General features: G+C 38.3%; 4 protein-coding genes across 5 annotated transcripts; 1 reads left to right on the top strand and 3 right to left on the bottom strand.

The window, feature by feature from the left end:
- The first annotated feature begins 48,909 nt into the window (after positions 1–48,909).
- On the top strand, positions 48,910–53,913 carry LOC143532906 (ruBisCO large subunit-binding protein subunit beta, chloroplastic-like). Its single transcript, XM_077027814.1, has 13 exons — positions 48,910–48,979; positions 49,721–49,924; positions 50,007–50,132; positions 50,213–50,350; positions 50,449–50,544; positions 51,405–51,647; positions 51,713–51,947; positions 52,599–52,768; positions 52,860–53,009; positions 53,102–53,206; positions 53,282–53,467; positions 53,561–53,684; positions 53,773–53,913. The coding sequence occupies exons 2-13, from the start codon at positions 49,721–49,723 to the stop codon at positions 53,784–53,786; spliced, it is 1,791 nt and encodes a 596-aa protein (XP_076883929.1). The 5' UTR covers positions 48,910–48,979; the 3' UTR covers positions 53,787–53,913.
- Positions 53,914–54,659: 746 nt separating this feature from the next.
- On the bottom strand, positions 54,660–57,598 carry LOC143532519 (beta-amyrin 28-monooxygenase-like). 2 transcript variants are annotated; one of them, XM_077027562.1, is made up of 4 exons: positions 56,942–57,595; positions 55,712–56,167; positions 55,455–55,642; positions 54,660–55,016 (listed from the first exon to the last, which is right to left on the bottom strand). In XM_077027562.1, exons 1-4 carry the CDS (start codon positions 57,462–57,464, stop codon positions 54,717–54,719), a joined length of 1,467 nt encoding a protein of 488 aa, XP_076883677.1. In that variant the 5' UTR covers positions 57,465–57,595; the 3' UTR covers positions 54,660–54,716. The 2 variants fall into 2 exon arrangements, with proteins under 2 accessions (XP_076883677.1, XP_076883673.1); XM_077027558.1 differs by having other exon boundaries at positions 55,455–56,167; positions 56,942–57,598.
- Positions 57,599–58,672: 1,074 nt separating this feature from the next.
- Positions 58,673–59,464, bottom strand: LOC143532081 (putative F-box protein At4g38870). Its single transcript, XM_077027234.1, has one exon. The coding sequence runs from the start codon at positions 59,462–59,464 to the stop codon at positions 58,673–58,675; it is 792 nt and encodes a 263-aa protein (XP_076883349.1).
- Positions 59,465–66,227: 6,763 nt separating this feature from the next.
- Positions 66,228–68,981, bottom strand: LOC143532509 (beta-amyrin 28-monooxygenase-like). Its single transcript, XM_077027548.1, has 4 exons — positions 68,243–68,981; positions 66,951–67,406; positions 66,680–66,867; positions 66,228–66,591 (listed from the first exon to the last, which is right to left on the bottom strand). The coding sequence occupies exons 1-4, from the start codon at positions 68,730–68,732 to the stop codon at positions 66,292–66,294; spliced, it is 1,434 nt and encodes a 477-aa protein (XP_076883663.1). The 5' UTR covers positions 68,733–68,981; the 3' UTR covers positions 66,228–66,291.
- Positions 68,982–72,089: the final 3,108 nt, after the last annotated feature.

Genomic DNA, 72,089 nt, shown 5'->3' with positions numbered 1-72,089 from the left:
GATTTCAAGGTTAAGCTTACAATCATAGCTTAACATCATTCAAAACATTCATACGAACCTATTTATGTATAGGTTAATATCATTCACAATCACTCAATCAATCAGTTAAGGTTTTCAACACCGACGGTACAGGTGAATACGTTAACCTTTTTAATCAGTCAAAACATATTTATACTCAATGAGACGAACGGGCGTTTGTCTTAACGAGTCAATCAATGTCTACATGAGATAAAGAAATCTCTAAAACGTTATAATACAAAGTAGAGAATAATATCAACTCAGACCGAATACGCATGTGTATGGATCCAAACATAACTGTTAAAGCTCAAATCAATCAATCAAAGGCAATGAAGCCACGAGCTTAAACGGTCATGACCAGTTCTCAGTTCAGGGCCGTTTGGCTCGGGGAATACCGTTGTGTGTGTAGGGAAGTGGTACATATACCGGAAGTAGATATACTTCCGCTGAGGTTGTCAAGAAAACTATATTTGTATTATAATGTCATTCAAATGTTTTATCGAGTCATACGTGTTCACCAGCATATAGCTGACGTATTTTTCCAACATTGCAGGTAATTAAGCATTAGTAGCACTAGCAAGGATTGGAGTCTTCGTACAAGATGGCTCCGTTTTTGTTAACTAAAATCCTTGTAATATGAAACATATGTTTTGTAAACTGATACTCGGGTATTTAATTCCCGAGTAAAATTTTCAATGTAAATTAATATTATGTTCAACCTAAAGTCTTCCGCTAAAATTAAACCATAAACTCTGATATATTTACAAAACAGGTACCAACTTGTGGTCACACGCCTAGACCCTAAACCGGGGTGTGACAACAAATACAGAAATATGTGTATTTCATAGCACATCAAGTTTGTTGAATGGAAACATATTAACCCCATTAATTGCATGAGCTGTGGGGTGTGTCTGGCTTAGAAAAGTTGTGATGACTCCAAACCCAGTAGATATTCCAGCATGATTCAGAGAACTTATGTGGTTTCCCAATCTGAGTTTGTCATCCATCTCAAATGACTTGATGATGGATGTCAACTCTGAAAGAGGAGTGATTGGAAGGTTCGTTGTTCTCTTAAGAGTGACCACTCTACTGTTCCGGGTATATGGTAAGGAGTTCAACAACTTGTCATTGATTTCAATTTGATCGTAATCAATTCCTACACTTCTATCTTGGTGATCAAGGTTTTAAACCTATGAATGAGATTTGCAACCGCTTCTCCTTGCACATGGTTAAACATGTTGAACTCACCCTTAAACATGACTTTCCTACTATTCCTCATCTCAGTATTTCCTTAAAACTTGTTCACTAAAGTATCCCATAAGCCTTTAGCAGTGGTGTGATCCCTCATAGTTTGAGCAATCTCTAATGAAAGGCACACACTAAGCACACCATAGCCCTTTTTATAATCATTTAACTTTTTCCTACCGTCATCATCCACGGGCTTAGGAACCTATCCATCAGGAGTAGTAGCCATAGGATTGTAGGGATCAGTCTCAGTGGGTCTAAAAAGAACATAATCAATGATTCTAATGTAGTTCTTGAAACGTCATTTGAATCCTTCTAAATGTTGGGTTTATGGAGGCTTAATTGGGTCTGGTAGAAGACATCTTTGTGGCAGATTAATTAAATGAAGACTAGTTGCAGGTCTGACCCGTATTTTTTAATTATGGCCTATTATTAGTTTCTTAGAGATTAAGTTGTAAACCCTAATCATGTATCTATTTATACTTAGCCTTGTACTTGTAATTCCTTATCATGAGTGAGGCAGTAGCAATAATAAAACACCCTAGTTGTAGCCTGTGGACGTAGCTCAGTTTAGACCGAACCACGTCAAATCCTCGTGTTCGTTTATTGCTTTCGCGTGTGTGTTCGGTTCGTATGTGTGTTTAATCCTAAAAAGTGGTATCAAGAGCTTAGGTTTGTTACACACCAGAGAACACGATTGCGAAAGATAGTTTGTGATCTAGGGTTTGTATCACGGTAGACGTAGCCGTCAGAAACACAGTCAATCAGAAGGTAATCAATATAACAGTTTGCAACTTCCAAGAAAAAAAGAAGGAGCAACCTTTGTTTTTGTTTTCTTTCGAGAAGGGAAAAAATAAGTTTTCTTTATTTGTTTATTGCAATCTTGTTGACCAAGGAATTAAATAATCAAACCTGCCATCCTCCTTTTTTTTTGCTTTTGGGTTTTGTACGGTGTGAAAACCCATTATTCAAACAGTTGCATTATTATAAAGATCAATTTTTAAGTTTTGGGCAGTTTGGCTAAAAAATAAATAGTTGGGTCAAGATCTGATTAAGAAAAGGGCGAGCCATCATATTCTATTTATGTAAAGAACAATTTGTTGAATCAAAGAGACCGATTTCAGAGACCGAGAACCAGTGCCAACTGTATTGTCAGGTTTTATCAATTCTGTTTCAGTTTTGATTATCAAGTTCGTAATTCCATTGCGCATTGAATAGATTGATTGTTTAACAGAGATCAATAGAACAACCGTTAACTTAAGGCTCGTGCCATTGTTGTGTCTGTATCTGTTTTTATCCAGGTTTCGTTTAGTCATTTTCATGGCAGGAGATGGAAAGGTTATGATACAGAAGTTTGATGGGAAAAAGTTTGGTTGGTGGAAGATGCAGGTTGAAGCGCTACTTTGTTAGACAGACTTGGATGTAGTGCTAGAAGATGAAAAGCCAGAAAAGATGTCAGAATCAGATTGGAAGAAGTTAGACAAGAAGGCTTGGGCATGCATTACTCTATCGTTGCGGAAGATGTGGCATTTAACATCATGAAGGAAACCACAGCTCGTGGTATGATGGATGCACTATCCAACATGTATGAGAAGCCCTCTACAGCAAATAAGGTCCATCTTATCCGAGAGCTAGTGACTACAAGAATGAAAGAGGGTGGGTCTATTGTAACACATATTAATAGTCATAATTCGATTATGTCCCGCTTAGTGTCGGTCGACATTAAGTCTGATGATGAAGTTGAAGGCCTTTTGTTGTTATCATCTTTGCCCAATAGTTGGTCGCAAACAGTGACTGCGGTTTGTAGTTCGTCTACAAAAATTACTTTTGATGGGATTCGGGATTTGATTCTTGGAGAAGATTCAAGACGCAGAAGTTCAGGTGAATCACCAAGTAATATATTAGTCACAGAAGGTAGAGGTAGGGGAAGACAACGAGGCAGTGGGAGCAGGAAGAGGAGTCAGTCTAGGACTCATAAAGATATTGAATGTTGGGGTTGTAAAGAGAAGGGACACTTCAGGAATCAGTGTCCAAATGATAAGAATGAAAAGAAAGAAGTCAACATCGCAGAAGAATGCCCAGAGGATGAGTTTTTAGTTCTTAGTGTTGAGGATAATGTTGATTCCTGGGTCATGGATTCTGGTGCTTCATTTCATGCTACCCACAGCAGTGAAGCATTGCAGAATTTGAAGGAAGGTGGTGTTACGGGCATGGGTGACATGAATTTAGTTACTTCAGCCGGTTCATGGACCTTAAAGGATGTCATAGTGATTCCAAGCTTAAAGAAAAAGTTGATTTATGTCGGGCAGTTGGATGAACAAGGACACGAGGTTAAATTTGGGAAAGGACAGGGGAAATTTGTAAAGGGAAATCTTGTCATTGCTCGAGGAAGAAAGAGGAGTTCATTGTATATGGTTAGTTTATCGTCTGAGGGAGTGACCGACCCAGTTCAGAAGAAGACCAAAGTCCGGTTCACAAAGTCTAGTGGGCAGAAGAAGGTTTGTTTTGCAGGAGATAAATCCAGAGCCACTGGTCAGATTCAGGTTGAATGTGCTAGAAGAGGTTCAGAAAAACCAATAAGAGGTTTTCGTGGCAGTGGGAGCACTGGTAGTCAGTCAGTCAAAGCTTTTGCCAGAGTTTCCAGACAGTGGGTTAAGAGAACCAATATTTCAGCTGTTAAAGTCTCTCCAGAAGATTACCTGCTTAATATGGAGAGTGTTGTTTGTTCTCAAGGTATTCCAGGATTCGGCAATTCGTGTAAGTGGGAGCCCATAGGGACAGAGAATGAGTCAGTGGTAGTTGTAGCCATGACTGATGTGTTGGAGCTCGGGGGAGCTTCAACGAGCGTTCAGGTTAACTGATGAGAAGGCAGATGCAATCAGGAAGACGATGAATATTACAAGAGATACAAGCGAACATCGGTAGGCAGTTTGAAGTTATCAAGCCTACAAGTGGGAGATTGTTGGGTTTATGGAGGCTTAGATGGGTCCGGTAGAAGACATCTTTGTGGCTGATTAATTAAATGAAGACTAGTTGCAGGTCTGACCCGTATTATTTAATTATGGCCCATTATTAGTTTCTTGGAGATTAAATTGTAAACCCTAATCATGTATCTATTTATACTTATCCTTGTACTTATAATTCCTTATCACGAGTGAGGCAACAACAATAATAAAATACCCTGGTTGCAGCCTGTGGACGTAGGTCAGTTTAGACCGAACCACGTTAAATCCTCGTGTTCGTTTATTGCTTTCGCATGTGTGTTCGGTTCGTGTGTGTGTTTAATCCTAACACTAAGTTATTGTCCTATTTTAGCAGTTTAGGAGGCTTATTTGTAGTTCCAGCCTCATTTTCATAAATTATAAAATTCTTTATATCCTCAGTTTCAGTCGTCATAGCTTAAAACAGGTCTTAAGTCCAAGCAGCTTCAAAACAGATTATGTGAAAAGTAACAAGTCTAAATCAATCGAATTTTAAAGGATTCAAATCGAATGGTATAAACTAATGGAATGGAAAACCAATCAAATCAAATAGAAATTCTAATCGAATCAGATTTTAAAAAGCAAGCGAATCGAATAGAGATTCGATTCGAATGGTTTAAGAAATTAGATTCGAATGGATTGGTATATTCGATTCGAATGCTTTTTGGTATAATTTATTCGAATGCTTTGTGTATTTGATTCGAATGCTTTTCAGGAAAGTACGGACTGTACTTTAACACGTCTTTTCACACTTTTCTCTTTTTGGAAACTCGAATGGAACACTTCAACACTTTGTAGATCTAAAAACCATTCATTTTGAAAACTTTAAACACTTAAATTCAACACTTTGTAGATCTAAAAACCATTCATTTTGAAAACTTTAAACACTTAAATCCTTAATTTTGGCAACTTTTAACACCACAAGCACACATAAACAAACACGTTCCAACCCTGAAGCTAATAACACTTTAAATTTCAAACATGCAAACACACTAACAACAAAGCATGAACCCGTAAACCCACATGAACTCTTGAAGACCCGTCTTTAACACACAAACAGGACCAAAATCCAAGGTTGTGACCCAAGATCCACAACTAGTAGAGCCCGAAAGCTCTTATACCAATTGTAGGTCCTATGGACGGATCAAACAACAAACAACTAGTTACTTGGATCAATCTCAACACTAGCTAGCGGAAATCACTAGTGAGGAACCTAGATTTCGGATCTTGCTTGAGTTATTATTACCCGAAGTGGAAAGTGAGAGGGAGAGAGTTTGTGAATGGATAAGATAATTTGCAAAAGGTTGTGTTATGCATGGAGGCTTGTACCTTTTATAGTGCAAGCTCTATGCACCATTCTAACATTATTCACGGCCCAATGGGCTTTGTTTACATGGCCTTTGGCCCAAACATACAAGAAACGAACCGACAAGCTAACTAAGATACAACATTTACAATACAAGTATATACAAAAGACTAATAACGAAACAGGGACTTACAAAAGGGCAATTTGATAAATGGATAAAGAATAGATATGATTTTTAGTGGGTGATGCGTTTTGTCCATGGAAGATAAGTAATGAAAGGTCCGGCTATACTCAACCCTCAATTTTTGGTATGAATGTGAAAATATTATGAATTTTAAAATTTAAATACGTTATCATATGATGTTTAGGTAGGTTTAACGTTAGAGTATGCCAAGTCGTCGGTGATATAAATCTTAAACCGTCTAGCTTTAGTGTTTTACATGTCATTGGCGTATGGTTTTATAGCCTTAAATCTTGTATTGATGGGATGCCTCAAGTCCGGAGACTATGGGACTGTATACGGTTTATCATCTGGGTATTAACATTTCCTAAGTGGATTTGTGAATATTAAAGAGCTAAAAAGAGCAAACCCGCAGTTTTCCGCCAAACATAAGTCATTAAACTTGATCAGATCGTACTTAAAGTACATATACAAAATGTCTTGATCATCCACGCTGTTAGCCATGTGGGTCCCCATTGCTCGCGTCTCATTACCATTAAGAAATGGACCACAAGGGATATGCCACATCTAAACTCTACAGATGAATTCGTGCATACTCACCTATGGTGAAGGTTTCGGGGTATTGATTAATAACGAGGGGTATGTCATGTTGTGGGGAACACTTTCTAATTAATTAATTATACCTTAATAGTATATAATGGCTCCTTTGGTAAACTATGATGCTTAAATTTATGTGGATAAACAATACACTTGATCGTCTTAACTATTCATGCAAAAAAGAGCAACAAAATTTTAAATCTGCTAATTTTGAGGTTTAAGTCAAGTGGGTGGTCTGGTCCTGTAAAAATTGAAAATAAACAAGTCTTAACTGTGGAAACCACTAAATTATATAAATAAAGAAATTGTTGGATCTTATTTATTTCGGTAAAGATCAAGGCATGGGTTTATGTGGACAACAATATTGATGATCGTGGTTTTTGCGTTTTTCTGAACTTTAAAATAATCTATATGTTTTAAAGACTATATTTTCCGATTTTGATTCCATTGCATTAAACTTCTTCAGGGTCGAAAAAAGAGTGAGTGTGGGGAGAGTTAATATACTGATATATATATATATATATATATATATATATATATATATATATATGTGTGTGTGTGTGTTAGGGCATGAATTTTATGCTGAGGATCCTTAATTCTTAACTATCTTATGGATAGATAATCCTTGAGATGTGTATCAGGTTATAAAAGATCAACGATCCTTGGTATTATCTGTTTACTAATGATTGCGTTTAGTATGGTGATGTGTTAGACAGATATAACAATTTTAAGACGTGCTGGCATTAATTATCCTTATGGAGTATTCTCTAGCTGGAATATGGATCCAGGATCCTTATTGAACATAGCTAGTAATGGACGATTTCATGTGAAGATTGATGTTTAATTATCAACAACGGCTCTAAGACTTATTCTTCCGCTTATCTCGCTACTGAACTTCTATGGCACGTGGTCAAAGTCATGGGAGTGGCTAGTGGAGGACTTGCGGATTATTAGGAATTACTGTTAGGTGTATTTTCAATATAATATCGAGTTATGATCGATTAGAAGGACACATGTATTATCACACACACTAGAGCAGAAGCAAATATTCTGTCTATTCATTAGCTTACTTTGTAACATCGATCATCAACTCCACAACACTTGTAACCACCTTTTATCATTAATAAACTTGACGGTGATAGTTTTCACCGTCCGGGGGTTTTTTGTGCCGGAGATTACTATAATCACGTACTATCCGACCAAAGATTACCTTGTTAGTTTTTGACCGAAGTAAGATTATCGTAATTAAGGGTTTTTTCCCTCGTGATCAAATCATTGTGTTCATCAAGATTTCGATTATACATTCACTATTATCGTGTTAGCACTATACCTCACTTGACAGATTTGGATACATTATACTTAGCTGATTTTTGTCCAAAACAATTTAGCGCTCACCGTGGGGCAATTGGTGCTATAATCCATATAACTCCTTTCAATTTTCGATTTTTTCATACCCATATCACTATCAATGGGCTCTCAATCAACCTCTGCTTCATCAACCATGCCAACTTTGCCACCGATGCCTCCGCCAATCACAGGAGCACAACGGACTGCTGCTGCTGGAAGCAAGACGCAACTACCAGTCTTCCAGAGCTCTAAAACCACTGCTGCTGCGCTGGTGGTTAATACTAACAATGATGTTTCATCTATGTTTTCACAGGTTAAAGCATATATTGAGCAGTAGAACAAAACCAACCAAAGGATCCTTCGTGAGATAGAGGATCTAAAGAAGACTAAGAGGCCAGCAGAGGATCACATTCCTCTTATGCCCAGGATGCTGGATTTCACCAGTCCAGGGTCCATAGCTCAGTTCTCGCAAGGATCATCCATCCTTCAACAGGGGTCCATGGGTCAACAGGCTCAAGGATCCTCACTATTTCAGCCAGGATCATCCATCCTTCAACAGGGGTCCATGGGTCAGCAGGCTCAAGGATCCTTACTGTTTCAATCAGGATCACATATCCTTCAACAGAGGTCCATGGGTCATCAGGCTCAAGGATCCTGATTATTCCAGCAGGGACCGTCCATCATTCCACCGGGATCCTCTGGGTTATATGTTCAAGGATCCTATAATTCCAAACCTCAAGGATCCTTATTTCAGAATCAAGGATCCTCAGGAATCCAACATCAACGATCCTCCGAAGTCCATGAAGGAGATTTCATTCCCATGCAGACTATCGCGTCGGGTGGTCCTACTCCTATTGCTGACTCTTCTTATCCCAGATACTCATCCGAGATGCCAACTTTCGCTCAGCAAAGAGGTAATTTGTATGATCCTTTATCCTTAGACACTAACCGTGGTTCCACGCATGATGCAGGTATTAACCAAGCAATGGCCAAGGAGCTACAGAAGCTCAAGGATATGATATCCAGTTTTCCCGGGGTCATACGATCAATCCTCGAGATACCTGAGGGAAGCCACAAGTTATCCAGATTCGCTCCACCTATCTGTGATGCTGAAATCCCGAAGCGGTTCCAAACTCCCAATATGAAGACTTACGACGGGACCACTGATCCTGAGGAGCATGTGGCACAATATAGAGAAAGGATGGAAATCAATCCTATTCCGGAGAGATTCAAAGAAGCTTTCCTGTGCAAAGGCTTCAGATCCACACTGACAGGATCAGCATTGAAATGGCTGCTAAGTCTTCCTCCCTTTTCAATTACTTCTTTTTCTCATTTAGTTAACTTGTTAAACAGCCAATTTTCCTGTAGCAGGAAATTTGAAAAGTTAACTAGTGACTTATACCGAGTTATCCAACCAAGTGATGAATCTCTTAGAGAATTTGTTACGAGGTTCGGCAGAGAAGCTCTAGAAATTCCTAATCTTGACATGGCTACCACTGTTGAGGCCTTCAAGATGGGACTTCAGAGGGGCTCCCCCTTTTATGATGATCTTGTGATGACTCCTTGCAGGTCTCTAGATGAAGTAAGAAACAGGGCGCTCAGATTTATACGGTTAGAAGATGACAAGATGATCCAAGATCGTCTGGGGAATCAAACAAAACAAGAATCATCTGACAAGAAGCAAGGATTCTCATTCAAGAACAACAACGCAAAGCTATATAACAAGTTCAACAACCAGAACATACGAGCAGTCGAAGAAGGGGATGATGATGAAGACTATCCCTGCATCTCCGACTATTGTTTCTCCGTGGATACTCATGGCTTAATCTGTGCCATGAAGGATCTGGGGGACAAAGCAAGGTGGCCCCGGAAGAACGAGAGGACTACCGCCTTCAAAGACAAGTCTAAGTGGTGTGCCTTTCACGAAGATTTTGGCCACATGACGGACGAGTGCATTGGCTTGAGGAGGGAAATTGGATATCTCCTGAGCAAGGGTCACTTCAAAGAACTCTTGGGAAGGAGGAGATCCAAGATCCATGATCCTGAAGATCTTCCACAAAAAGCAACACCACCACCACCAGATGCTCATGTGATCAACTTTGTCTCCAGAGACTACGAAATATTTCGAGATTCTTGTACCATAGCAGAGAATCCCGCAGAAGAATTCGAGTTGGACGATGAAAGAAGACCGCTCATCCCCACTACTCGAGTGACTAATCAGAGAATCTTCTTCAACTCGAGGATCCAGGATCCTCAGCAGGATGAACTAGATGTGCAAACGGTCAATTTCATCTCCGGATGTTCGGACATATGTGGAACTTCTTTCTCAGCAGCAAGGAGACTTGCCAAAGAAGTCAAGATGGATAACAAGCTAAACATCCAGGATCCTCATCATGACGGTTTGATTATTGCTTTATTTATCTCTAACCATTATGTACGCAGGATCCTAGTTGACATTGGGAGCTCGGTCAACATTATCCAACATGATGTCCTCAAGAAGATGAACATTCCGGATTCAGAGATCATTCCTAGAACATCGGTGCTAGTCGGTTTCAGTGGTGAAACCAAGAAGACATTGGGGGACATCAACCTCCCAATTTATATCGAAGGGTTAAATTCATACCAAAAGTTTTGTGTTATATATAACCTTTCCTGTTGCAATGTTATTTTAGGTAGGCCCTGGCTCCATGGGATGAAGGCAGTAGCCTCAACTTATCACCAGTGCATCAAGCTACCTACTCCTTGGGGAGTTGTAAATATAGTTGGTGACCAAGCGGAGGCCAATAACTATTATTCTTCATCAATGAAGCCAACAGCCAAGCAAACTATAGCATAGCAACTACAGCAACATCCTAGGGACGTGCTGGAAGCTCGAGAGAAAGACCTTAAAGAAGTATCATTGGACCCCGAGGATCCAGAGATAAAGGTGTTCCTAGGATCCACTATCCCCAGTAAGATTAAACAGGATTTAATATCCTTTCTAATGCGAAGAAGATCTACCTTTGCCTTCAAGCACTCAGACATGACAGGTATTTCAAAAGAGGTAATCACTCATAAACTCGGCCTTGATTTATCTGTTAAACCCGTCCATCAGAAGCGAAGAAAATTCGCTCCTGAGAGGAACAAGATCATACAAGAAGAAGTTGAAAAACTTCTTAAGGCCGGTATGATCAGAGAGGTTCAATATCCTCGATGGCTAGCTAATGTGGTCGTTGCTTCAAAAAAGAATGGAAAGTGGAGGGTGTGTGTCGATTTTACGGATTTAAACAAGGCATACCCCAAGGATCCTTTCCCATTACCACATATAGATTCCATGGTGGATGCAACGGCAGGACATGAAATACTTACCTTTATGGATGCTTCCTCTGGATTCCAACAAATTCAGATGGAACCATCTGATCAAGAGGATACAGCATTCATGACTCCTACCGGCATATACTGTTATACTGCTATGCCGTTTGGACTAAGAAATGCAGGGGCAACGTACCAAAGACTAGTCAACATGATATTCAAGGATCAGTTGCGCAAGACTATGGAAGTATACATAGACGATATGGTGGTAAAATCAAAGAAAGCTGAGGATCACCTTAGAGACCTCGAGGAAGCATTCAATATCCTCGACCAATATAACATGAAATTGAATCCATCAAAATGCCTTTGGTGTTAAGGCTGGAAAGTTTCTGGGATATATGGTGACTAAAAGAGGAATTGAAGCAAGCCCTGAGCAAATTGAAGCCATCCTCAATTTGAAATCTCCTGCAAACGCAAAGGATGTCCAAAGGCTCACAGGAAGAATAACTGCTCTCAATAGGTTCATCTCAAGATCCTCCGAGAAGTGCAAGGACATCTATGACATCCTTAGGAAGAATAAGAAGTTTGAATGGACGGAAAAGCATGAGGCGGCGCTTACAACCTTGAAGGATTACTTATCCTTAGCTCCAGCTCTAATGAAGCCTGTGGATGGAGAATCCTTATATCTGTATGTAGTTGTCTCATGAAATGCAGTAAGTGTCGTCTTGGTAAAGGATCATGAAGGTGAACAACATCCCGTTTACTATGTAAGTAAAAGTCTTCTAGATGCGGAAGCCAGGTATTCTCATTTAGAAAAGTTAATTCTTGCACTTATTATGGCTTCTACTAAATTGAGAAATTATTTTGAAACTCATCCTATTATTTTGAGAACTAATTATCTTGTGAAGAATGTTCTTAGAAAACCAGAGTTATCAGGTAGAATGGCCAAGTGAGTTGTTTTGGACAAAAATCTGCTAAGGATCAAGTATCCAAATCTGTTAAGTGAGGTAAGGTGCTAACTCAGTAACAAATAAGGTATGAATGAAATCTTGTTGAACTCAGTGATGTGATTACGAGGGGAAAAGCCCTTAACCAAGATAGTCTTACTTCGGTCAAAACTTATCAAGGTAATCTTTGATAAAATGACTTCGGTCAAGGATTAATAAGATAATCTTTGGTCGAATCACTTCAGTCAAAGATCAACAAAGGTAACCTTTGGTTGATGAGTATGTGATTATGTAGGTTCCGGACGGATCGTACACGGGATGTCGCTATCTGCGCAGGTGCGGAATCCCTGCGTAGGTAGATACGAGTGCAGAATATGTATAAATCAAACACACGAGCAATAACCGAAACACGTTATATTGATAACCGAACACGTGACTCTAGGTCACTATTACAGACTGACTTGTAAACACGTAACACGCTCACTGAACAACTGAAACGAAACCTAACCGCCCCCTAAACTGTTACGGCGAACAGTATATAAACACGACAACTTCGCCTCAGGCGAAGTTGTCATTAACTTCGCTTGTTCAACAAGTTCGCCTGAGCGAACTTGTTGACAACTTCGCTTGTTACAAAAACATAAACATAATCAAAAACATAATTACATTACAGACTCGATTACAAATGCTAGACTATGAACTACTAACACACATGTACCAACAGACTCCCCCTTGGCAGTAGCTTCATATCTTGATCTTCAAATCTTGAGTCTTGTAATCTTGCATCTCTACGCGTGCGCTCCCTCTCTAACAAACACCGACACCACCCGTTGATATTTCCTAGCTTGATCCTTCCAAGCAGGAATGTAGAAGATCTTCTTCTCGTTGAGCACCTTCAGATCAGCCTGCGATAGATTAACAAGATGCATCGGGTCGTAAACCCTAAGCACTTCTTGTTCATCCTCATCTTCCATTACCGCCTCCGCTGTCTCACAGTCCACAAACCACCATTTTAGGTCTTTGAGCACGTCCTTGGGCATGTGCTTCATCGGTACTTCTTTAAGGCACCGGATCAGTTTATATTTCATAACCATCCAAGGTTTTCCATCAGCTCTCAGACCTCTATCCTTGTCTTCAACAAGTTTCCCCTTTTGTGGTCTCATCAGCTCAAACTTCTTCTCCTTAATACACTCCTTCCACACGATCTTCCCTATGATTCTAGCCATGTTGTCTTCACTTCGGTTTATCAATCCCAATCTGGCTAAATCTTTTACTTCACATTCAGGCAGTGTGTTTAAAGATCTCAACGTTCTCCTGAAGTACTGAATTCCATCGTATCTTTTGATCACGAAGAGCCGCAGCTGCTCATCATATATCCAGCAGATAATACCTTTCTTTGCTTCTGCGTATCCCTTAATATTGTAACTTGTTTTGAACATTTTAGGGATCGCCGGCTTCTTCGTCTTTATGAACCAGTGAGCACAACCCTCCTTCCAATTCGGTTGTTCCTCCCATTCAGTATCTTCCTCAACAGTTTTACCACCCATCTCTGGCATCTCAACCTCCGGAATCTCGTGTTCCACGGAGTCATCTACAATCTCCCCTTCCTCTATCACATTTTCAACAGTAATTTGCTCACCGATCTTCTCAATCTCATCAACCGGCAGCACATCTTCTTCCAGCATAAAATCATCATCATCCTCATCCAGCTCTTTCAACGCGTCTATAACATCTTCAACATCAGCATCATCATCAACATCTACCACGTCGTCACCGGCTGCGCTTGTAGACTCCCCCTCAGCTGTGGAAGCCCCAAGAGCCTGAGAGGTTCTTGGCAGCTCACCACCTGCACCTTCCGGTGCATTGGGATCATCGTCTTGATCTTCTCTCCGTTTTGTCCTCAACTCATCTCCCCTACAAGTCTTCTCCCCCTGAGATGCCAAGAATGCCTTGAAGGCATCTATTACTTTCCCGTGTTCAACCAGGAGGGCTGCTTGTAGTCGATTGGATTCCACTAGGCGTTCAATGGTCTTTGACTGTACATCAACAATCCTCTCTAGCGATGTAATCCTTTCGGAATCTGAAGTAGGCGTTGGAGTTGGCGGGACATCAGCAGCAGAAGTGACCGCAGGTGGTACACTTGGTAACCCTGCAGTAGTAGTGACGGTCGACTCAACAAATCGTGCAACTACCACCGGTGGAGTAAGCAATTGGGGTGGTAGGGACACAACTGCTGGAGCCGACGTCTCAACGGCAGTAACCTGTGCTGTAGAAGGAATAAGAGACATACCAGACAAGGCAGGTGGAGCAAAACGTACCAGCCTTGAAGATTCTCCAGCTCCCGAACCCATACCTGTCCGTTCTCTTCGTGAACGTCTGAGCACAATCTGAACTGCTTCCTCTTCATCAACTTCCTCATCATCCTCGTCAACAGTTCTCGGCCTCTTTCCAGTAGTTCTCTCCCGAGACACCATCAGTCGTCTCGCTTCAGCAAATGTTTCGTCAAGATCGGAGTCAGCTACCGAAGTAACTGCTCTAGTAACCTCCATGACCTGAGAAACTGAGACCTCCATATCAAACAATCCATGGCCGCTAAAAGCAGCCTCAAGATCGACATCTGCATCAGTAGGCACAGCAGGAGATGCAGCAGCTGGCACAGCAGCAGAAATAGCAGTAGATACAACAGGCGCAGCTGGTACTGCATGGGGTGCTGCCGCCTGATGTGGCTGTGGGTCTCTGAACTCGTCCCCTCCTGCAGGAACATACCCCGGGTTGATAAGATACCCGAACAGTGGAGTATGCCTGGGACGCAGCTCAGGCTTGCTACGTGTGCTCGAAGTCCGACACTGAGCGAAGATACGTTTCGTCACACATTCGACGTATCTTATAGGGCGTCTCTGCGGTAGCGACGGAGCGACATGATTGAGGATCATCTGTAAGAACCGAGGATACATAATAAATCGCTCGCGCGCCACAGCCCTCCTCTGACGATCAATCTCGTAAAATATCAGCTGACTAAATGAATATCGTCGGTTGTAAGTCAGGGCAATCATGGCTGACTGCATTGTCGCGCCCATCCCATCCGTTCCTGCCTTCCTCCCAGACATGCATACAATCAATACATGCATTAGGAAGCGCCACTGATCCAGTAAAAAACCTTTCCTCCTCTGTGTATCCCCCAACGGACTTGAATAACCCATCCTCAGGTACGCTCCATCACGAAAAGGAGCTACGAACTCCGTTGGGTCATCCCTTGTCTCTTCTCCAAACTGCAAAGCCAACCGTATATCTTCAGAAGAAAACTGTATAGCATGACCATTTACGGTTGCTCGCATCACTGGGGGCTCAGGCCTGCAATCATAATATACCGTCTGCCAAAAGTCTTCTATGTTAGGCAGTGAAATGGGCAGGGTATTTGTGATCGCATGAAAGATCCTTGAGCGCTGGAGAAACGTGATTATCTCCCTGTAGTCTTCCACACCCCTTGCGTCTGGATCTAACGTGATGTACTGGTTATGGGCCGGAAAGAACTGTCTTTGATCATCACCGTCATCACCACCAGCACCGCCAACAGCAGCCATATCTGCACAAAACAAAACAAGTTAGAGAACGGTTAAGCAACTCACAAGTTCGCTTTGTACCACGAGCGAAGTTGTGATTAAACCTGTACAGGCGAACTTAAAGGTGAGGCGAAGTTGGGAACAACTTCGCGTCATCTGTAAGTTCGTCTAAAACCTGTTAAGTGAATTGGTATAGGCGAAGTTGATGATAACTTCGCCTTATCACAACATCGCCTCAGGCGAACTTGAGTTCAATGCGAAGTTACGGATAACTTCGCCACAGGCGAAATTAAGCTTCAGGCGAAGTTGTGGATAACTTCGCCTAAACCCTAACTTCGCCTGAATCTGAAATGGGGACTGTTCAGATTCAAAGGGGTCTAGATCCGATGATTTCGGACGATTTGAAGATCCAGGAGTGAAGAACAACACATATTAATGGAATTAGGACGAAAAGTTCGTCCATGAACACGTATTACAAGGTTGAAAAATTTGGTTTTGAAGGTCCGACGACCCGAGGTCTCGAACCGGGTAAAAACTATAAAGAACGAGTATGTTTGTGAAGGATATCGACAACACATACCCTCACTGAATAATAGAAACCGGAATCAAAGATCGAAAACGGAAATAACTCTAGTTCGCCGGAATTTTTGTAAGTTCGCCGGAAATAAGTTGAAGATAATGATATGATTACTGCTAAAAAGTCCTTATATAGGGCAGAGTTTGTTCAGGCGAAGTTACGCTTAACTTCGCCTAGGCGAAGTTAAGCACAACTTCGCCGAATTCAACAAATTCGCCCGTAATTTCAAAATCAACCCTTTAAGTTTGAAGAATCTTGCACCTAACATTAGAAGCTTCCAAAAAGAGTTAAACAAAAATGATCATGTCCAAGTAACCAGTTATAAAATAATACAACTACAAAAATAGAAAAACTTATAAAAATTTAACGAAATACGGGATCAAATTTCAGTCTAGTTAGGGACCACTACGTTTTTAGAAAAGATCCTAACAGGAATCATACTAACTACGTGACTGTCACTTGGATCCGTGTTTAGCTGTATTATGACATAGAGAAACAGGTTGTAGGCATGTAAATAACTTAAATGGTTTTCATCGTTTCTGTGATACGGATTAAGGTTCAGTTAAACTCAAAATTTAAGTGGGCAACAACTCAGAGATAATGATGCCTTCTATCTATTCTCAAAGCGTATTTGGCTATACCCAAGTCATCCCGAATTGACTTCGACCCATAGTGTCTGATTAACTTGTAGATACACGTTGTCTGCCTCCCGTTCTCTTCTTACTCCAGAATTGAGAAGTCTTGATTGTTACAATGACTCATAAGTACTGAAAAATATACATGTATATATATATATATATATATATATATATATATATATATATATATATATTTTTAACTATACATACTTATAGACTTCGGAGTACTAAACCACTGCAAGTCCCGAATCTGGATCACTGCAGTGTCTTGAAATGCTTTCATTACGGGAATCAGAACACTCACGGGCTCGTGTATGACTGGGTAGTCGCTTTTCTGCCTATCATTCGGAAAGATATGTATGAAGACATTCAAAACTCTTAAGGAGTTTCCACGTAAAATCGAGGAATTTAAGTTAATATCACATACACTTTTACGCACCATAAAAATTACCATGACATACAATGACTGTTCTAAAGCCTTTTAAGCTTAATAACTTCACTAGTTAAGCACACACAATCAGTATATATATCATTTTCCAAGGTTGGATCAATTTTCTGTTAAACAAGCAAAGAACTTCTTACGTAGTATTAGACTTGAAAAGTAATTTCATTTCCCTCAAAAAAAATTTGATTTCAATCGCCCCGATCACTTCAAAGTCTTCAGGTAAACGGCAATCCTGAAGATCCAATGGATCAACTGGACCGACCACATACAAGTATGTGTCCTTCTCACTAAGAATGACCGACTAATTTTCAGCAACTGAAAGAACACACGTCATAACTGCCCCGGTCACTTTCAGTCTTCTGGTTAATGGCGATCCTCATTCTCTAAGTCAAAACGAGGACCAAAACATATCCGAGGATATGTCCATCAAACTGAGGTAACCGACTAATTTTAAGCAATAATGACATTTTTTTTTTTTTTTTTAAATAAACACAAAGACATGGTTACTCGGGATTGATCATCCCGTTCAGCTCAATTAGGTTTAGAAATCTGGATTTATCAAACGCTTTTGTAAACAAATCAGCAAAATTTTCCAGTGTATCAACCTTTTCGATCTTGATCAGTTTCTTCTCAGCACAATCCCGTATGAAGTGATGACGAATGTTAATATGCTTAGTTTTACTGTGCTTCACGGGATTGTTAATTACTGAGATGGCGGCAGTGTTATCAATTAAAATAGGAGTGAGTAAGAAATTCAGACCATAGTCGCGTAATTGTTGCTGAATCCACAAAACCTGAGAGCAGCAGTTGGATGCTGCCATATATTCAGCTTCGCATGTTGAAATTGCAACTGATGTCTGTTTCTTGCACTGCCAGGAAACTAATCTTCCTCCAAGAAACTGACAGCCTCCTGTTGTTGACTTCCGACTCTGATTGCAACCTCCATAATCAGAATCTGTATATGCCACCAGTTCAACGTCTCCTCCCTTTGGGTACCACAACCCTAGCTTCGCTTTGCCTTTGAGATACCGCAAAATCCTCTTCACACCTTTCATGTGAGATTCCTTTGGGTTTGCCTGAAAACGAGCACAAAGACACACAGCAAACATTATATCAGGCCTAGAAGCAGTTAAATACATTAATGAACCTATTATCGCCCGATACAGAGTTGGGTCCACATCTGCGTCACCATCTGATTCAGCGCCTAATTTGTGATTGACGCAGATTGGAGTGTCATATGGAGAGCTGTCCTCCATCTTGAATCTCTTGAGCACATCATGAACGTACTTCGTCTGATGAATGAACATCCCGTCCTTCTTCTGATCAACCTGCAATCCTAGAAAGAAAGTTAGTTCACCCATAGCACTCATCTCGAATCGTTTCTTCATGACAGCCTCAAAATCCTGACACATGGATATTCTTGATGCAGCAAAAATGATATCATCCACGTAGACTTGAACCAGCAGGAAGTCACTTCTTTCTCTCTTCACAAACAAAGTACTGTCGATCAATCCTCTTTCAAAACCATTGTCCAGCAAGTAGTCTGATAACGTTGAATACCAGGCACGAGGTGCCTGATGTAAACCATACAGCGCCTTGCTCAACTTGTATACGTGATCAGGAAAGTCTGGGTCAGGAAAACCCGGAGGTTGCTCAACATACACAACCTCATCAACTTTCCCATTTAAGAACGTGCTCTTCACATCCAACTGAAATACCTTCATCTTTTTAAAAGAAGCAAATGCCAGAAACAATCTAATCGCCTCCAACCGGGCTACAGGAGCGAACACCTCATTGTAATCAATACCCTCTTGCTGATTAAAACCTTTAACAACCAGCCTCGCCTTATTTCTTATGATAATCCCCTTATCATCTCTCTTGCATTTGAACACCCATTTTGTGCCTATAGCATGCACATTCTTTGGTTTTTCAACCAAAGTCCAAACTTCCATCTTCTCGAATTGAGCCAACTCTTCTTGCATGGCCTCGACCCACGAGCTGTCCTTAAGAGCCATTTGATAATTTTTCGGTTCAATCTGGCTAATAAAGCAGGAGTACAAACATTCGTTCAGTATACCCGTTTCCTTAATGTTTGTATAAACACAGGTGTGCTCATTCAAGCTACTTCTGGTTTGTACACTGGAGGACACATCACCTATAATATTCTCCAATGGGTGATCTTTGTGAATTCTCGTGGTCGGAACAGCACCGACATGCAAATTATCTTCCAAATTTGAAGAGATCTCATCAATGGTTGTTTCTGGCTGAGAGTGAAATGGATTGATAAACTCATATTCAGGTAAGGCAGCAGGGGTACCAAAGGTGTTTGATGTGGAAGGTTGAGATTTATCAATCAGCTGTCGTTGCAATAGATTCTCTTCCTCATCAAGTATCATCTTCGTCACAGCTCTTTCGTCTTCTTCAGAAATTTCCAAATCAGGTACGTTAAACGACTTAAAAAGCTTAACATAGTCGAAAAGCTCAGCAGGTCCATTGCTTGGTTTTGGCGATTGGTAACTAGTAATGTCGGTGTTACAAACCACCTCCACCTTGCAAGTCGAAGTATTGAAGACCCGTCTGTTGGGAGTCCCAACTACATAACCGACTAAGATTCCTTCATCGGCTACTTCACCAAATTTCGAATTAGTCTTCAAAATCGAACAAGGAGACCCAAATGGTTCAAGACCGCACAAGTTGGGCTTCCTTCCATGCATAAGCTCGTAACAAGTTTTTCCAAGTCTCTTAACGGTTAACACCCTATTCAGAACATAGCAGGCTGTAGCAACTGCTTCAGCCCAGAACATCACAGGAAGCTTCGAGTCTGCCAGCATAGTTCTGGCTCCTTCAATTAACGTTCGGTTCTTCCTTTCAGCCACTCCATTCTGTTGCGGAGTATACGGAGCGCTGTATTGATGTTCAATTCCTTTCTGAAGACAGAAGATTTCCATTTCAAAGTTCTTGAACTCTGTCCCATTGTCACTTCTGATGTATTTAACTGATTTACTCATGACGTTCTCAACTTTTGTAATTAGATTCTTCACCATTTGAGCCGTCTCATCTTTCGTTTTCAGAAAATATACCCACGAATATCGCGAGTAGTCATCAGTGATCACCAAGCAGTAAGAAGTACCACCTAGACTTTTTACATTCACTGGACCGAAGAGATCCATATGAAGTAGTTCTAGAGTACCGGCAATAGAGTTAATCTTCTTGGTGAGATGGGATTTCTTGTGTTGCTTTCCCTTCTTGCATGCTATACATTTGTCTTCAAAGTTAAAACTTTTTAAGGGAACGCCCATCACAAGCCCATTCTTGACAATGAAGTTCATCTTCCGAAGATGAATATGTCCCATTCTCCTGTGCCACAATTCTGATTCTGATTCGCTTGCTTTTGTCATTAAACAAGATTCTCCGGTGGCCATTTCAGTAGACCTCATGTCCATCACATATGTATTCGTTTCACGTGGAGCTTTCATTACTATCCATTCGTCTGGTATCTGAAAACCAGGCTTCAATACTATCGCTTCATTCTTCGTGAAATGGACAGTGTAATCTTTATCACAAATCTGCGACACACTCAGCAGATTGTGTTTTAATTCCTCCACAAAATTCACATTCTCAAGTGTCATCCTTCCATTTGACACTGTTCCTCTACCAATAATCCTTCCTCCGCTCTCACCAGCAAAACTAACTCTTGCTCCCTGAACAGGTTTTAAATCTTGCAACAAGTGTTTGTTGCCCGTCATGTGCCGGGAACAGCCGCTATCTACAATCCAAAGACTGTTGGCAGCCCTGTTCAACTGTTCCTGCACAATAAAACAAAGAGTTAGAATCTTGGGACCCAAGACCAATTGGTCTTGGATCGATACGTCCCGTACCCTGGCTTTCTCAAGTTAGCATCAGGATAATTTCTGTAAGTCCTGTTAGGAAATCTCCTTGCAGATTGAGTGTAATGCCTCCCAAACCTATGTGAATTGAAAGTGTTATATCTTGTGGTTTGGTTGAAAAACTGAGGTTTGTTTTTATGAAAACTTGAATTAGTTACATTTTGGCATTTTGTAGAGTTTTCATTTTTAGTAGTAACAAAATGACGCTTATCCTCAGTTTTATTTGGCTTCACACCTCTGAATCTCGGCTTCAGAGGGCAATCTGCAACTAGATGTCCTAATTTGTTACATCTAAAGCAACATCGACTCTCCATTTTCTTGTCAAATGTTGGTTTGGATGTAGAGGCAGTGTTACCAGCCGTTCGTCTCATATAAGGTGGGACGTACGGATTGAGTGGAGAACTCTTTTTAGAAAATTTATATTTATCTCCACCGGTGGGTAACCCTACCTTCTCTTTTGTCTGACCAGATTCAGACAACTTTTCCGATTCCGATGAGACTGGACTCGAGACAGAAACTTTCACATTTGAAACAGGCGAACTCGTTTCGCCACAGCTAACACTTGGTTCTATATTTGTAACCTTGATGGGAGTTGTCTGAGTAACCTCGAAATCAACAAATTTCTGAACACTCGGATTATAAGTATAGTTGTGGTTAAAGGGTGGTGGAACCTCGTGATAACCGATTCCTCCCCTCTTTGCAGAGGTACCTTGATCACTCACGAGGTGATCAAGGATGGCCGAGGAATTCCTGAACTGCTCAAGTTTGCGGTTCAGTTCCACTACCTTCACCTGGTGGTCAGCAATCTGTTTGTCCCGATCAGCAATCAATTTAGTTTTTTCTTCTAAAACTTCATAACTAAGATCAATTATTTCAATTTTCTCAGCAAGTTTAGTTTTTAAGCTTTGAATGTATTTTTCACATGCTTTTATTTTAATTTTATAACTGTTTTCTCTTGCTTTCGTAAAATGGTGATCTTCTTTAATAGTTTTAAAATCAGCATCTAAACGGACGTACTGATCAGTTATTGTTGTTAGTTGCTCAGACAAATTCTCACAATTAGTACAAATATTCTTATTACTTACCTCGGAGCGATTGTCCTTGTCATCTGCCATGAAAGCTGTTTCTTCTTCAGTAGCTTTCTCAATTCCATCAACCTTCTCACATTCTTTAACCTCAGCCTCAGCCATGTTCGCCTGCTCACCAGATTCATTTGAATGCAGGTTCCAGTTGTATTCACCTGCCTCTCTGGTCAACATGGCATTAATCTCTCTATTAACTCCAGAGTGTTGTGTAGCCCGACCTTGTCCACGTTCAACTCTTTCATTTCTGCATTCTTTGGCAAAGTGCCCGTATTGCTGACAATTATAGCACCTTACCTTAGATTTGTCGAATCCAGGCCTACCACCAACAAACTTTCTCCCAGTTTTATTCATAAACCGTTTTACTCGCCTCACAATCATTGCCATTTGCCATTGCAAATCCATCTCCTCCAGATCATCAGCATCGATCTGGTCATAGTCCTCATCCAGAACAGCAGGGTCCACAATCTTCCCCTGGATGTAGTTTTCGTAGGATGCAATAAATGATGCATAGACTGCAAACTGCTCTTCAGCAGATTTTACACTCATAGGCATCTTGGAATAATTGTTGCTTGAGGCATTTGCAGAGAAACCACTTGTGGATGCTTGAGGCTTTGAAGTACGTGATCCTCCAGCAACGAAACAGACATCACCATTCGAGTTTACAGAAACGTTTCCTTCATTAGAAGAGTCATAACCTGACTCCCCTTTTGAGTAATAAGCAGCTGTTTCAGGCCTCGAACTTGAGCCTGAGTTAACCTTTGCACCATACATACCAGGGTCTTGTATCTGATCTGTTGGTGTTTCTTTTCGAACCATATTAAGCTCATAAGTTCTGAGCTTGTTTACTGCCGTTTCCAGATCATAATTAGGAAAGTCTCTGTCTTCCCTCATAAGAACGGTGTACATTTCCCACTTCGGTGGGAGAGCATCGAGAAGCTTTTCAACGATCTCTTCTTCTCGGTAAGCAATCGAATAATTGCTAAGCTCTGTCATTAGATGATAGTATCTGGTGATAATATCATCCAGTGATTCGTTCTTCAAAAATTTGAAGACGGAGAACTGAGTCTTCAAAAGTTTAACCTTTGATGCACGGATACCCACGTTCCCCTCGAATCTATTTTCAAGAGCATCCCAAAGCTCTCTCGCAGAAGTGTACTTTCGGAACGTATGGAGAACCTCTTGAGGAAGTGCCATTGTTATAGCAGCATGGGCCTTGCTCTCGGCCTCATACATTTTCTTTTCTTCGTCCTCCATTTTGCTATACTTCTTAACCACATCACGACCTTCGTATTGCATAGTTGGAGGGATATATCCATCCTGGATGCACACCCACATTTTTGCATCCTGATATTTAATGTATTGGATGAATCTGTCCTTCCATGCCACGAAGTCAGTTCCTTTCATCAACCTCGGGGCCTTAGTGGCTGACCCCGCTTCTACTTCCATCTTGACCAAATTGGAGATGTTAATTGACGACATCTTTGCGAAAACACGAAAACCCGAAAATTTAAAAAAAAATCTTCCAAACAGCACAGTAGGCGAAGTTAAGAATAACTTCGCTTGAAAGTTAACTTCGCTGGAAAGTGTAACTTCGCAGGGTCTTAAATTCGCTTGACTGGGCGAAGTTAAGAATAACTTCGCTTAGAATGAGCGAACTTAGGAGGTAAGCGAACTTGGGAGGTAAGCGAAGTTGAGGATAACTTCGCTTAGGCGAACTTATGAGGTAGGCGAAGTTGTGGTTAACTTCGCTTAATCCTTATATCTTCGCCGAAACCCTACTTCCAGTGACGGCAACTTCGCCTGAAGAACGGTAACTTCGCCCGATGAACAAGGAAACTGTTCAGATCTGATTTCGTCAATCTAGCAGTTTCCGATCGATGTAATGGCTTGAAAATGACTGTCAAACACGAGTATAACACAATCCCAATAAAAACACGTCCCGCGAATAGGTCAAACGAGACGTTTTCTACACCCGCGTGAAATCCCGAACCTCACAATCGAGCCGATGGCTCTGATACCAATTGTAGGTTCCGGACGGATCGTACACGGGATGTCGCTATCTGCGCAGGTGCGGAATCCCTGCGTAGGTAGATACGAGTGCAGAATATGTATAAATCAAACACACGAGCAATAACCGAAACACGTTATATTGATAACCGAACACGTGACTCTAGGTCACTATTACAGACTGACTTGTAAACACGTAACACGCTCACTGAACAACTGAAACGAAACCTAACCGCCCCCCTAAACTGTTACGGCGAACAGTATATAAACACGACAACTTCGCCTCAGGCGAAGTTGTCATTAACTTCGCTTGTTCAACAAGTTCGCCTGAGCGAACTTGTTGACAACTTCGCTTGTTACAAAAACATAAACATAATCAAAAACATAATTACATTACAGACTCGATTACAAATGCTAGACTATGAACTACTGACACACATGTACCAACAGATTATCGTGATCTCCGGAACAAAAAACCCCTGGACGGTGAAAACTATCACCGTCGTTTATATTAAGTAAAAAGGGTGTTACAATTGTTGTGGAGTAAATGATCGAGATTACAAAGTAAGCTAGTAAATAGAGAGAATGCTTGTTTCTGCTCTTAGTGTGTGTGATTATACATGTGTTCCCTACTCGATCATATCTCTATTAAATAAGATAATATCACTAACAATATTTCCTAACTATCCAGAAGTCTTCCACCAACCGCTCCACGACCTTTGACCACGTGCCAATAGTCGTCCAGTAGCGAGATAAGCGGAAGAACTAGTCTTGTAGCCGTTGTCGATATTTAAACATCCATCTTCACATGAGTTCGTCCACTAACAACCATGTTGAATTAGGATCCTGGATCCATGCTCCAGACGTAAAGTGCTCTGTGAGGATAATTGATGCAAGTACGTCTTAAAATTGCCACACCTGTCTAACACATCACCATACTAAATGCAATCATTAGTAAACAAGTAATACTGAGAATCTTCGATCCTTTATATCCTGATACATATTTCAAGGATAAACTATCCATAAGATAGTAAAGGATAAAGGATCCTCAGTATAAAAATCATGGCCTAACAATTGCCCCCAAAATGGCGGGTGATTGTGCGAAACAGCTGTCATTTTGAATTTCAAACTTACTGCGAAAACTGATAGATGGGACGGTTTTGCCAGAATTAATTACCATTTAGCCCCCCAAGATAATAATAACCGTCTATATATGCCGCCCTATATCTTTGATTATATACACGGCTTCTTCCGACGCATCAGGTATCCTTCCGACCTTTCTCTCTTATTTTCTTTAATCATGTCTGCTGCTTCATCTTCTTCTTCTCCAGCTCCTTCTAATCCATCCGAACAGATTTCCGATGACTGCGAGTTGTCGGAAATGGAACCTCAGTGCCTCATTGCCAATCCGTCGGCCGAGATTTGCAAATTTACGGATCCCGAGGTCAACGGTTTTCACTCCTTATTCCCTCCGAGAACCTTATTCCAACCCTACGAATCCAGTGTTAGGTGTGATGTTTTCCGGCGACTCCATTCCTGATTGGCTACAAGTACCCTTTTCCATCTTTTACCCAAAGTTTTTTTAACTCTACCTGCATATCCTACATATAGGATATGCCTATGATTTGGAGGGTTCTCAACACTATCGAGAGAATCATTGAAGAGGAGAAAATCGGTTTCGGCCTTCCCGAGTTATCATACTTATACACCCTTACTACCCACGGTCCTGTTCATTTCATCTTCAAATCCAAGCCCCGACAGCCCCATCCGATCTTAAAAGCCACTCTAAATGATTCCGTGTGGAGGAATCAGTTTTTCTTCGTAAAACATGACTCAATACCGGGGGGAACTGATCTTCCTTCAACGTGGGTCACGAAGGGTAGGATCCTAGATCCTTAAGGAATAGCAGGATCCTTTATGCTTCTATTTTAATCCTTATTCTTTCTTGTTATCTGCAGTTGAGGACTTCGCTTCATTGAGTAAACTACCTGGAATAGAAGAGAAAGCAAAACGATTCCTAGCACTGGATACCGAAGTTAGGACCTTTCAAGCTCTATTTGTTGAAGGTTTTTGTGAGATCTCCTCAAGTTCAAGCATGTCAAGTAAGTTAATAATTTTAAGGTAAATAAATTAAAAAATAGAACACTTATCTGTCGATTTTTCTTCCACAGGCAGCAAGAAATCAGGAAAGTCCGCTCTCAAGTTCTCCCTAGATGACATCGACTGTATGGTTACTTCTCCTGCTGTCAAGAATGAGGCTTCAAAGGCAGGCACTAGCTCCGAGCCCAAGACTGCCACGACCAGGGCCAAGTCCGCAGCTTCCAAGAGGAAAAGATCCTCTGATCCTGAGACCCATTATGACATTGTCAACTCTGTAAGTATACTGTATTCTGTCCTTTAGTATTTTAGGATCCAATATCGTCCCACTTCTGATATGAAATTTATTGATAGGTTGTGACCGCTATGAGGGATTACTATGAAAAGACCATCCATCAGATGAGCGAAAAAATGTCAGGTTAAGGGAAAGCTGTGGTTGCTAAGGACAAGGCTATGATCAGCTATCAGACAAGGCTCTCCAAGGAGAAGAAACAATTGGAGGATCAGCTATCCTTAGCCGAAGCCCAACGTCAAGAAGCAGTGGAGCAGGCGACTGATGAAGCCAAGGTGTGGGCTGCCAGGTCGGTATTCCAGGTGCGGATCAAGATGGCGAAGGAGGCCGGTGATCCTGCTTTTGACAAGTCGGCCTGGGATGTGGAGAAATGGAAGGCTGCTCTTGACGATCTTGGTGGTGAAGATGATGAGGAGATGGCTGAAGTCACCGAGGCTGGGACTAGTGGGGTTAAGGAGGCGGTTGAAGCTGGCAAGGGAGAAGGTGATGCTGCGGTTGAGGATGCAGCTTAAGTGGGCAATGAAGGATATCAAAGACAAGGCCCGAGCCCACTTTTTTATTTAGTGTTGATGTTTTTATGAACAATTTCTATGGTCTGTAATAAACAATAGTAACTAGGATAAAGGATTCATGATCCTTAAGACAATCTGCGGGGGTGACAAATGTGGAGGGATCCTCTGTTTGTGGGGATGAAGCCTTTGTTGCCCATGTTTTTAATTTTCCTGCACTTATGAACTATTAGTAACTCTCACTTAACCCGGATGGATGGTCCATCTTTTGCATGGTGAAGTCCGGGTTAAGAATTTTGGATAAGTCCTTGCGGCTTATTTTAATTAATATATAAATCTTTTGACTTCTTACTTGTTATTTATTTTCAAAATTTTGTTAGATATAACTTTAGCATATTTACTAGTTTCGAAGAATAATTTCAAGTAAAAGATTTACAGGATAAAAGATCCTTAAGAAAATAACTTAGGATAAGATATCCTTAAATAATAAATATTAGGATAAAATATCTTTAATTGTTGATAAAATTTATATAAGAGAATTCCCTCAAAGGGCAAATTTTAGGATAAAGTTTCCTTAAAATAGATAAAAATTCTAGTAATCAAACAACTTTAAGAGAATAGCCTTTTAAACTGAAATATCCAAAATTATTGCAACAAATATCATACATAAGTTAACTAACAGAGATCATACCAGAAAGTCTTAAATAGACCCAAGTTACCAAAAGTATTGAACTCTTAATGATCCTTAAAGGAATAGCTTAAGGATCCGGGATCCTTAATTTCTTGATCTTCAGAAAGAACTTAGAGAATCTGCTGCAAATAATTCGTAATATTAACTGGGATCAAACCCATTAAGCTGGGGACAAACCCAAATAATATGGAGACAAGCCTGTGCAACTGGGGACAAGCCCGTGTAATCTGGGGACAAGCCCGTGTAACTGGGGACAAGCTCGTGCAACTGGGGACAAGCCCGTGTAACTAGGGACAAGCCCGTGCAACTGGGGACAAGCCCAAATACGGATGTTAACTGGGGACTCGCCCAAACCGGGATTTAGCCCAAACATGAGATAACGTGAAAACGTTATAAACCGGTGGTATGGTACGTCTACTATAAATCGTAGGATCCTCCATATAGCCGGAAACAACGAAATTGTCAGCCACTAAGCGTGTACTGGTCCCGCTGCACCGGACTATACATCGGATGGCGTGCTCTACTGGCGATCGTGAGAAAGGTGAAAACCTTTAAACCGTAGGGGATATGACCATCGGGGGTCATATCCAAACGTGGGCTAGGCCAAGGGAAATAAGATAGTACCTCAAATGTAAAGGAGAGGTGGCCAACCTCTTGAACATCAAATGAATCATTATAATCCTGCATGGTTATTCAAAACTTGGAAAAGATAAAGTGTTAAGAATATATTATCCTTAAATTAACAGTAATAATTCAAAAAGAATAACTGATCAGAAAGATGTTACCGATTTAAGGATCCTAGATCCTTTTTTGGATAATATATCCTCTCAGGATAGTGGATCCTGATCAGAAAAAATATTTCTTGAGGTGGATGGCATTCCATGCTCTTGGTAACCTGTTGCCTTCCATTGTGAGAAAATGATATGCCCCCTTTCCTGCTTCCGACTCAATCTGATAAGGTCCTTCCCATTTGTGCGCTAGCTTCCCATCAGCCGGATTTGTTGTGTTTTGGAAGGCTTTCCTCAATACTAGATCTCCTTCTTGAAATCTTCTGATTCTGATATTTTTGTTATATGCCCCAGCTACCCTTTGTTGATAAGCTGCCATTCTGATCTTTTCTAGGTCTCTGAGTTCTTCTATAGTATCCAAGTCTTCAAGAAGGATTTCTTCATTGGCTTCAGGATCACGGATGCTCGTTCTGGCAGTAGGAACCACCATTTCTGTAGGGATCACAGATTTTGATCCAAACACCAAAGAGAAGGGTGTCTGGCCTGTTGCATTTTTGGGTGTAGTCCTGTCTGCCCAAAGAACATAAGGAAGTTCTTCAGCCCATTTTCCTTTATTGGATCCTAGCTTCTTCTTTAGATTGTTGATGATGATCATGTTGCTAGACTCTGCTTGACCATTGGCTTGAGGATGAACCGGAGTGGAAGTAATCATTTTAATGCCCCAACTGTCACAAAAGTTAGTGGTTCTATTCCCGATAAACTAGGAACCATTGTCACAAACAATTTCAGCAGGAATACCAAATCTAGTTATAATATTTCGTTTAATAAAATATATTACTTCCCTTTCTGGGAGTTGTACGAATGCTTCTGCCTCAATCCATTTGGAGAAGTAGTCGGTCATAGCAAGCATAAAAACCTTTCCACCGGGTGCTTTTGGTAGCTTGCCCACAATATCCATACCCCATTTCATGAAGGGCCATGAAGAGGATATAGGATACAGAGGCTCCGCCGGCTGATGAAGGACGTTCGCGTGTCTTTGGCAAGCATCACATTTCCTCGAATACTCCACTGCATCCTTCTTCATTGTTGGCCAGAAGTATCGAGTTCTAAGTATTCTGGAAAATAAAGCTCTTCCACCTGTGTGATTGCCGCAATCTCCTTCATGAAAATCCTTGAGTACTTCTTGGATCTCGGGATCCTCAATTCATCTCAAGTACGGACCTGCAAGAGATTTTTTATATACCATATCATTTAGCGAAATATATTGGGATACCTTGAGTTTGAAGGACTTGGGATTTTCTGTGGCTGGAATTTCTCCAGTCTGAATATAGTTCTTGATAGGATGGATCCATGATCCTTTGTTGTTTGAGGATAAAGGATCCCAGAGCATGATTTCTTTATCATTCGTAATCTCCCCAACTTCCTGTTCTCCTATTGCTGGCGAGAGAATGTGAATTATTGGGATCTTCAAATCCTCAGGAATCTTCAAAGATGAGGCTAAGTTTGCCAAGGCGTCTGTCCCAGCGTTTTCTTTTCTTGGTACCTGTGTAATACTAAATATTTCGAAGGATTTCGATAATTCCTTCACAACATCTAAATATTTCATTAGTTTCTCACCTTTAACAGCATACGAGCCATTAAAGTGGTTAGTTATCAATAAAGAATCTACATAAACTTGAAGATACCTAATCCTCATGCTTTTGGCTAATTGCAAACCTGCGATTAAAGCCTCGTACTCTGCTTCATTGTTTGTTGCCTGGAACTCACAAGCTATGGACTACCATATGTCCCCCTGTGGTGATTTCAGTAGGATCCCCAATCCTGTTCCTCTCATGTTGGATGCTCCATTAGTGAAGAGTATCCAAGGATCCTTGGTCTTTTCCAGTTGTTGGACCTCCAAGTCAGCTTCTTTTTGTAGATCACTATTGAAATCAGCCACAAAGTCCGCTAGTGCTTGAGACTTGATTGCTGTTCTTGGCTTGTATTGGATATCATATGCACTTAATTTTACAGCCCACTTGGCCATTCTACCTGATAACTCTGGTTTTCTAAGAACATTCTTTATTCAAAATAATAGGATGGGTTTCAAAATAATGTCTCAGTTTAGTAGAGACCATAATAAGTGCAAGAATCAGCTTTTCTAAATGAGAATACCTGGACTCTGCATCTAGAAGACTTTTACTTACATAGTAAACAGGATGTTGTTCACCTTCATGATCCTTTACCAAGACGGCACTCACTGCATTTCCTAAGACGACAAGATATAGATACAAGGATTCTCCATCCACGGGCTTCATCAGAGCCGGAGCTGAGGATAAGTAATCCTTCAAGGCTGTAAGCGCAGCTTCATGCTTCTCCGTCTACTCAAACTTCTTATTCTTCCTAAGGATATCATAGAAGTTTTTGCACTTCTCGGAGGATCTCGAGATGAGCCTATTGAGAGCGGCTATCCTTCCTGTGAGCCTTTGGACATCTTTGGCGTTTGTAGGAGACTTCAAATTAAGGATGGCTTCGATCTGTTCGGGGCTTGCTTCAATTCCTCGTTTGGTTACCATATATCCCAGAAATTTTCCGGCCTTAACACAAAAATGGCATTTTGACGGATTCAATTTCATATTATAATGGTCAAGGATATTGAACGCTTCCTCAAGGTCTCTAAGGTGATCCTCAGCTTTCTTTGATTTCACCACCATATCATCTATGTAGACCTCCATGGTCTTCCCTAACTGATCCTTGAATATCATGTTGACTAGTCTTTGGTAGGTTGCCCCTGCATTTCTTAGTCCAAACGTCATAGCAGTATAACAGTGTATGCCGGTAGGAGTCATAAATGTTGTATCTTCTTGATCAGATGGTTCCATTTGAATTTGTTGAAATTCAGAGGAAGCATCCATAAAGGTAAGCATTTCATGTTCTGCCGTTGCATCCACCATGGAATCTATATGTGGTAATGGGAAAGGATCCTTGGGGCATGCCTTGTTTAAATCCATAAAATCGACACACACCCTCCACTTTCCATTCTTTTTTGAAACAACGACCACATTAGCTAGCCATCGAGGATATTGAACCTCTCTGATCATACTGGCCTTAAGAAGTTTTTCAACTTCTTCTTGTATGATCTTGTTCCTTTCAGGAGCGAATTTCCTTCGTTTCTGATGGACGGGTTTAACAGATAAATCAAGGCCGAGTTTATGGGTGATTACCTCTTTTGAAATACCTATCATGTCCGAGTGCTTGAAGGCAAAAGTAGATCTTCTTCGCCCTAAGAAGGATATCATATCCTCCTCAATTTTACTGGGGATACTGGATCCTAGGAACACCTTTATTTCTGGATCTTCGGTGTCCAATGATAATTCCTTAAGGTCTTTCTCCCGAGCTTCTAGCACATCCCTAGGATGTTGCTGTAGGTTCTATGCTATATTCTGGTTGGTTGTTGACTTCATTGATGATGAATAATAGTTCTTGGCCTCTACTTGGTCACCCACTATTTTTACAACTCCCCAAGAAGTAGGTAGCTTGATGCATTGGTGATAAGTTGAGGCTACTGCTTTCATTTCATGGAGCCAGGGCCTACCTAAAATATCATTGCAACAGGAAAGGTTATCTATAACACAAAATTTTTGGTATGAGTTTAACCCTTCGATATAAATTGGGAGGTTGATGTCCCCCAATGTCTTCTTGGTTTCACCACTGAAACCGACTAGCACCGATGTTCTAGGAATGATTTCTGAATCCGGGATGTTCATCTTCTTGAGGACATCATGTTGGATAATGTTGACCGAGCTGCCACCGTCCACTAGGATCCTGCGTACATAATGGTTAGAGATAAATAAAGTAATAATCAAACCGTCATGATGAGGATCCTGAATGTTCAGCTTGTCTTCCTCATCGAAGAAGATTCTCTTGTCTGTTGTTAATGTGGTTGACACTATTGGGCGATCCCCATTATCCATCTTGATATCTTTGGCAGGTATTTTTGCTGTAGAGAAAGAAGTTCCATATATGTCTGAACCTTCAGAGATGAAATTGACCGCTTGCACATCCAACTTGTCCTGATGAGGATCCTGGATCCTTGAATTGAAAAAGATTCTCTGATCAGTCGCTCAAGTAGTGGGGATGAGCGGTCTTCTCTCATTATCCAACTCGAATTCTTCTACGAGACTTTCTTCTATGGCACAAGAATCTTTAAATAATTCGTAGTCTCTGGAGACAAAGTTGATCACATCAGCATCCGGCGGTGGTGGTGTTGCTTTCTATGGAAGATCTTCAGGATCCTGGATCTTGTATTTCTTCCTTCCCAAGAGTTCTTAAAGTGACCCTTGCTCAGGAGGTATCCAATTTCCCTCCTTAAGCCGATGCACTCGTCTGTCGCGTGGCTAAAATCTTCGTGGAAGGCGCACCACTTAGACTTGTCCTTGAAGCCGACAACCTTCTCATTCTTTCGGGGCCACCTTGATTTTTCTCCCAGATCCTTCATGGCACAGATCAAGCCATGAGTATCCACAGAGAAACAATAGTCGGAGATGCAAGGATAGTCTTTATCGTCATCTCCTTCTTCAACTGCCCGTACGTTCTGATTGTTGAACTTGGCGTACGGCTTCGAATTGTTATTCCAATTCCAGTATCCTTTATTCTTCTCAGGAGTTTCTTGTTTCGTTTGTCCCCCGAGACGATCCTGGATCTTTTTATCTTCTTCTAATCGGATGTATCTTAATGCCCTGTTTCTAACTTCATCTAATGTCTTGCACGGAGTCATCACTAAATCATCATAAAAAGGGGAGCTCTTTTGAATTCCCATCTTGAATGCTTCAACAGCAGTAGTTATATCAAGGTTTGGGATTTCTAGAGCTTCCTTGCCGAACCTGGTAACGAAATCCCTAAGGGATTCATCACTAGGTTGGATAACACGATATAAATCACTGGTTAACCTCTCAAATTTCCGACTACAGGAAAATTGATTGTTAAACAAATTAACTAAATGCGAGAAAGATGTAACCGAGAAAGGGGGGAGACTTAGCAGCCATTTCAGCGCAGCTCCCGTTAGTGTGGCTCCAAATCCTTTGCAAAGGCAAGCCTCCTTGAGTCTTTCAGGAACATGATTAATTTCCATCATTTCCCTATATTGGGCAACGTGTTCCTCAGGATTAGTGCTCCCGTCATAATTCTTCATGTTGGGAGTTTGGAACTGCTTCGGGATTTCTGCATCAAAGATTGGTGGAGCGAATCTGGATAACTTGTGACTTCCTTCCGGTATCTCAGGAATCGAACGTATCACCCCGGGAACACTGGATATCATATCCTTGAGTTTTTGCTACTCCTTGGCCATTGCCTGGTTGATACCTGCATCCTGCATGGAACCATGGTTAGTGTCTAAGGATATAGGATCGTACCAGTTACCTCTCTGTTGGGTGAAGTTTGGCATCCCGGACGAGTATCTGGGATAAGAGGAATCAGCAATCGGAGTGGGTCCTCCAGAAGCTATGGTCTGCATGGGGATTATGCCCCCATCATGGACTTCGGAAGATCATTGATGTTGGGATCCAAAGGATCCTTGATCTTGAAATAAGGATCCTTGATAAGGAATCCCGGAGGATCCTGGCGGAAGCATTCCTGATCCCCTTTGGAACAACGAGGAACTTTGCGTCGGTTGACCCATCGGCCCATGGTTGAAGCTGGATGGTCCTTGTTGGAAGTCCGAGTATCCTTGGATCTGATGACCCATGGATCCCTGCTGGAGGATGGATGATCCTTGCTGAAAGGCTGAGGATCCTTGAGTCTGAGGGCCCATGGATCCTTGTTGAATGATGGATGATCCTTGCTGAAAGGCTGAGGATCCTTGAGTCTGAGGACCCATGGATCCTTGTTGAAGGATGGATGATCCTTGCTGAAAGGCTAAGGATCCTTGAGTCTGAGGACCCATGGATCCTTGTTGAAGGATGGATGATTCTTGCTGAAAGGCTGAGGATCCTTGAGTCTGAGGACCCATGGATCCTTGTTAAAGGATGGATGATCCTTGCTGAAAGGCTGAGGATCCTTGAGTCTGAGGACCCATGGATCCTTGTTGAAGGATGGATGATCCTTGCTGAAATGCTGAGGATCCTTGAGTCTGAGGACCCATGGATCCTTGTTGAAGGATGGATGATCCATGCGAAAACTGTGCCAGGGATCCTGGACTTGTGAAATCCAGCATCCTGGGCATCAAAGGGGTGAGATCCTCTGCCGGCCTCTTAGATTTCTTGATGTTTTCTATCTCGCGAAGGATCCTCTGGTTGGTCTTATTATGTTGCTCCATATATGCCTTAACCTGCGAAAACATAGATGAAACATCATTGTTAGTGTTAACCACCGGCGCGGCAGCAGCGGTTTTTGAGCTCTGGAAGACTGGTAATTGTGTCTTGCTTCCAGTAGCAGCAGCCTTTGGTGCTCCCGTGATTGGAGGAGGCATCGGCGGCAAGGTCCTTGATGAGAGAGAAATTGATGAGGGCATGGTTGATGAAGCAGAGGTTGATTGAGAGGCCATTGAAAATGATATGGGTATGAAAAAATGAGAATTGATAGGAGTAATATGGATTATAGCACCAATGGCCCCACGGTGGGCGCCAAATTGTTTTGGACAAAAATCTGCTAAGGATCAAGTATCCAAATCTGTTAAGTGAGGTAAGGTGATAACTCGGTAACAACTAAGGTATGAATGAAATCTTGTTGAACTCAGTGATGTGATTACGAGGGAAAAAGCCCTTAACCAAGATAGTCTTACTTCGGTCAAAACTTATCAAGGTAATATTTGATAAAATGACTTCGGTCAACGATTAATAAGATAATCTTTGGTCGAATCACTTCAGTCAAGGATCAACAAGGTAACCTTTGGTCGATGAGTACGTGATTATCGTGATCTCCAACACAAAAAACCCCCGGACGGTGAAAACTATCACCGTCGTTTATATTAAGTAAAAAGGGTGTTACAATTGTTGTGGAGTAAATGATCGAGATTACAAAGTAAGCTAGTGAATAGAGAGAATGCTTGTTTCTGCTCTTAGTGTGTGTGATTATACATGTGTTCCCTACTCGATCATATCTCTATTAAATAAGATAATATCACTAACAATATTTACTAACTATCCGAAAGTTTTCCACCAGCCGCTCCACGACCTTTGACCACGTGCCAATAGTCGTCCAGTAGCGAGATAAACGGAAGAACTAGTCTTGTAGCCGTTGTTGATATTTAAACATCCATCTTCACATGAGTTCGTCCACTAACAGTCATGTTGAATTAGGATACTGGATCCATGCTCCAGACGTAAAGTGCTCTGTGAGGATAATTGATGCAAATACGTCTTAAAATTGCCACACATGTCTAACACATCACCATACTAAATGCAATCATTAGTAAACAAGTAATACCGAGAATCGTCGATCCTTTATATCCTGATACATATTGCAAGGGTAAACTATCCATAAGATAGTCAAGGATAAAGGATCCTCAGTATAAAAATCATGGCCTAACATAAGTGCATACGATATTCCATACGAGCCAAGAACAGCAATCAAGTCTCAAGCACTAGCAGACTTTGTGGCTGATTTCACTAGTGACCTACAAAAAGAAGCTAACTTGGAGGTCCAACAACTAGAAAAGACTAAGGATCCTTGGATCCTCTTCACAGATGGAGCATCCAACATAAGAGGAACAGGATTGGGGATCCTACTGAAATCGCCACAGGGGGGACATATTACCCCAATCTATAGCCTGTGAGTTTCAAGCAACGAACAACGAGGCAGAATATGAGGCTTTGATCGCAGGTTTGCAATTAGCTAAGTGTATGAGGATCAGGTATCTTCAAGTATATATAGATTCTTTATTAATTGCTAACCACTTTAATGGCTCATATGCTGTTAAGGGAGAAAAACTAATTAAATACCTAGATGTTGTGAAGGAATTAGCAAAATCCTTCGAATTATTTAGCATTGTACAGGTACCAAGAGAAGAAAATGCCAGGGCAGATGCTTTGGCAAATTTAGCCTCATCTCTTAAAATTCTAGAAGATACGAAGATTCCAATCATTCATGTTCTCTCACCAGCAATATGGGAACAAGAAGTTGGAGAAATAACAAATGACAAAGAAATAGTACTCTGGGATCCATTATCCTCAAATAACCGAGAATCATGGATCCTTCCAATCAAGAAGCACATCCAAACAGGAGAGATTCCAGCAACAGAGAATCCCAAATCCTTCAAACTCAAGGTTACGATACATTTTATTAGATGATATGCTATACAGGAAATCTCTTGCAGATCCATACTTGAGGTGCATCGAGGATCCTGAAATCCAAGAGGTGCTCAAAGATTTTCATGAAGGTGACTATGGTAATCACACCGGAGGTAGAGCCCTATTTTCCAGGATTCTGAGAACAGGATACTTTTGGCTAACAATGAAGAGAGATGCAATGGAGTATTCAAAGAAATGTGATGCTTGTCAAAGACATGCAAACATCCTCCACCAGCCAGCAGAACCTATGTATTATCCTCTTCATGGCCTTTCATGAAATGGGGTATGGATATTGTAGGAAAACTACCTAAGGCACCAGGAGGAAAAGTATTCATGCTTGAAATGACGGACTACTTTTCAAAATGGATAGAAGCAGAAGCTTTTGTTCAAGTACGCGAAAAAGAGGTGATATCTTTCATTAAAAGAAATATTATTACTAGATTTGGTATCCCCTCGGAAATTATTTGTGATAATGGTTCCTAATTTATCGGGAAAAGAACCACTAACTTTTGTGACAGTTGGGGCATCAAGATGGTTACCTCTACTCCAGTACATCCTTAAGCTAATGGTCAAGCGGAGTCTAGCAACAAAATTATCATCAACAATCTAAAGAAGAAACTAGGATCCAAGAAGGGAAAATGGGCCGAAGAGCTACCTTATGTTCTTTGGGCCGACAGAACCACACCCAAAAATGCAACAGGCCAAACACCTTTCTCATTGGTGTTTGGATCAGAAGCAGTTATACCCACAGAGATGGTGGTTCCTACAGCAAGAACAAGCATCTGTGATCCTCAGGCCAATGAAGAAATTCTTCTTGAAGACTTGGATACTGTTGAAGAACTCAGAGACCTGGCCAAGATTAGAATGGCAGCCTATCAACAAAAGGTAGCTGGGGCATACAACAAGAATATAAGGATCAGAAGATTTCAGGAAGGAGATCTAGTCTTGAGGAAAGCCTTCCAAAATACTACCAATCCGGCTGATGGAAAGTTGGCACCCAAATGGGAAGGACCTTATCAGATAGAGTCGGAGGCGGGAAAGGGGGCACATCATTTGCTCACAATAGAGGGCAGCAGATTACCAAGAGCATGGAATGCTATCCACCTCAAAAAATATTTTTTCTGATCAGGATCCAGTATCCTGAAAGGATATATTATCCTTAAAGGATCTAGGATCCCAAAATCGGTAATATCTATCTGATCAGTTATTCTTTTTGAATTATTATTATTAATTTTGGGATAATATATTCTTAACATTTTATCTTTTCCAAGTTTTGAGTACCAATGTAGGATTATTATGATATACTTAATGCTCAAGAGGTTGGCCACCTCTCATTTACATCCGAGGTACTATCCTATTTCTCTTGGCTTAGCCCACGTTTGGATATGACCCCCGATGGTCATGTCCTCTAAGGTTTAAAGGTTTTCACCTTCTCTTATAAATAGAGTTTCTACATGTCACACCCCGACCAAAGGCGGAACATGCCGGGGTGTAACGTGATCGGACAAATACACAAGACACTATTTAAAGTGACAATATTTATTTAACCCATTTATTTCAACAAATCAATAAACAACACTTCTCGTCTATACAAACAAACTGAATACAAGTAACAAATATGTTATTCGTTTTACTAATATCCTAAAGGTCTTGGTAACGTTTTCATCAAGCTCTCGAGTCAACGAAAGTCAAACCTGTAACATTTCATAAAATAAAGTTTGTCAACACAAAGGTTGGTGAGCAATTCATAAGTTTGAGCATATAAGTATATAGTATGAAAAGCCACAAAACTTGTATACGAAACAATAAATAAGAGCTATAAAACTGGATAAAATAGTTATCGCTAAACAAGTTAGCGACACCTAGCTATTGGCAATTAGTCTAGGATTTTAGTGACAGTTGCTAATAAGCTTACATTAGCACCACCTAGCTACAAGGGGATGCCAAGTAGTCTAGGATTTATAGTTATCGTTAATAGCATACGTTAGCGACACCTTGCCATTGCCAAATGGTATAGGATTTATAGTTTCACCATCCAAAAGCTGTAAACACATAGTCAAATAAGCATAGAACACCAAATCGAGCAATTATTCAAGTAAGGTATACAATCACGTTTGGGGGTTTAAGATGCAAGTAATTAAAACATTTAGTTTGATAAGTATGAAATGTCACCCCAAAACGAAAGATGGAAAAAGGGGTATGAAAGTACTCACCTCGACTGGTGAACCGAGAATTAAATAGACAAGTAAATGAAGCTGAACGTAAACGAAAGATCCAACTTGAATGATAAACACCTTAGCTAGAATAAATAATGTAATATATATTAATGAACTTGACACCGTAAAGTAAAATATATAAATAGGACGGTTCGGTAGTAAATCGGATTGTCGGTTAATTTGTTAATAATTTGGGACTCATACTTAAATGATAATTAATATGAAAATGATATTATTTTATTTGGGATTTTAAACAACCAAACCAATATTAAATATAAACAAGACGGGTTTTAAATCAAGGGTTTGGTTTTTATAAAAAGAAGGAATTGATAATAAAGTTTATAATAATACTAATAATGATAGTTAAAGAATAAAATCTTGGTATTAATTTTAAGGTGTTGTTGATAAACATAGTAATAATAATAAGTAATGATATTGATAGTAAATAATGATACTATACTCGATGTCGGTTCAATTTCTAAACGAGTTCACAAAATAAATATAATAATATTATTGTTAATAAATAAATGATAAAAATATGATTTCAATAGATAATAATATGATCTTTAATAATATTAATAACAACTTTAATATTTATAATAATAGTGATAATAATAATCATTTTGTTAAAAGATAATAGTAATAAAAAAAATATTAATAATCTTGTTAATAATAATAATGATAATACTAATAATTATCTATTTGATAATAATAATGATAATAATAATGATAAATAAATATATTAGTAAGTTATACGTAATAATACTAATAATAAATTTTATATATTGATATTAATACTAATGGTAACAATTTGTTAAGTCTAAAAATATTATATCGAAACCGGTCTAGGTTGAGACACGAACCCGAGACCTCTTGTTCAACAACTTATGTACAAACCAACCGAACCAAAATAATTAAACCCATAAGAACATAATGTATTCATTTCCCGCTCGTTTATCTTTTACCCAAAACAAACCAACTCCATACCCATCAATCTCGCTTCAAAACTATAACCGATACGCAAACCAATTATTAACTACTTAAACCCGGAAATCAATATATGAAACTAATAATACCAAAACCGAAATTTATTTACCTATCACATATTCCCGAGTCGAAAAACTGCCGAAGATGGAAACCAAACAGAGGGAGAGAAGAGAGCTAGAGAGAGACTGAGTGAGAGATAGAGAGGGAGTGACAGCAGCCACGGCGGCCGGAATTCCGGTCGCCAGAAAAATGAAAACCGAGGAGAAAGGGGTAAAGGGCTACCGGAAACGTGAGGGAGGGAAGGAGAGGGTGTTGGCGGAGTTATGGACCAAAGGGGAGGTGGAAAGTGGTGGCTGGGCGTGCGTCGGAGTTACGGGACTCGCCGGAAATGGAGGTTCGCCGGAAACGGCAGGGGGGTGGGTGGCGGCTGGGTGAAGGTGTTCGTTGGTGGTGTTGGCCGGCAGGGGTGGCGTCGGCTGTGGCGGCGGCGGCTGCGTTTTATAGAGAAGGAGGTGGAGGTGATGGAAGTGGTGGTGTGGGCTGCGATGGTGGTGGTTTAGTGGTGATGGTGGTGCAAGATGGTGGTGGCCGGAGTTAGGCTCGCCAGAAGGCGGCGGCCGGAAAGCGGCTAGAAGAAGAAGATGGCTGGGAATGTTTAAGTTAATGTTAGGGTTTGTTTTTAGTTAGGTTTATATAATACGTATTTACACAACAGGCCCCTCAAGTTCTAATGGTTGTTTGAAACGAGTTTGAAGGCTTCTAATGCTTATACACTTTACGAAAATAAGTTTGGACCATCATAAGTTTTTCTTAACGACACTACATTACGACAAACATTGGTTTATTTACGGTCGAGGTATATTATAATATTATATAATAAATAAATAAATAAATAAATAAAGAACAAAGGGTGTTGTGTCGGTTTTTACAATATGAAAGTTTACAAACGAAATATAAATCGAAACTCAAATTTGACGAATGTCACACTACACTCTCTCCTGGAGCGCATGTTATCCAACGTATAGTCCGAGGCAGCGGGACCAGTACACGCTTAGTGGCTGACAATTTCGTTGCTTTCGGCTATATGGAGGATCCTACGATTTATGCTAGACGTACCATACCACCGGTTTATAACGTTTTCACGTTATCTCAAGACAAAGGTTTCTAACATTTTCATGTTAGCTAAGGTTTTGGCATTTTCACGTCACTCACATTTGGGCTAAATCCCGGTTTGGGCGAGTCCCCAGTTAACATCCGTATTTGGGCTTGTCCCCAGTTTTGAGCTTGTCCCCAGTATGGGCTTGTCCCCAGTTCACGGGCTTTTCCCCAGATTACACAGGCTTGTCCCCAGTTACACGGGCTTGTCCCCAGTTGCACGGGCTCGTCCCCAGTTCATTATTTGGGCTTGTTCCCAGCTTAATGGGTTTAACCCCAGTTAACACTATGATTTATTTGCAACAGATTTTCTAAGTTCTTTGTGAAGATCAAAATTCTAAGGATCCAGAATCCTAAAGTTATTCCTTCAAGGATCACTGAAAGTTCAGTACTTATGGTAACTTAGGTCTACCTAGACCTTCTGGTATGATCTCTGTTAATTAATTTATATATTATATTAGTTGCAATAATTTTGGATATTTCAGTTTAGAAGGTTATTCCCTTAAAGTTGTTTTATTACTAAAAATTTTTACCTATTTTTAAGTATACTATATCCTAAAATGTGTCCTTTACGGATATTCTATTGTACAACTTTTATCAACTTTTAAGGATATCTTATCCTACTATTTGTTCTTTAAGGATATTCTATCCTAAGCAATTTTCATAAGGATCTTGTATCCTAAAAATCTTTTACTTAAGATTATTTTCCAAAACTGTCAATAATGCTAAAGTTATATCTAACAAACCTTTAAGAATAAATAACAAGCAAATAGTCAAAAGATTTATATTAAATAAAATAAGCCGCTAGGACTTATTCAAAATTCGTAACCCGGACTTCACCATGCAAAAGATGGACCATCCATCCGGGTTAAGTGAGTACTACTAACCATTCATAAATGCAGGAAAACTAAAAAACAGGGGCAACAAAGGCTTCATCCCCACAAACAGAGGATTCCTCCACCTTTGTCACCCTGGCAAATTGTCTTAAGGATCATGGATCCTTTATCCTGGTTACTACTGTTTATTACAAACCAAAGTTATTGTTCATAAAAACATCATAAAAGCAAAATAAAGCGGGCTTGGGCCTTGTCTTCTGTATCCTTCATCGCCCGTTCATGCAGTTGCTTCCACCTCCACCGTTGCCTCATTGCATCCTTCAGCCTCATCCAGATCCTTCACACCGCTCGTTCCTGCTTCACCTACATCAACCATCTCACCTTCTGCTTCATCCTCACCTCCGCCCAAGTCGGTCAAGGCTTGCTTCCACTTCTTGATTTCCCATGAAGATTTGTCAAATGATGGATCATTGGCCTCGGTCACCAGTTTGATTCTAGCTTGGAGGACCGACTTAGCTGCCCAGACCTTTGCCTCTTCAGTGGCTCGGTTGATCTCGTCCTGCATCTGGACTACAAATGTGGAAGCATGGTCTTCTGTTTTGGTCATCTTGGAGAGGGCCTTGTCCTTGGTGGCAGCCATGGATCTCATTGCAGCAAGGGTCTTTTCATACTCTCCAACAGTCTTTTCATAGTGGCTTCGAGCAGAATTGATGGCCTATAACAAGAAAAAAGGATAAGTTAAGAAGGATACTGGGGAAATGAAGATTAAGAGAATAAAGGATCCTTACAGTTGAAAGCATTTCAAGGAGCTATTTCTCGGTATCAAAGGGATTTTCTGGATCTGAATTCTTCTTCCTTTTGGATCCTGATTTAGCTCGAGTGGTGATTGGACGAGGCTCAGACAGTGGAGTTGATTTCGGGGTCTCTTTCTTGGTAAACATGCAATCAATGTCTTCAAGGGAGAACTTAGAAGCAGACTTTCCTGACTTTTGAGCACCTGTAAACAGCAATTCACAGATAAGTTTTCAAATATTTATATTTTTGATATTAAAAATTGTTGTTCTTACTTGACATGATTGACTCTGAGTTTGATCCTTGAAGAGCTTCTATGAACTTGGCTTGAAAAGTTCTGATTGTAGGATCCAGTGATAGAAATTTCTCAACTCTATCTTCAACTCCAGGTAGATCAGATTGCAAATCAAAATTCTCAACTACATAAGCAATAAAGAGTATTAGCTCAAGAATAAAGTATTCTACCTTAGTTATCTAAGGATCCTACATCCTACCCTTTGGTATCCACTTCTTGGGAAGATCAGTTCCACCCCGAATGGAATCCCTTTTTACGAAGAAAAATTGGTTCCTCCATAGGGTACCATTTAGAGTAACTTTGGAAATGGGGGTCACTTGGTGAGGTTTCGATTTGAAGACGAAGCATTTGAAACCATGGTTAACGAGATTGTACAGGAATGATAACTCTGCTAAGCCAAACTCAATACCCACCTCTACGGTTATTCTTTCTATGGTATGAAGGACTCTCCACAGCATTGGCATGGTCTGGATATAGCAAATCCCCGTCAAAGTGAAGAACCTTTGAGTGAAGTCGGGAAAAGGGTACTTATAACCTATGCGAAACGGTTGGGCCGGAAAGCAGACCCAGATTTTCGAAATACTATCACTACGAGATGTGGAATCAAAGGGTCGGAAAACTGTATCTGCTGGAAAGTGTGATCGGATTTCATCAATTTCCAAATCTGTGAACTTACAGATCTCGGAAGAGGGGGCTTGGAGGATACCTTGCGAGTAGAGGTCATCGAGGTCGGTATGATTGAAAGAAGAAGAGGAAGAGGATACAGAAACAGTCGACATGTTGAAAGAAAATAAGCAAGAAGAAAGAAGGATACCTGAAAGATGGCTGGATGTGTGGTTATAAAAGACTTATGATCATCACATATATAGGCGGCGTATAATAATGGTTTGTTGATATTAACCGCCTGACACACGTCTAATCATCTTCTTTGCAGGAGTTTGAATTTCAAAATGACAGCTGTGTTCCACTATCACCCGCCATTTTGGGGGCAATTGTTAGGGCATGAATTTTATGCTGAGGATCCTTAATCCTTAACTATCTTATGGATAGATAATCCTTGAGATGTGTATCAGGTTATAAAAGATCAACGATCCTCGGTATTATTTGTTTACTAATGATTGCGTTTAGTTTGGTGATGTGTTAGACATGTATAACAATTTTAAGACGTGCTGGCATCAATTATCCTTATGGAGTATTCTCTAGCTGGAATATGGATCCAGGATCCTTATTGAACATAGCTAGTAATGGACGATTTCAAGTGAAGATTGATGTTTAAATATCAACAACGGCTCTAAGACTTATTCTTCTGCTCATCTCGCTACTGAACTTCTATGGCACGTGGTCAAAGTCATGGGAGTGGCTAGTGGAGGACTTGCGGATTATTAGGAATTATTGTTAGTTGTATTTTCAATATAATATCGAGTTATGATCGATTAGAAGGACACATGTATTATCACACACACTAGAGCAAAAGCAAATATTCTCTCTATTCACTAGCTTACTTTGTAACATCGATCATCAACTCCACAACACTTGTAACCACCTTTTATCATTAATACACTCGACGATGATAGTTTTCACCATCCGGGGGGTTTTTTGTGCCGGAGATTACTATAATCACGTACTATCCGACCAAAGATTACATTGTTAATCTTTGACCGAAGCAATTCGACCAAAGATTACCTTGCTAGTTTTTGACCGAAGTAAGATTATCGTAATTAAGGGTTTTTTCCCTCGTGATCAAATCATTGTGTTCATCAAGATTTCGATTATACATTCACTATTATCGTGTTATCACTATACCTCACTTGACAGATTTGGATACATTATCCTTAGCTGATTTTTGTCCAAAACAATATATATCCCTTGTATTTTTATTATATTATTTTATTAGTTTTTGTTCGTTTGTAGTTAAGCTTTGTATACAACTAACATATTTGTGTTTTGTTACTCTCCGGAAGTTGAACGTAGTTGAAAATGGCAAAACACAACTCAGCATAAGCTTAAATGAGAAGCCGGAACGAACCAGGAAGGAACCAGATAAATGTCGGTCGGGCCGGCTTCGATAGAGCACGCCGCGCCGCACGACTAGCCTAGCCATCTCGGTGCGCGACGCATAGAGGCCATTTTTCCAGAATATTCCCCGTTTTGGTCAGGTTTAGGGCCCAATTTCACTATATAAAGACCCTTAACATTAACCTGAAAACGACCCTTCGAACAAGAGCCGAATTTGGAGTTTCTTGGAGTTTAGGATTGCATTAGTTGGCGGTTTTGAAGGCAAGGAATCATCCGGTGAAGTGCTATTCGATCGAGATTGAAGACTACAGGTTTTATCTCCTTTAATCTTTCGTTTCTATTATTTTTCACCATGCGTTCCTTTATTATTGTTTTGTTTGATTTTAAGATGCTAGGCTAAACATTATAGATTGCATAGGCTATCAATTAACCTTTGTTAATGTTTGATTTTCTTTGGATTATGCTTTTTGTTTGATTGATGCATATGCGTGCTTGGTTTGATTGATGAGTTTTATTATTCCACATTATCCTTGGTGATTGTTTCATATAATAGGATTTTATTAGGTCTTTACTATGTGTTCTTGACTAGTTTATGACTGATTTATAATAAGATCATAGGAATAATATTGTTAGTCAAACAAATTAAAGTGTGTAGCTAACCTAAAAGGTTGTAAGGTGATAGATTATTTGTTAGATCTTTGTTGATTAAGATTGCTAGATTTACTTCTTCGTAAGAAGTCTGTCTAGGTTTGATTGGCTGACATTGTCTATCGAGTCAATTGAGTATATTAAACTACCTTTGATTTCCACGCTGTAAGGTAGGATTTCATTATAAAGGTACTTGTTCATAATTATTTAAATAACCGCAAGGAAGTTTAATATATAAAACTGGTGTGTCTTAAAACTTATTAGAAACCCATATGTGTCTTCTTAAGAAAGGTCAGGGGTCATGTTCGGGTTTTCTTTTAAGTATCTATTTTGTGATCCCAGTTTTATAACAAGTATTTTCCAATTAATTGATAACTGCAACTTAGGGGATTCAAGTCTATGTGGTTTTTCATCATCATATAAGTCAATCAGATTAATTTGTCTTGTATTTTGTTTACTTATCTTTTCTAAATTAGTTAATTTATTAGTTCAATATTAGTAATTTAAAACCCCCTAACAATTATAAGAATAAATAGCCGTGTCAGTTTGTCGAGTCTTATTAGTTAATTTACGTAATTTAAAGAGTCTCGTGAGTTCGATATCCGGACTTACTTGGCTAGACTAGAGTCGATCGGTTCACTTGCCGGGCAGTAGTTTAGTCAAGTTTAAAAGAGTCTAGAGTATTACTTAGTGTCTAGATTATCGTAATTTAGTTAATAAATATTTGACTACTTTTTGCACATCACTCGCTATAGTTTCAGCAGTCATCAATCCAACAAGCTACAAACTTTTGTTTGTATGGCTCCAACCAGTTATCACGAATATAACCACACACATTTGACAAAATAAAAGGAAAAGCTAATAAAATGTATATCTAAACTATTAGTAATTGTATACGCATGAAAGGCTTACCTTGTCTGTTGTGTTGTTTCAAATGACATTCTATCTGACGACAATTACAGTTATAGTCAAAGTATTTGGTCGACGGAAACATGTACATAACCTTCCACTAGTACTTGAAATCCTCCCCGATATTTGTGTTATAAAGACTCATGTTCTGGGAGATGTGCCATATACATAAACTTTGGTGGCATTAGGGAATACTACATTACACGACTTCATAAGGGCTCAATCCGCATCAATCAGTATCATGCATGGCTCCATACAATCCCCGAGCATTCCTTAAAGTTTCTCGAGGGCCATGTGAACTTCTTCTCTTTTTCCTAATTAAAAATGCGTGAGTGATACAGAATGACTTTGATGTCGACGTCACACCAACAAATTGAACCAACATCCAGTTGTACATGTTGGTATTGTACGTCATGTCAATCAACAACAACTCGGGGAATGCATGCCACATTTATGCGATTTATTATGACAAAAGAAAATATCCCTCGTCCTGTCATTCAAAGCATTCTTCCGGGTATAGTACACGAAGCCATTGTTATGGAAAAAGCTTAAAAGTATTTGCATTGGATTTAAATATAACTTTAATAAATATTATAGACACATGCTTTATATAGTAAAACTATGAAGGTTTTCAACTACTTTCATGGGGGTAGCGCCAATTTTCTCCTGATCTTTAAGCTTACTCACGTAGTTGTATATGTCATTAGGTTTAGGTTTGCAACTGGGAAACTGATCATGTAAGGTTGTTTCAATTTGAAGGGGCTTCAAGCCGTTCCGATGTAAACCTGCAGGCATATCAAGTTCAGCGTTGGTCAGCTTCCTGAACTGGGCATACCCCTCCTCAAAGACAACGGGATCATGGTTGTGTGTCTCGTTTACTACTTCAAGCCTCCAACAACTACTTGTCGTGTCGTACCTCCCTATGAGTTTAAACAGACAACACCTTTTAATACTATCAGTATGCCTGATCATGGCATTCAGGTTCGGTTCCCCTCCACGATTGCATGCAAGGTCCACACTATTTTTCCTTACCGTTGGACCACAATAACACACCCATGATGTCGTCCTCTCTTCTTGGCATAATCCTCCAACTCATTACGAGTCTCAAAACTATGAAACGGTTATAAGGTTATTCTTTAAACATGTTCAAAAAAAGAATAATAACCCAAACAAAACATATGGTGTCTTGCAGTATTTGTTTTATACGAAACCATCGGCTCGTGTATGTAATCATCATCATAATTATCTTCATCATTTGAGTTTCCCCCAACATCATAATTATCAACATCATGTTCGTTTCCTTCGTAATACGGTAACACTTCTACTGGTACGTGGTACGAAGACTGGGTTCCGTAATACGGTTCCTATACTACTGGTAAGTGGTACGAAGAAGACGACTGGCCTCCATAATCCGACCGCCAACTGATAACTGGTACGATGGTTAACCGTAACATTGTTTAGGTTGACTATCGTGAGCGAAATACTCGTGACACACGTAATGGTACCATATATTAATTAAAAATCAAACTAACGACTTTATATTAAATAAATGTACAACGAATCATGGTTCAAATTTGGTAACCTAGCCACCTAGGCATGCTTGGCTGGCTGTAAGACAGTTCATTCTGACTATTGTAACCGTGATACTCCTGACAAACGTAATGGTAACATATTTTAGTTATAGAGAAACTAATGACTCTATTATATATATATATATATATATATATATATATACAACGAAATTTGGTTCAAATCAGGTAACCCCGACTCGCTAGGTGAGTATCCCGGCTCCTCCTTGTTGTCAGGAAATAAATTGTCGAACCATCACATTTTTTTGCTTTGCTTCTTGGATGGTGATGGTGATGCATGTGTGGTTATGCATGTTAACATATATAAAAAAGAGAAGAGAGAGGGAGTCGGTGGCTCAATAATTCAAATTGGACCAATACGTCGCATATAGCACTATACGTGACGTGTAAGGTATGACTTGACAACCTAGGGCTGACATAATCAGTCTTATGTTTGACTGTCTCCTAATATGCCCCATAAAATGTCATACGCGACGTCTAAAGTACAACATATAAAACAAACTGTACTTTAATACGCTTCGTATAGTGCTATACGCCGCGCATTAAAGTGTGTTTGTGGTTCTCAGCGGGACCCTAGATAAAACTAAAAACGAAAAGTAGATATGATACCCCATTCGATGGTGTTCTAGAGGATTCGGGTACAAAAGACAAATCCAATAATAATCATCTCATCTGACAACCAATCCAACGGTTCCAATCAATCCGAACCTTCAAGATGAGAGTGAGAATGCAGTCGTATATAATATAAACAACTCGGCCTTCACTCGTAACACACTGACCTACCAAACTCTATAAACCTTCATTTTTGTGTTCTGCAACCATACTACCAATATATCTTATCTGGTAAGCTAATTACATTCATCTTTCTTCTGCTTATCAAATTCTTACCTGCTTATAGATAACTTCACATGGGTCTTTTTGAGGATACTATACTTTCCTTACAGAATAGAGTTATCAATTGTTGTTACGGATAACATGATGTTCAGTTTAATATGTAACACTGTTTATATTGACTAGAATGCATTGGGTAGTAATGCTTGTGAATTTGGGGTTTTGTGTTTACTGGTTCTTACAGGCAGACTGACTTCATTGTTTAATTTTCAATTTCACTTGTCATTCATACATACTTGTGTGCTCAAAATAAGGCTGTGAATTTTAAAAGTTTAAAAACATAAGTGCTCAAACAAGTAGAATAATATGTAAATTTAGAATTTTGAAGTATTATGATGTAAATTTTCCGGATTAAGCGGTTTATGTTTGTATCAACCCGCAAATCTGTTCGGGTTCATTCGTGGGACCCAGTTTTTGGGTTCGTGTAAATTCTTTGTGGTGGTTCAGGGTTCGACCACGAACACGGCTTGTTTAGCAGCACTAGTCTAAATTCATGTTCCAAGCACGAACCGGATATGGTTTCTTGCTTTCTCTAGTTTTTACCAAATGCAGACGATTATTGGAATTATTTAAATACTATTTCTGGTTTTTGAGCCTGCTTTAGCACGAATAATATGATGAATATCTATATATATGAAGAATATATTATGTCATAGAGAATTAAAGAGCCTGATGATTATTCTCATTGAACAGATGGCTTCGACTTTTGCTGGTGTTACTGCAGTCGGATCATTGGCTTCTTCAAACAAATTATCATCTTCTGCTTCAATATCTTCTAGCCCATTGGGCCGGAGACCGAATCTTGCTCTCAGACGGGCTCCAAAAACCTCCCAAATCAAAGCAGCTGCAAAAGAATTGTACTTTAACAAAGACGGGTCAGCCATAAAGAAGCTGCAAGTGAGTCAACAATAGTCTGTAATATAGTTATTTTCTTTCGTAATATATGTTCTAACCATTCAATCGTATTTTGCTGTTTCAGATTGGCGTAAACAAACTTGCAGATCTAGTTGGGGTTACTCTCGGTCCCAAGGGCAGAAATGTCGTTTTAGAAAGCAAATATGGTGCTCCCAAGATTGTGAATGATGGTGTTACCGTTGCTAAAGAGGTGATTTTGATGACTAAAAATGCATTCTTTATTAAAAAATTTAAAAATTGTTAATTGGTATTCTTATGGTTGACTTGCAGGTTGACTTGGAAGATCCGGTGGAGAATATTGGGGCAAAACTTGTTAGACAAGCGGCTGCTAAGACCAATGACTTGGCAGGAGATGGGACCACAACATCGGTGGTTCTTGCACAGGGTCTTATTACAGAAGGTGTCAAGGTTGGTTTGTGAATTTATACTTATTCGAGTTTATTCAAGATTGTGACTTTTTGTTGGTTTGTTTGTATCTTTGTGAATAATGAAATTGTTGTTATTAGGTTGTGGCTGCGGGTGCAAATCCTGTTCTTATTACCAGAGGTATTGAGAAGACGACTAAAGCTTTGGTGGCTGAGCTTAAGTTGATCTCAAAAGAGGTAATACTTGTTTTTTCATTTAATAAAAAAGAGTGGAAACAGAAATAATAACACTTGTAAAGTAAAAGAGATGAGAAGAGTACAAGGAAAAGAAAAGAAAATTGAAGAAAGAAAACAGAAATAGAATGGTAAAGAATTGTGAAAATTACACATTTTTTGCTTTAGTTGTCAGGGTAAAATTGTAATTTTGTAAAAATTTAGAATTAGAATTTTTAACACCGGTTAGTTGAAAGGACGTAATGAGTTACAACTTTTTAAATAAAGGATGTTTTTATGGTAATTATCATAGTTTAACTACAACCTGCAAGTTGATATAGACCTAATGGATGAAAAGTGTATTTCACTCTTAACAAAATATTAAATATTAAATTCTTTTATGAAATTGAAGTGTTAAAAAGAAAGAAAAGAAGATATTAAAATAAGAAAAGAAAAATATAGAAAATAATAGAGTTGTGAAATTTACACATTTTGTCCTCCTTTTTGTTATAAGGGCAAAATAGTCATTTTGGAAAAATTAAACATAATTTTTAACACCAGTTAGTGAACGTAAGAAAAGTAAAAAAAAAGTAAGATAAATAAAGAAGGAAAAAACTAGAAATAAAAGAATTGTTTGTCCTTAAGTTATAAGGTCAGAATAGTCATCTTGTAAAAAATTAACAGAACTTCTAACACCAGCGGAATGCACATAATGTGTAAACATTTAAAAAATAAACAATGGTTTCAGAAATTTATTAAGGAACTTGCAAGTTGTTATAAACAATAAACAATTAAGGAAGAAAACTTTTAAGATTTTATATGGACAGTAAATACAGTTTCTTTAATCATGGTTATTTAAATGGTTATTTAAAATTGTTTTGTAGGTGGAAGATAGTGAACTCGTTGACGTTGCGGCAGTTAGTGCCGGTAACAATTATGAAGTTGGAAACATGATAGCCGAAGCCATAAGTAAAGTAGGACGAAAGGGTGTGATAACCCTTGAAGAAGGAAAAAGTGCTGAAAACAGTCTTTATGTTGTTGAAGGCATGCAATTTGAGCGTGGTTACATCTCACCTTACTTTGTAACTGATAGCGAGAAAATGGTTGCCGAATATGAAAACTGCAAGGTAAATGAGCGATTTTTATAACAAAAATTTGATGAATATCGCGTAACTTAAAAAATTATTTGCAGTTATTATTGGTGGACAAGAAAATAACAAATGCAAGAGATCTTATTAGTGTGTTGGAAGATGCTATCAAGAATGGATACCCGATACTCATAATGGCCGAGGATATTGAACAAGAAGCTTTAGCGACACTTGTTGTGAACAAGCTTCGAGGTTCATTAAAGATCGCTGCACTTAAAGCTCCCGGTTTTGGGGAGAGAAAAAGCCAGTATCTTGATGACATTGCTATCTTAACCGGAGGTAGTGTTTTGCTTTCAATTTTTCACAAATATAGTGATTGCTATGTTTTTTGTGACGTCGTGATGGGTCAGGTTCAGGTGACTGGTCAATAATGGTAAAGAATTGTGAAAATTACACATTTTTTGCTGTAGTTGTCAGGGTAAAATTTCCAAACCAAAAACAAAATGTCGGTCCTTTGAGTTTTTGAAAACTGTTCAGTTTCGGTTTTCCTGTATGGGTTCGGTTTTGCCATTTGGGCTTGAAAATTTTGGTCCATAAAAGAAAATTGGCCCAAAGTAATGGAATTGGGCCTAAATATTTCTTAACTAATGATTATTTGATTATATATATATATGGGCTAAAGTATTTGGGTTACACTATTTGTTTAGTTATTAGAAATTGCTTAACATTCAAAATTAGAACTTAACACCTATACATTTGATTTAGTACGGTTTTTATTAGATGCAAAACCGAAACCGAACTACAGAAACGTAATGCTTAACCCATTTGGACCTTGGTTTGTTAAGTTAACAAGTTTGATAATAATTGCTTGTTTGACCCATTGACTAATTTTAGTTGACCCGGATGAACCCATATACAATTTACCTTTGTCCAAATCAACTCATCTTATAAAGAACAGGCTATGAGTTACCACCTATGTTATTAATACAGGAACTGTTATTAGAGACGAGGTGGGGATCACTTTAGACAAAGCTGACAGCTCTGTCTTGGGGCATGCTGCCAAGGTGGTTCTCTCCAAGGATTATACTACAATAGTTGGTGACGGGAGCACTCAAGAAGCGGTTGAAAAACGCGTGGCGCAAATTAGAAACCTTATCGAGGTCAAAACTCATAACCACAACATGTTTTTTTAACTTGCACATGTTTAATTTGTTATTGAATATTTATTGTTTTTTATTTTACTTTAAACAGGTAGCCGAGCAGGATTACGAGAAGGAAAAACTTAACGAGAGAATTGCAAAACTCTCGGGTGGTGTTGCGGTCATTCAAGTTGGAGCACAAACTGAAACCGAGCTGAAGGAGAAGAAACTTAGAGTAGAAGATGCTCTTAATGCTACAAAGGTGAGTTTTACTTCTCATCATATCTAATTATACTTAAATTTGTTTTAGTTGATCTGAATATGTGACCAGTGTACATTGCTATTGGTTTGCAGGCTGCTGTCGATGAAGGTATTGTTGTCGGTGGTGGATGCACTCTGTTGAGGCTTGCATCTAAAGTTGATGCTATTAACGAAACCCTCGATAATGAAGAAGAAAAGGTTTGTATCTTTATTTCTTTTTTTGCTAAATTTTGGATTTCTTTGCAATATATTGATGAAATTGTCAAATTGTAGGTTGGAGCCGATATTGTTAAGAGGGCTTTAAGTTACCCTCTTAAATTGATTGCAAAGAATGCAGGTGTTAATGGAAGTGTTGTTAGTGAAAAGGTTTTGGCCAATGATAACCCTAGATTCGGATACAATGCCGCAACTGATAAATATGAAGATTTAATGACAGCTGGAATCATCGATCCGACTAAGGTGAGTTAATGGTCAACTTGTGTACCAAGATTATTTAGTTATGCATAAAGTTATCATCAACATTTGGATTCATATGTTGGGATGAAATTACAGGTGGTGAGATGCTGCCTGGAGCATGCTTCATCAGTGGCGAAAACATTCTTGATGTCGGATTGCGTTGTCGTAGAGATTAAGGAACCCGAGCCGGTCACTGTTGGAACCCCAATGGACAATTCTGGTACTTAAAATAATTATTGTTGCGAAATGTTTGTGTTGTTTTTCGGTAGGTTTAATTTGCTAATGTTGTATTGATATTGTTTTCTCAGGTTATGGATACTAAGCTAAGAGTCAATTGTGGAGTTAATAAGACTGGATTTTTGGAAATTACATGTAGGTAATCCTGTGGTTTAGATTAGATCTCCAGGGTGCGGCTAAGCATGTATGAATTATGATGATCATTCATGATTTATTTCTATCCCTATGGGATAGAGGTAAGGCTGTCTACATCTTACCCTCCTCAGACCCTACCATAGCATTGCTATTGGTGGGATATACTGAGTACGATGATGATGATGATGATGATTCATGATTTATTTCGAGTATAAATGAAAAAAAGAAAAAGATTTATCTGTGTGATGTCGTGTTTTGTAAATCTTTTTTGTATTTTTGTGGTCGAGATTGTGTTGGAGTACAACCTTTATCTGTCTAATATAGTGTTTTATAAAGCATCTTTAACTTATGCAAGTCAAAGACGTCTAATCTAGACATTTTAAAGTTGTGTAAGTGATTATGGCTCGTTTTAAAATCGTGCGACTACTATGTAGCATATCCATTTAAACAAGTAAATGGGTTGGCAGAGAGCAGCGTTTTAACTAGCCTGGTAAATAACTTGAAATCGAACATTTTTTAGATGTGTTATACACGAGCAAAACTGTTATTTTCATGTTGTGTTTATGTCATGTTTTGGATTTAGTCAATGTCAAAAATTTCTAATTGAACCAAAATAATGGGCATGGTTGAGGTCACAAATGAATTACAGGAAATCTTAACCAATTTGAAGTCATAATTTACACATTAGTATTGATACAAGTGTAATTCCTCCAACATTAAAATCCACACCCGGAACCATCCAAATTTATTATTATTATTATTATTATTATTATTATTATTATTATTATTATTATTATTATTATTATTATGTGTACCAAGTATCATATTCTGAGAAAGTTCTCATCATGAAGATTTACTACAATATACATGCTGAGATTCATCACTCTTGATGTGGACGGAGGCGAACACGAAGGCCTTGTTCGAGAATAGGCATGGGTGTGTATTTGATTTTTTCATTGGGTACCAACAAATCCCATTTGAAATTGGTAACGATGTTATGAAGGAACGTAAGTACTTCCAACCGTGACAATTCTTTCCCCAAACACATCCTAGGACCCCCTCCAAATGGCACAAATGTGAATGGCGGTGCCCCTGAACCTTCAAATCTTGATGGATCAAACCGTGTCGGATCTTTAAAGTTAGCCTCGTCTTTATGTGTCCATGCAGCACTCCAATATAGCTGCAAACAAGTTTAGGGTCTAAGAGTTGCTAGTTTGACAACGGTATCGACATAAGTATAATTAACGAGCAGGGGGTGTTTGGTTCACAGAATTTGTTAGTTAGAATCTAAGTTACATTTTTATGTGTTTAGTTTCCAAATGAATTGGAACTGGAGTTAATTCCATAAAAAATTACTATATTTAAAGGTATTCAGCTACGCCCAGTTGATTTCACTTCTAAATCCGCCACAGTGACTCGCTGAGCCCGAGGAACCAAAGATTTATATTTAGTAGAATAGGCTTTGCGATCCAAAAGGGGATAGCGGCGCAGCTTGTTGCTCGCTTACCCATTATCCAGATGTAGTTTGGTTTGTGTTAAATGTTAATAAAAAGTTTCATTTAAAAAAAATTCTATTCCTTCGAAAATATATATGAAACCAGACACACCCAAAATTTACCTTCCATCCTTTGGGTATGGTATAACCCGCATATTCGATATCCACCAGCGCCTCTTTAAATGCTCCGATGGTGGGCGGATTTAGTCTCATGACTTCAGATACAACATTCCAGGAGCATTTCATTTTCTGCATATCCTCCCATTTAAGCAACTCATCCTTTTCTTTCGCCTTCGAAATCTCCAATTGTTCTACAAACAATTCAGCATTTGTCACCGCGTCAACATATATAAGAACCACAATAACCGAACATAACTGACCTTTCAACACCTTGTCATAAACATCAGGGTGCTCACCGAGTCTCTTCATGAGCAACGTTATAGTAATACTGGATGTGTCAGAACCAGCAACTAGTAGTATCAAGATATTATTTGTAATCTCCACCTCAGTTAAATACCTGCCGTTTTCGTCCGAAGATGTAAGCAAATGTGATAACAAATCTTGTGTAGATGATGCCTTTCCTTCTTCTAGTTCCACTCTTCTTGCCTTGATAATCGTCATGAGTTCGTTCCTAATTGCGGTTGCTGCTTTCTTCGAGCTGTAAAACCGTGTACCAGGGAAGTCTATAGGTATCCCGATGATGCCTTTCAAGAAAATGTTGAACAAGGAACCAAGTTTTGCAATGTGGTTTGGCTCCTCGACGCTCATGAATAAACGACAAGCAACCTCAAAGGCGTATAACTTAATTGTTTGGTGTACTTTCATCTCTTCCTTTCCTTAGGATATAGATAAACAACATAACTTATGAGGATGTTTGTGTGATTTTAGTTTGTACTTGTCAAAGAAAAGGGCATCACAATTTATATATATGGTAGATCTCATATTGCATTAAAAAGGAGTAGTTATATTTCCTCTTTAATGAGAGTAACTAACTAACTATGGCTCTAATGATCAGAAAATATCATGAATGATAGACTTTCTTGCATTAGTAGACATTTTTTTTCAAAACTTTTAAATTGCCAATTTCACTAAAACCACGCAGGGCCGTCTTCGAGAATTGTTAAAAACTTTTGGGCTAAAAGCGAACAAAAAAAATTAGGCCTTAAGTAAAAATAGTATTTGTTGGGTTTAAACAATTTAATTTTTAAATGTGCTTACTTGGTTATAATTTGGATTGTGTGAAACCATTTTTTTTGTATAAAAATACGCTTAAACATGTATCAAGTGAGATTATAGCACACAACCTTGTAGGAGTCACACCTCTTTACCAGTTACCACTAGACTAGTGTAGTGATTGTGTAATTAAGTTTAAACATTAAATATACATATTGTTTTCTTATAAAAAAAAATATAAATTTTAAATATAAAAAAAATATTCGGGCCCACAAGGATATCGGGCCGGCTCTCTCGGCCCTGCAACCATGAGTATTCTTTTGAATTTGTTGGTGTGAAGTTCCTACATCCTAAACAACTACCAAACTTTTTTTTTCATGAATATCTCTGTTAGCTATAAGTCTTTGATTAGCAAATAAATCTCAAAACTTAACTACCTCGCCAGTAAATTTCGATATGGCGACGGGTAACGACGTCCACAGTGGCCGCATAGTGATTAGCGAAAGTATCCGGACTAAGATACGACAACATCATCTTCCTCAACCACTTAGCTTCATCACCATGAGATGTAACCAAAGACTTGCCAAACAGCTTCCTTAACTGATACGGCCACCACACCGCCACCAGCTTATTCTCATTCCCAAACAAGAACTTGTTACCAGTAGGACCACACAACACTGCCACACGGTTACCAAACAAAGACGTCTTGAACACTAGCGGACTCCCATGTTTCTCAACCCGCTCCTGTTCGAATCTCTCTGGAACTCCATCTAACCCCGCACGACGCAGTGACAAAGATTCTCCTAGGATTGGCCATCCGAAGCTTCCAGGTGGAAGGTTGACTTTGTTTCTTCTAGAGTACTTGAGGTTCGTGTAAACAATCCACAGAGTGATGATGACCGCTAGAACTTGAATCATGATTTGTGTGTGAGACTGAATTAATATCAGAAGATGATTCATGGACAAGTTATATTAAGTCTTAATATATATGTGATGAAAAACTTAATAATCAACAAAATATTGATATATTAATTAGAGTCTTCATAGTGGCAAGACTCGATGATACTCGTTCTAGCCGCCATGTTAGAATTTGGTTTTAAAATATCATATCATTATATATAATAATAATAATCAAACAATGCGTTAAGTATGAAGAATCAACTTTATTAAGAGTTAAGTATAAAAATATATAGTCCATGCTGTTTGGAAGGAAGATCTTTCGTTAGGCTGTTTCATTTTTCATCATAACTTAGTCCCCAAAGCTAGGGTTTTAGTTTACATCCCCTTGTAATCCCGTTCTTAAATCATCAACCGAATACATGGCTAGTCATTTCAGAACTTAAGCCTATTTTGAGATAACATAATGTTCATATGTACTTAATTAACTTTGTATTTATTTTTTATGATTATGTCTGATGTTTGAGATTAAGAATGGAAATTTGTATATTTGAATAAGTATATGTTGATTTGTTAATGAAACTAATAAACGAAGGTTCACTTCCTTAACAAAGGGATGTGACTGAAATCTAATCCGAAACACATGATCAAAGCCTTTTAGATGGATGATTAATTATCATACACATGAATAGAATCTTATAAAACACAAAGTGGATGATTTATCCTGTTTCAAGAATATAAAAAAACATATACCATATTTGAAATTTATATCAGAACATATCAAGTGAATAATGGATTGTTCAGGCAAATTGGACCAGCATACTCAAAACTAATGGATTGTTCACAAATTAATATAAACGAACCACTTCAATTCACACACTTGTTTCTTCTTCTCATTGACGTGTTCGTTTTTAATTACCTAATAAGAACTTGTACGGATCGAAAACAAGCTGCTTCGATACATTAGGATATCTGATGTGTGTCGTTCCCCCCTACCAACTGCTCGTAAATCACCAGTTTTGAGGGTATAAACCATCAACCGTATCCCACCTCCAATGGCCAACAATATGTCACCTTCTTTGTTCCAACAACCCAAAACCTCCACATAAGTATAATAAGAACATCCCGATGGATTTACATCAAAATGACAGTGCAATACCCATTCTTCCTGCTTCAACATCCACAAGTCCACGCGACCGCTTGATTCATAATACGCATATCCAAGTTCACCATTCAAATCCACCAACTTATCGCTAAACCAACCGCCTCCTTCAACTTTTGGGAGCGTCTATTAAACCGAACTCCTCCATCTTCACATCAAACCACACCACTTTTTTTCCTTCCTCGGGTGACACCCAAACAGAAAGAACCTGCCAATGCAAACGTCCATGCGCAAATACACCCTCACCATATACCGGATAAGCAGGGACTTGCGCGATCTCTCGCCATGAGCTCGTCCTTGAGTCATGAACCACAGTGCATAGTTGTTCCCGTGCCAAATTTACATCTAGTGGATGATCATGTAATCTTCCTTTAAGAATAATGCACACCGTCTTTAAAGTGTTGATGGAATCATCAAAACCAATCCCTGTGCCCCTTAGCGGATAGAACCAGTTACCAAAATCATAATTAACAGTGACGGGTGGGAGATTGTAACGCCGTTTAGTAAGAGGGTTAATAAGTGCAAGTGACAGGTGATTTTCATCATATCGAACCAGGATTAGCCCGTTGCATGAACCTAGAACCAGCGTTTCTGCATTCCGATCCGTATAACAAAACTGCAAAACGGGTTCCTTTCTAAACTTCACAGTTGAAGTACCTAATTGCTTAGCACGCAAAAAACTTATTTTGCAATATTCCTTTTCTTCCTTGTTGGGATGAACATGTGAATGCTGTTGGAACATGATGGGCGTCGGTTCTTCTTCGACATGAATGGTTTCGAGGTACGGGTCGTTGATGTATTCGAGCCATGATTTGCTTATACACCGGAAACGAGCCAAAGATTTGATCGGTAATCTTGACAAGATTTGGTATATAGTATCTGGAGGAAACTGATCCGCCATTGGTTTCTAGGTAATTGCAGGTTATAGTAGAATGTGGATTTGAAGGTAGGGTTTAGTGATCGATCGATGATATTTATAGATTAATTCATTCGTTCATATTACGTAACAAGGAAGTTATGTATAGACGATAAATATATATTACCAATTTACCATCAATAAAAGATTTGCCATAATAATAATAATAATAAATGTAAAGCAGCATGTTTGAATTCGAAAAATATTATTTTTTACTAAAATAAATAGTTAAGCCGTTTCTGGCTTTTTAGGATGAATATATTTACATAATAATATTATGAGATTTTATTAATTAAATAAGGTTTGAATCAAATACAAATGATAGTAATATGCTAATGATAAAAATCAATTAGAGTAGTAATTATATATACTTGTAGAGTACTTTATTCTACGTGTATATATAATTGCTTTACTTGATTCTCACAATTATCACGTTAATTACAAGTGTACGTTAACTTTCCCCTAATTAAATAAGTCCGCAAACTTTTATTATTATGGATGATAAAATTACTCCTAATTCACTTTGGATTCATTTAAACAGTCTTACTCGTGCAAAACATGCATAAGAGATAAACTAGTATGCGTGACCGCGCGTTGAGGTGGGGACACAACACAGATTCGATCGGTATGAGCTCGGTTTGGGGCGGAGATCCTACAGGAATTTGATGGCTCCGGTACAGTTCGTGACTGTATCATAGTTTGCTATAAGTCAATGCAAAAGACCTTAGTAGAGGTTGAGTAAAAACAAAGCAAATGAGACAAGGTGAGTGAGAAGTGTTTTGAGATTCACGTTTACTCCAATCGGTAAACCAAGATACAAAAACGTCAGTTTACATCCTTTTCAATTTAACGCTCGAGCTTTACATATATTTCAGCTCTACATCATACAGGCTATTGTTGTTGATTGCAAATGATATGACTAAGTGTAATGAAGGGCATTCATTAACTTTTACTTAAAAACACTTACGCTCTGTTTCCGAGTCCAATTTAAAGAAGGAAAGATAAGGAAATGAATGGAAAGAAAAGGGGCTTGTAGGGGTGTTCTTCGGTTTTGTTTTTTGGGTTTCGGGTTTTTCGGGTCGAGTTTTTCGGGTTTCAAAGTTTTAAATCTTGACCCGAAACCCAACCCGAATCTCTAACGGGTTTTTCGGGTTCGGGTTTTTTCGGGTTGGGTTAATCGGGTTTCGATTATCCTAGAAAACAACACAAAAACAAACAAATTTAAAAAACTACAATGCTAAAATTAAAATAACATATTATTCTTTGCTCGTAAGTAAATAATCAAATAATAAACCAACATAACGTGATAAAACAATCCAAAAGAAGAGTACTAACTCAAACCATAATCGTCTTCAATCGGGTGTGATTTGGTTGTTTGATTGCGGTTGCTATAAGTAATAAACGGAAAACATAAATAGCAATAAACAATTTATCTATATTAGTTGTAATGACAACAATCGATTAGGACCAGATTCTGATAACGTTAGTGACTAAGACTAAGCCTATTATACCTAAAAATATATTTAATTTTAAAACCAAAAGTTTATTCGGGTTGACCCAAAACTTATAAATCAAACCCTAGAACCAACCCGAATTACTTCGGTTCAGATTCGGGTTAGTCTTTTCTCGGGTTTGGGTTTTTTGGGTCGCGTTAGTTCGGGTAAGTGTTTTCTCGGGTTGGGTTTCGGGTAAAAGTGACAGCCCTAGAGGCTTATGTTCCCGAGTTTCATTTAAGGAATGAAAGAATAAACAGTGTGTTCCTGAGTTTCATTTAAAGGAAGAAAAGAAAGGAAAGAAAAATGGAGGCTTTTGTAGTGCAAATTCGGTCTTTCCATTTTGGAGGGAATTGGGTGGAAGGAAAGGAAGAAAAGGAAAATGAAAAGAAAGGAAATGTTTCCCTTTCCTTTCCTTTGTTAAGTGAGCTCAGGAACACAACGCTAATGGTTATTTAACTGAAAACACAATCATTATTTACTTTATATTTTTAATTATAAAAATAACAATGAGGTATTATGATTGGTTAGCTTTCTAGATGGTCTATTTTGAACATCTAAGTCAAAGTTTTGTCCAAGACAATCCAATATTCCTAAAATGTTTATCTAATTTACAATCGCTTCCTCCCTTTTACTCTTGTTGGACGCTAGTATTGTAAACCAATAGTGTATTTACATGTGACGCAAATACCGGCAGCCGAAGAAAAATATACCCTTTTAGGGCGGAGGCTATGGTATTATGTGTAGATGCCCCGTTGTCTGACAGCCTTGTCCCCGTCGGGCGCCTGTATTCCACAAAGCATCAAATTTGTGTGTTCCGATTCGACAATCCAATAGTTGAAAATGGGAGATATCAAACGAAGAAGACGACGACGATCCAACAATATGACGAAAACTCGCGACCAAACAAGGTTACCAGAATCTCACCGAAAACGGTGTTCCACCACCAACCGCCAATATGAAGTGTTAGCTCGTTGAATACCACTGTAACAGTCGTTAGTGGGGCCCAAAACCACCACCATTCACTACTACATAAATAGGCATTTGCAACGACCAAATCCGTAACTAATCTGTAGCAAAACAGATGTTTGCTACGGATTAGCTACGGATTTGGTCCGTAGTTACAAGTCTTGTAGCTAACTTTTTTGCTACGGGTTTTTGCTACGGATTCAAAATTTTGCTACAATCTTAGCTACGAAAAGAGACGTCGTTATTTTAGTTACATTAGTTACGGATTTTGCTACAAAAATGTTTGCTACGGATTTTTAGCTATGAATCGTTAGCAACAGAATTTTGCTATGTTTTTTTAGCTACAGATTTTTGCTACGATTTTTAGCCACGGAGTTTGCTACCGAGTTTTGGCTACAACTTTAGCTACAATTTCATACAATGCTTTTGCTACGGTATTTGCTATGTTTTTACTATCTAGTTTGCTATGAAAATTAGCTACATAATTTGTATAAATTTTGCTACGAATTTAGCTACAAAAATTCGCTTGATTTCAATACATATTATGTAACCTTTTTGCTATAGATTTGTACAGAATTTTTCGACATTTTTCTGTTTTTTATATTTTTTCTCCACTTTTTTCATGTCAACATTCAACTTAAAGTTTATAAAATATAATACAAAAGATAAATATCCAAACCAAATAGCATAAATATCCAAATGAATGCAAAGAAATGTCTAAATCATCCAAAAACTAATACAATAAAAACTGAAATTTCATATACCAACATAAGGCCATATATCTTAACTTGGTGGAAAGTTTTGTAGCTGGTTTCGTGACAATTGAAGTTTCTCATTCATTTCGGCTTAGAATCTCACATTTTCTTTAATTGTCCCTAACATAGCATGTTTCTCTACTTTTTCATGATCCAAGTCAGCTTTTTTCCCATTCCAGCTAAGCTATTTTTTTCCTCCAACCGTTACACCTATAATATATTAAACTCGTACATCATCTTTGATAACACATCAATGTTCTATAGGAAAAAAAAGGAAAATCTCTTTTACATAAAAAATTACAAGTTTGTAAATGTGTGTATCCAATTTGTATGTTAACCTTTTTATTTTGTATTAAACCCGATATAAATCATATATAATGTATATTCTACGGTTTGTATGATAGACACCATGAAAAAGAATTCAAATCACAACTAAAAAAGTATCAAAAACAACTAAATTACTAGACTTAAAATCATACCTGACAAAGCATATTTACTATCTAATGCCCATGATGAAAACATATTTCCTCAAGCCACACTCTTTGATTTACATAGTAATAAACTCAATTATAAAAGCTAAAATACATAAAAATCATAAACTACATAATATAAAATACTAAAAAATATAAATATATATCATTCCTACGGTCCAGTCCGGTTTAATAAGGCCGATTTTTGGTATAAATCACAAACCAAAACATTAGCTACAGTCTAAAATTTTTTAACTGAACTGACCAAAAGTAAAGAAAGAAACCCAACATGAAACCAAAGAGATAGGACGAGTTCATGGTATTAAACTAAACCATGGTACCCCTAATTTCCACCACAAGTCACTAATATGCCCCAAATTCTACACAACAAATACTTGCCTCATGTTCAAAAAGGTAGAGTTTTTAAGAAGCATACGCCAAAAATAAACAAAATTCACTACAAAAAATGAAGCTTGCAAACCTGAATTGGATGTCACTGGGGGCAAGTCTGGGGTATTATTTTTTTGATCTGAAGTGGAACCATGAGCTAGTAAAATATTTTCAAGTCCTAAGATTCACAAAGTAAAATAATGTATAGGTGATAAGTGTTAAATTTTCCTTTCATTTATAATCAAATCAAATGTACTTAAGAAAATCACATGTAAAATGTTTTACCTCAGCATCATCGCATAAGAAGATCTAAATAAAAACATTCTCCTTTCTGCGGATATTGAACACTTTACTATGAAAATAATACATTTTCAAATAATAAGATTAGTAAAGATTTGTATCCGAATTCCAAAATAAAGAATACCAGATAAAACCAAAGAGGCCAGTAATCTACATCATGAAATCTTGGTTGAAGCATTTCATCGAGCACTTGATGTGCATCTCCAATACCACTGAACAAAATACATTGCTTTTAATCTAATTTGTGTACAAAAGTAATTCTAGATAACATATTGTTGGGTAACCAATCTGTAAGAGCGTAAACGCTAGAAGATTACCTGTATCGCAATTTAACAATCGGAAGTGGCGGCTGCCTATGGTGTAACAGTAGAGATGTGCAATGGTTTGGGTCGATTTGAGAGCCCTGTACTGTACGGTTGATGTGCGATGGAGTGGGTTGATTTAAAGCGCCTCAGCCGAAATTTTGATGCTGATAATTTTGAATGATAGTGGGTTATAATTAACTTATATAAAGAGCCACGGTTGGATAATAGTGGGTTATAATTAGGTCGTATAAGGATTTAAATGTAAGATTGAATTATAATGAGTAATGTTGAGTTCTATAGGTTCAACATGGTCTTAACGAATATCATGGTCGTTAGACGCATTATAACTCTTTATGGGCGATGATGTACTTCAATAGGTCATCAAGACTAATACGTATCTTAATGTTTAATATAGGTTATTAAGACTCAAAACTTTTAACGGGTGATGATGGGTTTTTTATGTCTTAGGGGTAAGCTTGGGTTGTAATGGTCTAATGATATGGTTATAAAGATGAAAGATAGAGATGTTGAATCATTTGAAAAGAAACAATCTGAAATTCAAATGAAAACAACAATACTACTGACTTGAATTCTAACTTGATTTCACAACATACATTTTGTCTTAACAAATAAGCGCCATGAAATTCAAGTATCAGCAAAAGTAAGATCACAATTTCTTATATACAATGTCATGAGCCTAAGCTTCTATAATAATTACGGGTCTAGTTCGATTATTGGAGACTTCGTGAAGACTTTTACTAACTTTTTAGTTATTTTTTAAATATATAATTGTTATATTGATTTTATTATGGAATTACTATATTAGTTTTTTACATATTGTTTCTTAATTTTGCTATGGATCTTGCTATAAGTTTTATTTTAACTGTTTTTAACTATTTGATTCCACAATTTAGTTATGGATGTTGCTACAGATTCACAAAATTAGTTTAAACTTTTTTTTCTTGATTTTGCTACGAATTTTGCAACGAATTTTATTTAAATACATTTCCAGTATTTTTATATTTTAAGTTTGCTATGAATTTTACTAAAAAAAATTAATGAACCTTTAAATATTTGTATTCATGATTTTGCTATGTAATTTGCTACCAGCTTTATGAAGTCATTTTTATTATACTTATTATTTTCAAGTTTGCTACGGATTTTGCTATGGAATATTTTTTGCAACGTAATATACATAGCTAAATCGTAGCAAAATCTGTCCCTAGCTAATTCGTAGCTACTTCGTAGCAAAATTTGCGACGGATTTATTCCGTAGCAAAAATTATGTGGCAAATACCTATTTATATAGTAGTGATTGTTGGGACGACTTCGTTTCACTGCCGGACAACCGGTTGTCGCCTTCTTGGATCCTCTATTCTTTTTACATGGTGGTCTTTACAGAGAGAGAAAGAAAATGAAAGGGTAGTGAAAACAATAATTGAGGTGGGTTTGTTCACTTATCGTAAGATTAGGTAGCAAGAATATTGTCATGTGTAATGTTTTTAGTGGGTTGTACAAATGAAAATAAACAAGAATCCTAATGTATTAACCTTGGACATTTAGGGAACTAAAAACATTTTTAGACAAAACTTTGACAAATGAAAATAGATATTTAGGTAATTTTCCCATAGTTATAACTTTAGTTTAGTTATGATATGGCATGAAGTGACGTTCCGCCACATCTCTTCATTCTTGGTCCAATTGTTATTAAATAGAACTTTGTTTGAATAAAATTCTAAGCCATAGTCCGTATCTGTTTTATAAAATGTATGAAACTAAATAATTATTTACATGATATTAGCATTTTCTTCGAATTATGTCGTCTTCTTTTATATATATATATATATATATATATATATATATATATATATATATATATATATATATATTTATAGCATGATGTGATGCACTAAAGATAATGTAAACAACAATAATTTTTTATTGAAATGATTAATATTATAATGTAAGTTAAAACAGATAAAGTAGTATTTTTTTTTTCCTTTTTAAGACTTACCGTACCATGGTACATCAATATAATCAGTTACATAATTTGTTATAATCAGTTACATAATTTGTAATCGTCCTGGGGATCCATTACGATGTACCTCCACATTTTTATGCCAAGATTAATCAAACATGATGAGGATGGAGACGAATCGGAAGCCCTTTTACGGGTGTAGCCATGGGATCATATTCGATTTTCTCATCAGGTATCAACAAGTCCCATTTGAAATTGGTGACAATGTTGTGAAGGAACGCAAGTATTTCCAATCGGGAAAACTCTTTACCTAAACACATCCTAGGGCCCCCTCCGAACGGCACATATGTGAATGGAGTTGGCCCTGCGCCTTCAAATCTTGACGGATCAAATCGTGTCACATCCTCAAAGTTAGACTCGTCCTTGTGTGTTGATGCAGCACTCCAGTAGATCTAATTAATGTGGCAACATGAATTCATGTATTATATTTTTATTTGAGGCATGTATTATTTACTAAAATAAATGTATAAAATTTGTTACCTTCCATCCTTTGGGGATGGTATAACCTGCATACTCGATATCCACCAGAGCTTCTCTAAAGGCTCCAGTGGTGGGCGGATTTAATCGCATGACTTCAGATACAACATTCCAAGAATATCTCATCCGTTGTATGTCATCCCATTTTAGCAATTCTCCAACTTCTTTCGCCTTGGAAATCTCTAACTGCTCTGAAAAATAGTGGCATTTGTCGTTAAAAGTCGATCTAAAAACACTCCCTTTGAAGTATCATGGATTAGAGGACATAACTAACCTTTCAGCACTTTCTCATAAACATCAGGGTGTTCACCGAGACTCTTGATGAGCAAGGTGATAGTAACTGTGGAGGTGTCATGACCAGCAAAGAGTAGTAACAATATGTTGTTTGCGATATCTTTTTCGGTTAAATACCTGCCATTTTCGTCTGAAGACGTAAGCAAATGTGACAAGAGGTCTTGTGAAGATGATGTCTTTCCTTCTTTTAGTTCCACTCTTCTTTCTTTGATGATAATCATGAGTTCCTTCCTAATGGCCGCGGCTGCTTTATTTGCGCTATAAAACCGTGTCCCTGGGAGGTTTATTGGTAGCTCGAGGATACCTTTCATGAAAATGTTAAATAAGGATCCAAGTTTTTCAATGTGGCTTGGTTCCTCCAGGCTCATGAATAAACGGCAAGCAAGCTCGAAAGCGTATAGCTTAACGGTTTGAAATACCTTCACCTCTTTCTTGCCTTCATACATAACATTGAAAAACAACACTACTATTAACCTTTGGGGACAATTTGTGTGATTTCATTGTGGAAATTCTGAAATGAGGCAAATTGCCATAAAACAGAGATTAATTTCAAGTATACACAAATTTTCTGATATGAGTTTTCTCTGTGTTACCACTTATCATCTCTTCTATGGTTATGCTTAGAGAAATCACTAGTTTCCCTCAATGAACACCACTCAAAAGCAATCCGAGGTAAAAGTCTCTCAGAACACTTGGTGTAAGTAAAAGTTTTGGGGTTTCAAACGACCATGATATAGATTAAACGATTGTGTTTGACCAAAAAGTTTTAAAGTTTGACCGTCTATGGTTAGAACATTCGTTCAGATATTGGCTGAACAGCAGACCAATAAGTTTTAAGGGTTGACCCCTATGGTCAGCACAATTGCCCATATATTGTTCAAATGGTCGTTTTAACAAATTATTTTCAAGTTCTGACTTTTTTTTGTCAAAAAGGTCGTCCGAGTGCTTTGTGAAAGGCTGTTATATGCGGTGAAATAAAATGGGGGTAGTTTAGCTAAAACAAAATACAAAGAAATAAAATGATCAACATATATAGATCTGTATTGACTTATATCCGCAAAGAGTGGATACGAACGTGGATAATAGATCTCCAAAGTTACATTCTATTGGATAACAGTTCTTTTTAGTTGTAGGTGGCATAGTAAAATCATAAGTGTTAATTTATTTATAGATGTAATGAACTCAAAATGATAAATTCAACATAACATATTCTTAATATTTGTTAAAGTATTTAAGAATATGTTAGTTTGCCGTTAAAGAAACTCTGATTACCTCGCCAATGAAGGTCGATATGGCGACGGGTGACGACGTCCATGGTGGACGCATAGTGTGTGGCGAAAGCATCAGGACCAAGATACGATAACAGCATCTTCCTCATCCACTTAGCTTCATCGCCACGAGTTGTAATCAAGGACCTGCCAAAAAGCTTGCTCACGGGCAACGGCCACCACACGGCCACCAGCTTGTTCTCGTTCCCAAACAGGAACTTGTTACCCGCAGGACCACACAACACGGCCATGTGTTCGCCTAGTAACGACGTCTTGAACACTAGAGGGCTGCCGTGTTTATCAACACGTTCTTGAATGAATCTTTCTGGAACTCCGTCCCAGTATGCGCGTAGCAGCGCGAGAGTTTCTCCGAGTAACGGCCATCCGAAGCTTCCCGGTGGAAGATTGATTTTGCTTTTGTGATATTTTTGGTGAATATTCAAGAAAAGGTATACAACGATGATTAGGAGAACCGGTAATAGAATTTGGATCATTATTTGTGTCGGTAAAGATGTGGACAAGTGAAAGTGCTCGTCTATATACTTATTATATACATGATCACACACGTTACACAATGGAAGCGAAGTCCTAAACGCATTGTAGTTGAATAAAACATTTTATAATATTTGTTACATAAAATATTCATTAATTTACATATATAAAAATGTAACTCTTGACAGTATAGTCAATTTTGGCCGCATGAGATCATGAGAGTATATATTAAAAACTGAAGGCGATGTGCCAATCTTTATAAAACCTAACCGGATCAGCTAGTTGTGACGGTCCAGCCAAAATCGCAGTCTGGTTAGGTCGGTTAAAAGTAGGATCGTTAGCTGCGGTTGGAAAAACATGTTGGATCGAGTAGAGGTCGTCGGGAGCGGAAGTTGGAGTCTATTAATGAGTAATTCAAGTTAGAAGGGTTGATTGATGTCACACCCCAACCTACGGCGGAAATGCCGGGGCGCGAACTGATTGTCACAGCTCTCAAGGTTACTATCATGCACAATATAAGTTTCAATATCTAATTAATAATTTCAAATAAAACAAATATTCATGTACAACAAATTTATAAATAAACAATACATTAAACATCCAAAATTAAGTTAATGTATCTTTTCTCTAACATGCATCCTAAGTTGCTTCAAACAATCTTGATAATTCACTTCACACGATAACCTGCATATGCGTTGAAAATAATATAGTTTGTCAACACAAGGTTGAGTGAGCAACACACCAGTTTAAATGTACATATAGTATATAACAAAAATATGTAGTTGTAACAAATCATATGAGAATAACAAATTAACCAAATGAGTAAGTATAACTGAGATGTCGAGAAGCACAAAGGCTATAACGACTGGCGTATGATCATACCAGACTGAGATTATGTTGGACCTCTCCGAATGCGAAAGCATACAAAGCAAATAAGCACATAAACAAGTAAGATATAAGTTGTTAACATATAAGACAAAGTTGCAGTTTTAAGTATAAGTATATAATGAGAAATATATTTACGCATATGTCCCCAAAACGTGGAAAAATAGTAAAAAGAGGGGAATGTGGTACTCACCTCGATAGACGAACAAAGATGATTCGAGAAATTAAGAATGCGGGAAATCACACGAGAACGTTAAGCCTAATGAGGAACAAAGAGAAAACGAATACGCTAAGTAAAGTACAAGATTGATTACGACAACTCGATAACCATTAATAATATTATAATAATATGATATTATACATAAAGATTTATAAAATTATTAGTTAAATTAATAAAATATATCTTGGGAAATATTACTTTTAAGTTTTATAAATATAAATATAAATAGTTACTTGGTTTTTATATATATCCAAATATTCGTTTTTAAGTTATCATATATAAATATTCGTATATACACGAACGAAAACGTGAATTAAACGAGTATTATAAAGTCGTTTTTTTAATTAAAAAATGGTTTTAAGTAATTATTATTATTATTATTATCATATAGTTATTTAGTATTTAAAAAGAAAATATCCTAAATTAATTAAAAATCAGGGGTGCAGGGGATCGAACCCGCAACCTGCCCCTGTAACAAATGTGGTTATCCAGCTGGGCTATCAGGGACTTAAGTTAAAATCCAGTTTCATCTATTTATATACACAAACAGAAAACAACCAGTTTGAAGAACAAACCCTAACATATCAATTGAGCCAAATCTGTCAATGATAATCAAATTAGCCTTAGGGCTTTTGTTTAGTACTGTATCGCGATCACAATTCTGTAAACAATTACCTAATACGACGAACTGGAGAGGGTTAATTGATGTAGAACAGAGCCGGCGATGAAAAGGTCAAGAACAGCAATCAAATGAATCCGGCAATACGAATAAGGTTAGGGGAAAGATTAACGATGTGATGAGGATGCTAACTGCGGGTTTAATCGAATTTATATACACGAATACATATATAATGAGTTCGTGCTAAGGTTGGCATTACTAAAACTGGTATGAAAGATCAACGAGATCGAGTTCGCTTAATTACATGAACGGTTAGGCCGAAATTGGAATATATAACACAATCAATGATTTAATTTCCATAAAAGTGACGAGAATTGAGGTCCAAGCAAGAATTTGTGTAAACGGGTCAATAAACGGGCCGTGGTTAGGTGATTACGGGTCATGGGTTTCTGGATCAGAATAATAATATAATAATAATATATAGAAATTACAGTTTAGTCCTTAAAGATTTGAGGTGGAAGCATATATGGGTTAAATTTTGATTTTGAGTTAGAATTGCCAAAATATGTGTGACATTCGTCAATTTCGGGTCACTTTTGTTATGTAAACCCGACCCGTTTGTAACCCGAACATTTCAAATATATAAAATATTGGATCTTGTCATTTAAAATATATAAAATATTGTTTTTTTATATTATGCATTGTTTGACCATTTAAACATACCCATTTTTATGCAAACCATAAAAGAATCTTTATACCCAACCCTTCACTCCTTCCCTATATATATACACACCCATCTTCTTCATTTTACTCTTGCTACATCTCCAAAAACTCTCTCAAAACTCCATAGATTCAAGGTTGTTATTTCTTATTTATTCTTGAAGTTTTGACTTCTCAAGTCAAACTAACTATAGTCTTTCATTCTAACTTGTTCATCTAACATTACTAACTCTTGAATATGGTGGTACAACATATATATATATACACACCCCTTGTTTCCTTTATTTGTTACTTCACCGACTCTGGTTGGTTAAGTTTCGAATGTCATAAGGCAAGGCTTCATGGAGGACTTCGTGTTCTTGATATATATTTACACACACATAACTTATTATACATATCACTTATGACTAACTTCTAACCCTTTAGTTTGTTCATCTTATTTACAAGTTCAATGGTGTGGGTTTGTATAAGACTAACCTCGGTTTAACCGAAACTAGTCCAAACCGGAAACCGAACTTTTGTTTACTAGTTTTGTTAAAATAGTTGTTTAAACATGTTTGTTGCTAGATTTGAGTTTCAAAAATCATTTTTACAAGTTCTTTGATATTAAGCATATGGAATCCATCTATGAACTCGTTGGGAGATGGAAACCGAACTAAACCGAAACTTTGCTTAAAAGACTTGTAGTTAACTTTTTTTGTTGTAAAATTTAAGTTTTCTTCATTTATAAACCAATATACAAGTTCTATGATATTTGGGCATGTAGAAACCATCTATGAACTATTTGTGAGATGGAGACCGAACCAAACCGAACTATACCGACTTTTACTCGCTTAAGACACACAAGTGTGTTTTTAGCTATCAAGACTTGTATATTTCTTTAAAAAATAGTTTACAAACTGATTTTAATTATTT

This window comes from Bidens hawaiensis, unplaced genomic scaffold (assembly GCF_021521415.1).
Source record: "Bidens hawaiensis isolate Kalapana, Puna unplaced genomic scaffold, B.hawaiensis_p1.1 tig00000702_1, whole genome shotgun sequence".
NCBI lineage: Eukaryota > Viridiplantae > Streptophyta > Magnoliopsida > Asterales > Asteraceae > Bidens > Bidens hawaiensis.
Note: the sequence above shows the minus strand (reverse complement) of the source record. Positions and strands in the feature narration are given on the sequence as shown.

Coding starts and splice junctions, on each gene's coding strand:
- LOC143532906 (XM_077027814.1), top strand. CDS start 49,721: ATGGCTTCGACTTTTGCTGGTGTTACTGCAGTCGGATCATTGGCTTCT. Junction 49,925..50,006: donor CAGCCATAAAGAAGCTGCAA/GTGAGTCAACAA, acceptor TTGCTGTTTCAG/ATTGGCGTAAACAAACTTGC. Junction 51,648..51,712: donor CCGAATATGAAAACTGCAAG/GTAAATGAGCGA, acceptor AATTATTTGCAG/TTATTATTGGTGGACAAGAA.
- LOC143532519 (XM_077027558.1), bottom strand. CDS start 57,464: ATGAATCATCTTCTGATATTAATTCAGTCTCACACACAAATCATGATT. Junction 56,168..56,941: donor TATCGAAATTTACTGGCGAG/GTAGTTAAGTTT, acceptor CTATATCCTAAG/GAAAGGAAGAGATGAAAGTA. Junction 55,017..55,454: donor CCATACCCAAAGGATGGAAG/GTAAATTTTGGG, acceptor ACTTGTTTGCAG/CTATATTGGAGTGCTGCATG.
- LOC143532081 (XM_077027234.1), bottom strand. CDS start 59,464: ATGGCGGATCAGTTTCCTCCAGATACTATATACCAAATCTTGTCAAGA.
- LOC143532509 (XM_077027548.1), bottom strand. CDS start 68,732: ATGATCCAAATTCTATTACCGGTTCTCCTAATCATCGTTGTATACCTT. Junction 67,407..68,242: donor TATCGACCTTCATTGGCGAG/GTAATCAGAGTT, acceptor TTATGTATGAAG/GCAAGAAAGAGGTGAAGGTA. Junction 66,592..66,679: donor CCATCCCCAAAGGATGGAAG/GTAACAAATTTT, acceptor CACATTAATTAG/ATCTACTGGAGTGCTGCATC.